Here is a 71,879-nt window from a genome sequence, read left to right on the forward strand (position 1 = left end):
GAGAGAGAGAGGGAAGGAGGAAGACCGAGAAGAGGGAGGGGGATTTATTTTAAGGAATTGGCTCACCCTGTTGTGGAGGCTTGGCGGGTTCAAAATCTGGTAAGGTCAGCCTGCAGGCTGGAGATTCAGGAAGAGTCAGTTCCAGTCAAAGCAGAATTCCTTCTTGCTCAGAAAAAGTCAGCCTTTGTTCCATTAAAGGCCATTAATAGACTGGATGAGGCCAACCCACATTTTTTAAAATGTTTATTTATTTATTTATTTGGAGACAGAGAAAAAGTGCACACATATGCACGGGCAGGAATGGGGGAGGGAGCAGAGACAGAGGGAGAAAGAATCCCAAGCAGGTTCTGTATTGTCAGCCCAGAGCCTAATGTGCCTAGATCTCCTGATCTCCCAGGTGTCCCGTGAGCCTATAAAGGCCAACCCACATTTTTAACGGTAGACTTTACCCAAAGTCTACCAATTTAAATGTTAACTTGATTCACAATTATCTTCAGTGAAAACATCCAGGATAATATTTGACCAAATATCTAGGCATCATGGTTCAGCCTCATTGATACATAAAATTAACACTTTGTAAAATAAAAGCTTTTTATAAATAAAAGCTAGAAGGGTCAAATGAACCTCTATAAGTTGTTTTTCATACCATAATGGTCTTTGTGCAAAGCTTTGCGGAAACCATGTCAAGCATTCATCCTTGAGCAAGTTCAGCTTAATTCCAGGAGTTTTCTAGTAGGTAATGGCAGTGGTGCTGTGAGTGGAATGGGTTTACTCTCTAGAGTTAGCAAGCACACCTGCTTTTGTTTAGATTATATGATGGGCATGGGAGCAAGTAGATCTGATGGGAATGTGGTGGGGGTGGTTAAATCACATGACTTCCCTTGGGAGGGGCACCAAGCATGAAGGAGCCACGTGGGACAATGACCTCCTGACAGTGCCTCTTAAGGAAATAATGAAATGTTCTTGTCTGTTTCTCTAGATCATGGCCTCTGTCCTCCAGAAAGTCGGCCAGCTCAACCCTGCGGCTTTGACAAAGCTCCATCATCCTCAGGAGAGGGCTTAAGGCAGCCAAGGCAACAGTGGAGAAAGGAAATTAAAACTCTGGCAACAGTGGAGAAAGACTTCAGGCCAAGGAGGGGATGGGAGTTGGAGCCCCGAGCTCTGCTATTTCTAACTTCTCAGAGATTACCAGTCTGGATGGCAGGCATCTCTATCAAGAGAAATTTGGAGAGCATGAGAGCCAGTAGGTCATATGGGTCTGAGGACGGTATGGCCCCACCCCTGCCCCACCTCCCAACACAGCCCCAGCAACCTTCGTCATCAGCAACCTTAGTCATCCCCAGCCTAAGATAGAGATGTTCTGGAGCCTTAACAGGAAAGGTCAGTTGATTTAAATAGCCATGGCATCTACAGCAACCTTCCTGGCCTAAGAAAGGAAACCCAAGCCACGAGAGATGATGGCTCTACCTATGACGGGGGACAGAAGGTGGGCCTGACAAGAATTTGTTAGCCATTTACCGTGTTCCCTACTAGCGTGCTCTGGCACGTCCACATAGTGGCCTTGCTTAATCCCAAGGGCTGTACATCATTATAACCATGTTGTGGGTGATGAAAATTCTCAGTACAATTAAGTGACTTGCCGGAAGATAATAGGATTAGACATCTCTCCTTCACTGACCAAGTGTTGTAGACTTAATGCCATGGGGCTAAAAAGCGTAGACTTTTCCTCAAAAGATCATAAATGCATATTTTTTTTAAACTGTAAACTGTGGGGAAAAACAAACACAAACAGTTCTTACCTAGCCCCATCTCTAGTTAAGTCACTACCATCAGTATTTTACATTTTTCCAGGAACAGTCTATGAATATAAGTGTATAAGTTTGTGTGTCTATGCATGTGTATGTTACATGCACACACATTACACACACAAATGGTAGAATACGGTATACTCTTTTGCACCTTGCTTTTTCACTTAACAATATAGCTCCAATTTCCCTATCGGTACAAATAGACTTTATTCATTTTTGTGAACAACTGCATAATATATATGGATGCATCATATTTATCAATTAGTTCCAATAGTTTGCTAATATAAACGATGTGGCAATGATCTTTCCTGTACACGTCTTTATGCACCTATGCAAGCATATACATTCCTAGAAAGAAAGTGTTGGGTGTCAAAAGGATATGTGCATTGGAGGGACACCTCGGTACCTCAGGTAGTTAAGCGTCCGACTTCTGCTCAGGTCATGATCTCAGAGTTCGTGAGTTGGAGCCTCGCATTGGCCTCTGTGCCAATAGCCCAGAGCCTAGAGCCTGCTTTAGATTCTGTGTCTTCCTCTCTCTCTGTCCCTCCCCGGTTTGTACTCTGTCTCTCAAAAATAAAAAAAATAAAAAAGACGAGTAAACAGACTGAGCCCCAGGAAACCGTGGAATTAGACTGCCTGGGATCAGGTCCTAACTCAGCTTCTTACTAGTGTGTGGCCCTTGGCAAATCACTTAATCTTTAAGGACTTCTCTGTAAAATGGGACTAGTAAAATAGTAAGGCCACTGCAAAGGGTTGTTGCACAGTTAAATGAGTCAACAGCCCCTGACGTGTAGTAATTACCAAGGCAGAGAGCAGGAAATCTTTACAGATAAAGTCTTTTATGATATAGATTTTTGTAGCATTTATAATCTTTTAAAGCGGATGCTCAAAAGGTAGAAGAAGAATACAGATAAGTGACTCAGGTCCATAAGAACTCATCTATTCATTCAGAAAGATTTATTGAGTATTTTCCCGGAACTTAGATAGACTTTAGGAGCAGGTGCCAAAGATAGGGTAGAGGGCTCTGAATTTATTTGAAGGGACGTTTTGTGGGTGTGAATTCAGAACCCTCTACCCTAACTTTGGCACCTGGTTCTGCTGTCTCCCCACGTTCCTGGAAGCGGACTATTACCTTCTGAAATACAGCAAAGGAAAAACGCCTACATCTCCAGGCCCCTTTGGAGCTTCCTCTCTCCCCAAACCCCTGACTCATGTGCTAAGCATGGCATGGTGATGGAGGCTGAGTGAATGGTGACAATGTCACACCTGTTTTTTTTCCCGCAGGAACACTCAGTGTTGCACCATGCCAGGCTGTTACGGACCCAAGAGAGGCACCAGTGGGCCCCAGGGTGACGCCTGCAGGCAGCTGGCACTCAGTGATCCTCTGCAGATAGTGAACCGAAGGAGGCCTCTTGGACAGCTAAAATAGGAGGGGGGCGGGGAGAAGAATTTTCAGGTAGTGTATGCTGTCAGTGGAGACCAAGAACCTATGAATAAGCAGTAGAAATTAAATGGTCTCGCTCTGTCTCCTCCCTGCCCATTTGTTCTCTCTCTCGTCTCTTTCTTTCTTCTTGCTCTTTCTTCATTCTCCCTCCATTTCTTTCTTCTTCTCCTCCCCTTCTGTTGTGACCTCTAAGCTGGCTCGGTGTCACTGTTCCAGATCTTACATAATATGGCTTATGAAAGCAAAATAACCCTGCCGCCTGCCGTGCCAGGCTGGGTGAAGCCCAGAGTGGAAGGAAAACACCTGGTGCTCTTGGACTTTCTTGGACTGTTGGCAAGGAGGATGGGCAGCAGAGGGCTCGTGGGTCCCGAGTGCACCAGACACCTGAGTCTCTTCGAAGATGAACTCAGTCAGGTCTTGGAGTTTCCCAATCTGTTCAAAGGCAGAGAAAGAACAAATCAGAGACAAGGGAGGGTGGGGGCGGACTGTGTGTTGGTAGAGACCCAATCGTTAAATAATGTGAAGATTGGGGCAAGAGTCTTCCATCCTTCCCCCCCTGTGTGACTGTCTCTGGAATTCTTAGCCTCTCTCCCCAAAACTGCACAATCCACATCAGTTTAGTGGCTCCTGGAAGTGGTTCTTGGTTTTTCAATAGTTGTGTAGACAAAGGGGCAGGGTCATACAGATATTTTGAAGCTTCCCGAAGTGACTTATGTTAGCCTTGTCGCCTGGGGGATGTCCCCTGGCTCCCACATCCTAATTACTGAGGCAGAAAATTTAATTGAGCCCCCTTAGGCTCCCTCCCGGAATGCTATGCCAAGAATATAGAAGTCTTTTGGGGTATCTGAGTTCTTTTGGGGTTCTTTCTGCTGAGCATTTACTTTTCTTAAGTATCAGAAGAAGGGACATTTGTTTGTTTGTTTGTTTGTTTGTCTTTTAAGATTAGAGAAAGATTAGCCTGAGGTTAAGAGGGAATCAATCACACTCTATGTATATATCTTCTCCTAACACTTTAATCCAGGTGAAATGTGGTTACAAAGACTCTCAAGGTCATCCTTGATGGGAAGAAGATGTCTCACAGAGTAGCCTGCAGGCATGGGCTCAAGGTGGGTCTAACATGAATGCGCAGGTTGCAAGAGGTTTTGGAAGGCCTGTGGGGGTCTAGTCTAGCTATTACTTTATATGCATAAACACACACTTTTGGCCTTTTTTTGGTCCCTGTAAACATGGTGTCTTTCTTTCTGCTCCAGTCTCCCTGAATGGCTCCCAAAGGACCCTCCTGTTGTTTGGGATGGAGAAAGGGAGAGGAGTAATCACCATTATCCCTCACATACAATGAAGTACAGAAATTGTACTGGAAATCCTTAATTCCACTCTCTGAAAAACAAGAGAGTATAATTAGAACAAGAGTCAAAGGAAGGAAACCGGAAACCTTAAATAAAAGACTTTCTCCCTAGGATAATACTTTAATCTTTACTAGTGTGTCAGGGTCAAAGCTGCCCATTGTGGTGAATTTTAAAGTTTACCCACAACTTCTTTGGTACTCATCTCCTCAAGAGGTGTAGCTTTTCCTTCCTCTAGGAATTTAGTGACTCACTTCTAGCTGAATTTAGTGACTCAGTTCTAGCATACAGAGTATGGCAAAAGTGATGGGCTATCACTTCTAAGATTAGGTTATTAAAAAACTGTGACTTCCACATTCTCTGTCTCTCTCTCTCTCCCTCCCTCCTCTTTACCTCTCTTTGATTTTCTTCCTTGGCTCACTCACTTACTCTGGGGAAAGACATGTCATGAGTAGCACTATGGAGAGGCTCATGTGGCAAAGAACTGAAGCCTCCTGCCAACAGTCATGTGAATGCTCTTGGAAACTAGTCCTTCAGTTCTAGTCAAATCTTCATGGGCTGCAGTCCTGACAGTTTGCAACCTCCAAAGAAACCGAGGCAGAACCACCTAGCTAAGTCACTCCCAGATTCCTGGCCCTAGGAAACTGAATGAAATCAGACATTTTCTGTTTTCAAAGAGCTGCTTTTTGGGGTAAATTGTTGTGCAACAATAATAGATAATACACTTATGATGCTTTCAAATGATATGCATGCCTCAGGGATGGAGAGCACTGGGCCGAGCCACCTAAGGAAGATTATTACCCAGCTTTAGGATGCCTGTACTTGAAGCTGGATCTTCGAACAAGGACATGATTCTCTCTAACCTGGAAGAAATGAGTTTAATCACTTATGGTTAAATATCCCTATTACTACTCATACTAAAATGTCACCTCATAATTTTACCCCCAAAGAAATGCTGTATTAAAATATGGCTTGCTCATTTCTTTCACACTTCTCTAACATATCTGACTTTCTGAATTCAGCTGAGAATCCTGATGGCAAATAAGTAATCATAAATTGGAAGAGCACTCTTAACCTCCGAGAAAGCAAATTTAAGACTGAACTGCTTCATTTCCATTTTGGACGTGATAGTTCACAGCATAGAATTCTAAATCTGGAAGGAATTTCATCCCTTACCAAGGGAAGAAAAGAACCTGGAAGACTCAGTTGCTTCCAGCATATAGCAGTTGGGATGATCACCCCAAAAGACCCTGCGTTTGGGATCAGGGAGAAGATATTTCTGGAATTAACTACAGGAGTGGAGCAGCTCATACACAAACCATTAACACCTAAGATTAATGCATGTGAATAAACTGCCCCACCCCTAACCCCCAGTCTTTTATCCACTTCCTTTAGCCAGTGATACTGGTGGTGACTTTTCTCTAACAACCTCATTCAACAAACATTTACTGAAGGCTTACTTTGCTAAATGCCTTAAGCGGGCTAGGTCATAATGTATTTCTGTGAAAATGTTCATAGGTTGGGGGTTCTGGATCCTAAGCCCACCTAGGAAAGAGTCTGGTGGTAGGTTCTTTGGGGAGGAGAATTCCAGTACATTCATTTTATGATCTCTTCTAAAGGAAGGCCTAGGGAAGTGGATTCTCCTGCTGTACTGTCTCTCTAAACTTTGTTCCTAATGAATCATAGATTCCTTCCCAGAGACAGTGTTTACTTCTTCCAAACAGAAACGAAAAAACAATCGTCTCTCCCTCTTACCAATAAAATACTGTACTTCTTTATATATAACATTATTTGAGTAGAGTTATCAAAACAGCTTGTAAAATTGTTTGAGGATAAGCTAGTATACATAGTGACAGAACTAAAAATCCCATATGGCTTGGTGATGCCCATGACATTCTTTTAGCTGTAAGAAGAGGAGGGCATAAGAAGATGAAGAGAAGAATGTCCATTCATTTGACTCCCTTGTCATGTGCTTGCACCAAAATACCAAAAATAGTGCCTATTTGGTGCCCATTTTATTAAATTTTGGAGCTATGTGAATGCGTCTTCCATTTTATGTCAGTATAATAGCAATATAATAGTTACAGGGGAGAAGTTCTTCTGAACTTGTATTGCAAGCCAGTGCAGAAAGGTTTCCAGGCAGAGTTTAGATCAGTGCGTGCCCCAAGGCCCTGTGGTGGAGGAACTGAGCAAACTGAGACACACTGGAATCTCAGGACTATGCAAGTAACTCAATCTGAAATCCATGAGAAAGTAGACAATTTTCTGCGGTCCTAGGCCTCCAGACAACAACCCATTAAATGATCATAGGAACCATGCAAACACTTCTCTGGTACGATGGGACTAGGACACCATTTCCTGACATCAGAGGGCTCCGGGCAGTGAATCAGAGGCAAATACTTCTAAACTGACAGTGCCTGAAAACTCGTTCCGTAAAGCAGAGGGCAGGGTGGAATTAGAAAGAGTTGGCCACAGAACCATGCTTTAAGACTTAGAGCTTCTAAGGCCTGACTTTCCATTAAATGTCACTGCTAGTGACAGCTTATCAGCCCCATGAATTCTATTGACTGTGGACTGCTTCATAAGTTCTGGTCTCCTTTGTAAAAGATTGCCATGTTGGGGAAAAGGTTCATGTGGAATACTTGTATCGTATGGGGCGCCTGGGTGGCTTAGTCGGTTAAGAGTCCGACTTTCGCTTAGGTCATGATCTCACGGTTCGTGGGTTCGAGCCCGTGTTGGGCTCTGTGCTGACAGCCAGCTCAGAGCCTGGAGCCTGTTTCAGTCTGTGACTCCCTCTCTCTCTGACCCTCCCCTGTTCACGCTGTCTCTCTCTATCCTAGAAATAAATAAAAATATTTATATATAAAAAAAAGAATACTTGTATCGTATATCCAATGTGTACATATATGCATGTCCAAATATGGTGTATGCCTATACTGTGCCTATGTGAATCCGAGCACATCTGCATGTTGTAAAACCAACTACGACATTTTTTTAAATGAGTGGTTGGTGATTGAGCTAAAGGCTATAAAATGGCAGGGCTCTAATCAGCTCAAATTTGTTTACAGTTGCAATTTACCTGAAGCCTTTGGAATTACATAATGAATTGCCACTTTATATTATTGTAACTCATAAAGCACCACAAGGCTCATGGCAGCCTGACTCCAGCCGGATTAACCAAGTCAGCAGTCATTAAGCTCAGTAAAACAGAATTTAACTTGAGTGCCATGGCCAGGGTCAAAACACAGCCAAACCACAAAGACCTCGTGGGTTTGATATCACCAATAGAGTTAAAAGGCTTAGAACTCACAAAACTGATACTTAAAAAATAATTCATTAAGCAAGTATTGCAGGCACCATGACAGGTCTGGAACATAGTCCAGAGAGAGAAGACCAGGATCACTGCTTTCCTGAAGTTTATAATTAAAAAGTCCTGTGGAGTGATAGGTTTTCTTTAGGACAGAAAGTTTCCTTCTAGACTTGATTTTGTTGGTGTTAAGGGCCGAGCAATAGTTGGAATTATCTGAGTGAAGCCTTTGGTGAGAGATTTGAAGCCTTGGTAACACGGGTATATTCTGGAACTTCTGTTCTCTCCTCGTGTGTGATTCCACCCAGGAGCACAGATCTGGTTTGTTAAATAGTGCCAACACGACCATCCAAGGAAATCCTTGTGATACTCCATTTGCTCCCTGACATTCCTCTATTAGCTTATGCAGCCATTTACCACCTACCTAGTAACTGGCAGGATGAAATTAAGGAAACATGTGTAAAATGGAGAACGCCTTTTGTGAACACTGGCCTCTGTCTCTTTAAGGCTGAAGGCTTGGCTGCCATTCTGTTTAATCTACCACAGATAACTTATCATGTAACCCAGTGTCTGTTAAATGAGCTATAAAAAAACACCTTAGAAATACAAGGGGATTGCACTGTGACCTGTGGGTCAAAGCTAATTCTAGGTGAGAGGGTAGAGAAGGAAATAAGCTTGTTTCCACCTAAGTTCTTGATCATACGAATTTAGAATTCCTTTTCATGTTATCTTTGCTAGGGAATTCTGCTCAGGCCATTGCCTCAATCTAGTGCTTGTGTTACATATAGCACCCTCCCAAACCCCCTGGACTGCAAGGGGTGAAGTGAAAGGAAGCCAATTTCATCTGGGAGGAGGAAAGTAGAGCTTCAATGGAAAGAACACTCCACAATTTATCAGCAAAACCAGGAAAATGCTGAGTGACAGAGGGCATTCCTAATAATCATGCTGAAGTAACCAGTACAAACTAAGACCATACTCAGCAAACCGCTAAGACCATCCTACTTTGAACTGTCAGGACCCAACCCTTCCTAGGGATAAAAAAAAAAAAAAAGTCTAGGATTGGCTAAAACTAGAGCAAAATATACACTTGCCCAAAAGAAACAGCCCTATCTCAGTTTGCTGGGACAGGCCTCCAAACTGATAAGAGGACATTACCTTTTGAAGACCGTAATTATTACCCACAATGCCTGGCACATCAAAGTGTTGGATGAATAGTGCTTTTTTGCTAGAGGTATGTACAAGTATGCACATGGCACTATTGAAAAGGGTGTTCCTACCTGGCATGGTGTGGAAATGAACGAAGAAACAAGGGCTGGACGGGAGAACTACCTTCCAAGTAAAGGAATGAAGAACGAGGTCATGGAGGGGTCACATGGGCACATGGAGCTTTTGGGAGAACCATAAACAGCTCATGGGGCAAGCGCAAGGTAAGACATATCCAAAGCATCTGGGCTGGCTGGGCTTCAGCCCAGCCAGCCTTGGGAGGTTTCAACCAGGGTAGCCAGAGGGTCAGTGCTTGCTATTAAGAGGAAGGGATAGTGAGAACCCTCGATAACACATTAATGACTTCAGGCTGCTATAAAATTAAGCCAGAGGGGTGCTTAAAACATGTTGTAGCATTACAAGTCAAAGCCAAGCTCTGGAGCACAGGGAGGAGAGAATTGGGTTTTATACCCCACTGCCAAACTCTAGGGCTAGGGTATTTCTTAATCCCAAGATTCTAAAAACCCAAAGTGCAGGGAAGAGCCAGTTGCCAACATGACTCAAGATAGATTTTTTAAAAATCCCTAGAACAGGTAAACCTGAGCTTACTCTGCCTCTTTAAAAAAAAAAAAAAAACCAAAACCCAAACCCCCAAATTCCCCTTAACTTTGGTAAGAAAGAAAAGAATGAAACAGCACAGGGGGGTTTAAAAGAATACACAAAGAATCAAGTCGGAAGAGATCTTATAAATGTTAGGTTGATTTATGAAAGCTGCTCTGGGCAGTTAACAGTTTGTTTACAGTGAGGAGTTATCTAACTCTGAACATACTGTACATGGCAATTAGAAGTCGTCATGACAAAAGAAAACCACAGCCGGCCCGCCGCAGCCAACATGGAAACAGCCAGAAACAGTAGGAAAAATGTAGGGGGGGAGGCGGGGTTTGCTTTTTATTACACAAAAGAAAAAATAACTCCTCAGGAACCTTCCCAAAGGAAAGGAGTAGCTCATACTCAGAGAATAGACAGCAGGATACAAAATTACAAGTGTTTTGACGCCAGGCCTCTCCCCGCCTCTCCTCAGAGGGCAGAGATGGGAAGGAGACAGTTGAAGCAAACAAGCAATCTCTGTAAAACAAAAGACTCAGAAACCCTACAAATAGAGGATTAAAACCTAAACCTGTTTTGCTTTTTAAAAATGTTTAATATATCAAAAGGCCTGCTTTAGTGACATGCGAGTCCCACCAGAAAATAATCTCCCAAAACCTGTCAGGAACATGCTCAAGTTGACCAGCCAACTCTTAACTCTAAACCTCTGTGTGTACGTGTGTGTCTTTTAAATCTAAGCCACAGGGCCCAGGTGACTGCTCCTTCCACAACGTGCGTGCTCCGGTTACCCAGTGTCTACCCGCTCCCCAGAGTGGCCAGGGCACAGAAGCCCAGTGGTGGCGGTGAGGGAACAGACAGTCCCACACAGCCAACTTTTTCAAGCACGCCTCCCTCACCCTCACTCAAAAGGAGATCCCTTCTTTCTAGCCAGACTATTCATGTCAAATTTTGGCTCCCGGGGATCAGAATGTTTTTCCTACTTTAGGAAAACAAAACAAAACAACACACATATCTGCACACCCATATATATAATTTTTTTTGTTTTTACATTTAAATATAAAAATACTATTCTGCTTTGTGTTATAAACGGAGGACCAAGCAATAAGAACTTTTTCTTCTAAGGTAGGTCAATCCATCCTTCTGCTGAACTTGTCTTCAGGTGAGGGCATTTAAGCCCCAGGTAAGGGAAGCGCTGTACCAGGAGGACAGGGCCCATTTTCCTGCCTGGTTCTCTCCTAAGTCTCACTTTTAACAGAAAGCTGGTTATAACTTTATACAAAGTGGAACTTCCCACCAAGAGAGGAAATCCTAACTTAACCTAGAGTAAGTAACCCGCCCTCCCCACCCCCACCCCAGCACTCAGCTACCTGGAAGAAAAAGCCCTCCCCCTCCCTTCACAAATACTATGCTCTGTCCGGATAGCTACACCTATTGGACAAACACACCTGATTAAATGGAAACAGTGGTTATGTCTCCCCACCCCCTCCCCACTAATGTACTAGACAGCTTCAGTGACGGGAAGAAAAAGGGGGGGATGTAAAAAGATTAAGAACTTGACCCCTCTATTCTGGCCAAAGAAAGCAAGAGATGTTAACTGGGCATGAGGAATAATAAAAGACCTTGATACTCTGCCCTTTGAGTTATAGCTATTAGGACAGTCAAGAGAGGGGCAAACACGGAGGCAGGATGGAAAGTTAGGAGGGGTTGGATGGCTGCAGGTCTAGTCCACTTAGTTTTTGTACTGGAAGGGTTCATCGCCAGTTTCGTTGAGAAGACATGTGCGGATGAGGGCTTCTGTCACCGAAAAGGGGTCACAGTTGGCAGAGGGGCGACGGTCTTCGAAGTAACCCTTCTTCTCCTGGCCGACAGTCCGGGGAATGCGGATGCTAGCGCTTCGGTTGGCCACGCCGGCAGAAAAATCGTTGATGTTGGACGTTTCGTGGAATCCAGTTAGACGCCGGGCATTATCCAGGCCCCCCTTGGGATCGTAGGCTCGGATATGGTACTGGTGCCGCTTACTCAGTTTCTCTATGGACTCTTCAATGTACCTGAAGGAAACGGAAAAGAATGGGGGTCTAATCTGGCACCAGGAAATCGCCCTTCAAGGGCAAGGGTTCAGGAAGTATGGGTCCAAAAACGGAGGGACTTGGGGCGCCTGGGTGGCTCAGTCGGTTAAGCGTCTGACTTCAGCTCAGGTCATGATCTCATGGTTCATGGGTTTGAGCCCCATGTTGGGCTCTGTGCTGACAGCCAGTTCAGCGCCTGGAGCCTGTTTCAGATTCTGTGTCTCCCTCCCTGTCTGACCCTCCCCTGCTCATGCTCTTTTCCTCAGAAATTTAAAAAAAAAATTGGAGGGACTCGTCCATCAAAGACAGTTTCTAATTCACCAAAATCTGTGATGCCCACAGATCAAATATTCCAGGAGGCTAGCAACTCTGCCTTGTTACCTATGTGTCCCACCCAGTGCCTCAGAATGGTACTAGACACTCAGTTGATGGTACTTGTTGAATGAAAAGACCCTAATCAAAGATTTTCCCCCACCCATTACATAAGCACTAGGTTCATTCACATGCTTATATTATTTCTATTTCATATTAAAGATTTTCAAACGCATTAATTTAAGTCCTCTTTTCCCCATCACAAGTTTTGAATTCTATTCCTAGAGTATTTTTTGGTACTCTTCAAATAGGAAAAAACAATAGGACTGGAAGACAATTTTTGAAGCCAAGTGCTAAAAGCTAAGGCAAAAACCAACATGTCTGGTTACTTGGCCCCAATACCTCACACTCTATGGCAAAGAAAATAAGATGGTTCCAGCAGGAAGAAGGCACTCACTTCAGACCATTCTCCTCTCGCATGGCCTTGGTGCTGAAGTTGGTGTGGCAGCCGGCACCATTCCAGTTCCCAGGAATGGGCTTAGGATCAAAGGTTGCTATCACTCCAAAGTCTTCACATACACGATGCAAGATGAAACGGGCCACCCAGAGATGATCTCCCATGTCGATTCCTTCACAGGGTCCTATCTGGAATTCCCACTAGAGAGAACAAGGCTGGCCTTTAAAAGAAAGCCAACTGCGTCCCCCAATTCAGAAGCTCCAAAACCTCTTTTCTCACCTCTGTTCCAACCCACGTAAGATTCTGGTTAACGAGGGGTGCCAGCAAAGTCCCCACCTGCCCACAGGTCCTCTAGATGAACAGGTCACTTACCTGGGCAGGCATGACTTCAGCATTTGTCCCGGCAATCTTGATGCCGGCGTACAAGCAGGCCCGATAGTGAGCCTCCACAATGTCCCTGCCGTAAGCTCTGTCTGCTCCCACACCACAGTAGTATGGACCTGCAGAGGCAGTTAAGATGAAATGTCAAGAGCCAGGAAAACCAAGAAATCCTTTTCACAAAAGTCAGAAATCAGAAAGCTCTCAACACTTGCTCTCCGGAATCACTATGCCTGCCCTCACCTGGGGGTGGGGTGTGGTAGGCAGGGGGCTCCTTCTGGCCATAACCTCAGTGGAACCAAAGGGTTTCCCTCCATATTAATGTCTAAATAGCCATGTCTGGATATGGGTAAGAGGAGGGCTCCAGGAGGCCTCTTCACAGTATTATTTCAGCCAGCCTCAGGGATGGATACTCCCATAGCTTTTCTGATACATAAGCAGTCACTCTCATCTCTGGGGACAGGGAATTTCCTTGGCAATTAAGCAACTAGGTAGCAGGAGGTTCATCTCTCACCAAGGGAACTTACCTTGAGGCCCAGGGAACCCATTGGAAGGCCAACCAAAAGGGTGCCCATCTGTGCCCATGAGAGTATATTCCTGCTCCATTCCAAACCAGGGGTGTTGATTGCTCACCATGTCCATTATCCGTTTACAGGTATGCCTTAAATTGGTCTCTAAAAAGAAAGAGTCAATGTGCCATTAAAGACATATGGACAAATACACTGAATCATAGCGCTGATGGGTAAAAGGTCTTCAGATTCCATAAAGTTCAAATGAAAACTAGAAGCTGAACTGACGAAGAATAAACCTTTTTTTGGTGTCCCATCAACGTAAGTGGGGAAAACGGGAGAAGTCGTAATCATACATCTGTAGGGATACTCCTGGGTCACAAACAATCACATGGCAGTAGATCAGAACAGGGCAAGTTTGCACCTTATCGGCATGCTGGCGGCTTCCCAAGTACCACATGTCAGGCACTTAAAACTCTCTATTCACAAGACAGCTGCTTTGAGTTGTCAAACTTCTCCCTAGTTTCTCAGGCATTTAGAGCCAAACTACAATTTTCACTGAGAGAATCACGGTCTATTAGGGCCCTCACATTCCAGGTGAGAGGGTTAAGGGTCGAGTTGGCTAGCACAAAAGTAAAATATTAAAATGAGATGAGCTCATCTGGAAACAAATTCTAACCTCAAAAAGAACTTTAAAACAAGTAAACATAGGGGCGTCTGGGTGCCCCAGTCGGTTAAGTGTCCAATTTTCGATTTCAACTCAGGTCATGATCTCATGGTTTGCAAGACTGAGCCCTGTGCTGGGCTCCACAATGGGCGTGGAGTCTGCTTGAGATTCTCTCCCTGTGTCCCTCTCCCCTGCTCTCTTGTGCATGCATTCTCACTCCCTCCTAAAATAAATAAATAGACATTTAAAAAAATAAGTAAATGTACACTTATTATCAGCTGCTTAACTATCTCCCAATAACCATTTCAAGACCTCTACATTATGGAAAATCCACAATTGCATCTTCCTAGCCACCCTGAAGTGGGTATTAGAAGCCTCCAATTTTACAAATGAGAAAATGCAGCTCAGCTCTGGGCCATCAGATGGCCTGCCCAAGTTACAGGGCAAGTAGCAGAGCCGGGAAACCTGTGGTTACCTTGGCTTCAGAGCTCATGCCCTTTACCACAACATGGTACACTGCCTCTCAAAACAAAAGCAGTTAAGGCCCAAGCACTACTTGACTTGCTGCAAGCACAGTGGGAGACCTAACAGTGGTGGATCTTCGGCTGAATTTAAAAAGATGAATGGCTAAGAATTGGGATCAACAGCCACGTCAGGCAAAAACCAAAAATGCAGTTACAGTGACCCTTGAGGCACATTTATGTTATTGGTGAACCCAGACAGGAGATGGATTCCCGCCCCCACTTTAAAATCAGGGAAAGGAAGTATGACGATAAATCACTTGACAAGGTTTTATAGCCAGTAAGTGACAGATCCAAAATTTAGACCCAACATTCTGATTTCAGAATCCAGCTTTTTCAAATGTATAGGCAGGCAGGAGGGCTGGGTCATGGGAGAACGCTACTGGAAAACAGATTTAAAGGAATTCACTGTTCTATACAACAAATACGGGATCGTGGGAAGATGGGCCACATACCTGCTTTGAATGAGGCAGTTCGGGGTGGAGATATATGTCCAATTGCCCCAACTCCTGGAATAGTTCTAAGACTGTCTAGTGTTCCCAGTACCGATTCTAGAATATCCTGTCCCTCCTCTTTACAACATTCATGGATTGGGGATGAATAGCCATACCTATCCTATACACACCTGCAGGCTTTCGGTTGTACTTGAAGACTTCACAGAACACCAGCTTGTTGGGGTCCTTGCGGAAAGGGTCCCGAAACATGGCAGCAGGGACAAGATACATGTCACTGTTGGAGCCTTCAGACTGAAAAGTACTAGAGCCATCAAAATTCCACTCAGGCAACTCTGGGGTAAAAAGAGAAGGAACAATTAACTTACAAATGCATGGCTTTTCAGGTAAGAGTACAGCCCCTCATTTACATTTCTATCTCTAAAGACATAGACTCTTTTACCGCAGGAAGTCAGTGATTCATTAATATGCAAACTCTATTGTTAGATTAACTGTGCCAAGAGCTTTAATGTCCTTCCCATGTGAGTTCGTACCACCACTGCATCACTTCAAGAAAAATAAGTCATAAGAACAACCCAAGAATGACATCTTCGCTAAGGAGGGAGACAAATTGAAATATTCTGGCGGGGGTGGGGCGCCTGGGTGGCTAAGTCGGTTAAGCGTCCCACTCTTGGTTTCAGCTCAGGTCACGACCTCATGGTTTTGTGGGTTCGAGCCTGGAGTCAGGCTCTGCAAGGACGCTGTGGTGGAGGCTGTGTGGGATTCTGTCTTCTCCCCTCTAAGCCCACCTCTCAAAAATAAACACTGAACTATTCTGACATCTTAGTTATCAGTTAAAAAACTGAAACAGGAGAAACAAAGATTCTGATTCACCCACCGGGCCACATGTACTGCTTCTTTAATTTTTCTCCCCACTGTGTCTATAGACTGTTCTAGCTCAAGTTATATCCTTATTTCATAGATAAGGAAACGGACAACAGGAGAACTTACTCAAGGATGCTCCCATTATCATTTACCCACGTTCCCAATTAGATTAAAAAAAATTTTCTTTATGTTTTATTTTTATAAGACAGTGCAAGCAGGGGAGGCACAGAGAGAGAGGGAGACACAGAATCTAAAGCAGGCTCCAGGCTCTGAGCTGTCTCACGTACTGCAAGATCATGACGTGAGCCCAAAGTTGGATGCTTAACCAACTGAGCCACCCAGGCACCCCACTCTACTATGTTTTAAAAGCTGGTTTCTACAGCTCTCAAGTTGACTACAAGTTCCCTGAAGGCAGAAGACACCAGACTCTTACCTTGTACCCCCAGTGCCTGTCTAATACCTGCCACACAGCAGGTATACAATATATACCTTATTTTATGGTCATGCATTCACTCCTGTGTGAATATTATCAAAAGAGTAAGCCATCTTAAAAGTAGGTAAAAAGGTGGTATTTTTTCTCTGGTTCCTTCCAAAAAGAAGAGAGCTATGGCTTGGTCTAGACTGAAAAATGAAGGTCACAACTCATGTAATAGCTCCTAGGGTGATAAGCAATCAGGTGATTTAAGAATTTCCAAAAGTGGCATCAACTAAAAACAAATGAATGGCTAGTCGTATTTAGAAACCACTTTACAGAGTTTGCTTTCCATCTAGAACCTCGCTGATAAAGAGTGCGAAACAGTATTCAAAGGGTTTGTAAAGCAGATGGCATGGTCAGGTTAGAGCAGTGGTTTTCAAATCAGGTTCTTGGGGACGCCTTAGAGCCAACTATGTAGGGATGCCTAAGTCAGCCAAGTCTGCAGCCCCCCTCATGCCCCAACTAGACTTTTAATCTTTTTTCTTCAATATGCTGGCTTACATGCGAGTTTCTTTTTCAATAAAGGGGTCCATTGTTGTTAGGTTTTGAGGCAGTGTAGGAGCTTAAAGTCGACTGAAGTCTGAAAAACCCTGCGTTATAAAAGCTTTACAAATAGAATAATAAAGTAGCCAAATCTAGTAGCTCAGTTTCAGTCAGCTCCCACCCCTGCCCCACCTGGTTCCCAGTCTGCTCAGTCTCTCACCTTCTATACACTTGGGCTCACTGTCCAAGGTCCGGGTCTTGCATCTCAGGCCTTCTCCAGTACCATCAACCCATATGTACATAGCTTGGACTTTCTCGCCCTGAGGCAGGGACATGTACACCTGCTTGATGCCTTTGTTCAAGTGGGAACTCGCAGAGGTGGCCATGGTGGAAGTTGTTCTGCAGAGAAAAACCAACAAAACCAAACTTAAGACCACATGCTCCAAACCGGACCCTCCATCCTCCACCAGAAGAACTCAATAGGGACGATTAAATCACAAAGTCACAGGAGGAAGGTCATCCCCTCCCTTTGGAAGTCACACTCTCAAAGGCACATTTTATTCATTCTGCTTTCAGTGAGATTTAAGTTTTGATATTAGACAAAAATCTCCTTATAGGTTTCCTCAAGCTAGAATCTACACTTGTGAGGACTAAGCTCTATTTCCTCAGTGTAGCCAATGTAGGGGAAGTCTCTTATTTTTGCTACTTAGACATGGGGGGAAGGGGGTCAGCCAAAAAACAAAACCACACAAGGTTTCTTGGTCAGTCTTGCCTTTTCTTTGCAACCAAGCCAGCATCTCAGTGAAAAATCCTCTTTGGAGATTCGTCCACGTCTCCACAAGGCACACCGCACACTGACATGGTAGGAAGAAACAAGGGGCAGGGCGGCTAAGCTAGAAGATTTACAAGGCTGGGGGGCTTCCTAAAAGCAGTACAGCTATTACAATCTCCCAATCCCCAAGATGTCCAAAGAGCTGATCTGTTGGATTCTAAGATGCACACTGGCATCATTTCCATGGGTCTTTTCCCACTTAGGAAGACAGATTTAAGTTTGTGATGGACATTCTCAGATTCCACCAGAGAACTTTTCAAAGTAATGAGGAAATTCCCACTTGGGTAACAAAAAGATCTTGGTTTTCAAAAGCTGAGGCCCACTATAAACTGCAAGCCACTGCCACAAAGCCTCTGAAAGAGGAGAAAACCGCCAACACAAGAGGAAATGTTGTACCCCTCCCTCCCAGCTCAGTGGCCCAGAGTGACTGGAAAGGGAACATATTGTTCTCCTCCAACGACTTGGGCAACTTTCTGAAGTACAGTGGCTAAGTTTCTGTGGGCAACTGTCCAGGTCTGCCCGGCTGAAAACAGAACTGCTTCTCCCTCCAAGAGCCTCACCCCTTCCCTTGGGGAAGAGCAGAACCTCCTCTTGTCTGGTCTCCTGCATTGGAGAACCTTTGCGTACCTCCTCCAGAGGTCCTTGGTCGGTCACATACCCCCCTCATCCCTGCCCCACCCCTCTCCCTGCCTTTGAAGGCCGAAGGAACAATACCTTTTGCCTTCAGCTCCCACTAAAAGCTACAACCCAAGTCTCTGGCCTTCCTCCCCAACCTGCTACACCTCCAACACCAAGCCACACTTTCTCCCTTTAAGCCTCCGTTCCAGATTTCCCGCTCTTTTCGGTGAGAGGAGCTGGATGCCAACATTCTAGTCTACTGTCACAGACTGGTGCCTCCGAGGTGCCGAGTTTACAAGCTTGGGGGGTGAAAATGGGAGTCTGCACTTTCTAGCGGTTTCTGCAGCTGTCGCCGGTTCCGGGGTCGTCCTCTCTGCCTCTTCACTCACCCCAGCCACAGAAAGTCAATCGGATTGTTGGGGTTGCCCTCCCTGGCCCTTCTCCTTTTGGAGTGGCGTTCGCGTCTCTCTGGGTTCTCCAGCTCTCGCTGGTCCACGCACCGGAGCTTTCTGGGCGAGGGAGACGGAGAGGGAGACGGAGAAGGGGTCTGGGAGCGATCGGGATCGCACCGGGACGAGCAGGAATACGCAGGCTGGTGGGTCACGGCCTTAATCTTCACTCGCGATCTCTCTCCCGAGTTCACGGAGTAGGTGACGAAGCCGAAGCAGTTGGAGGCGGACTCCGAGGAGGGCGACGCCTGGTCGTCTTCATCTTCGTTGTTTGTGGTCTTCGCGGATTTGCGGCTGGGGGGGGATCCCCGCTTCCCGCCCCCCGGGCAGTTAGGATAATCCACTTTGAGAGCAGCCCTTTCCCACTTTAAGGTCCTGAAAGTCAGCGCCGGCCCCTCGGGCCCGCGTCCGGATCTCAGGACCTCGCCCAAGGGGCCATATCTCTCCGAGGGCCGAGGCTGGCGGGGTGTGGGGGCCTCGGGGGCGGGGCAGCGCACCGCCGCTGCCTCGGCCGAGCCAGGCCTCTCCAACTGGCCACACCGCGACCAGGGCTCTCCCCATTGTTCAGTCACAGTGCAGGGCCCCCAGGACTGGCGACGCTCACTGCCACTCGCCTCAAGCTAGGCGTCTACAGATCCTCAAGACCACGACGGTCCCCCAAGGCCCGCCACCGCAGAGGAGAGAGCGAGGGTCCCACGGGGCCACCCGGCCACTCCATCCACAGCGCACACAACACGCAGCGCCGGGCTCGAGTAGTGGCTCCGCCGCTCGCCTCGCTGAGCGACCTCCAGGGGCGGCGCTTTGGGCCGGGAGCCGCGAAAGAAAGATCAAAACAACTCCCCGCCCTCCTCCAAGGCAGGCGACCAGCGCGCCCCACAATCGCCAGCCCAGAGTCGCCGGGAGCCGCGGCGCGGGCGACGAAAGGACACGGAGGGCGCGGGGGCAGAGGCGCACCGTAGAGGCGGGAGGAGAAAGGGGCCGCTCTGGGCCCCAGTGCAGGGGTGGGGAGGGGGGGGTGTCAGGCGACTCGGGTGGCTCGGAGAACGGCGCGCAGCACTTCGAGTCCCCGGGCCGGCGGCGCGCTTACCTGGGCTGCGAGCAGGCGGCAGGGCGGGCGGGCCGCGAGAGCGAGATGCGGCGAGGAGAGGAGGCCGGGAGTGCTGTTCAGAAGCTCGGCTCTTCTCCCATTCTCGGCTCTGCAGGGTCGCCGGCGGCCCTGCTCCCTTTATCCGCGGCCCGGACCGCCCCCGGCGCCCTGATTGGCTCTCAGCGGCCGGGAGCCGGGGCGGATCGGCTGATGCCCGCCCGGGCCCCGCGGCCATTGGGCGAGCGGCAGAGCGGGCGCCGCCGGGGTGGGAGCGCGAGGACCCGGAATGAAAGAAAGGGAAAGGGCCGTGGGGGGAGGGGGCGCGCGGGGGGAGGGGAGCAGAGGAAGGGCCGGCCCGCGCGGAGCGCGGATCGGTGAGTTCCTGCCCGGAAGGACCCCGCCTGGCCCGGCTGCCGCTCGCCTCCGCCGGCCGACCCCTGGCCCGGCGCCGTCCCCGCAGCCCCCCCTCCCCACTACCCCCTTCCCCGGGCCCGAGCGAGCGAGGAGCCCACTAGACCGCCCGGCCTCTGGCCCTTGCCGCTTTTAGGTTGAAGAGTTTTGCTCTAGAGGCCTGTGTTTTTCGAGGTCGTGCCGCACACCCCACGGCTCCCGGAGGACATTCCGACCCCCGGGAACGTAATTTTGTCTTTTGTTGTTAGAGAACCTCCAGCCGTCCCTTCGCGCTCGTTAAGTTTGAGGCGCGGCGCCGAGGCGGCTGCCGGCCCTCGCGGTGGGACTGGGGACGCGAACCACAGTCAGCGTTCTCCCGGCTGGAATCAGTGTGCTGAGCTGCTGCCATTCCCCAGAGAGGAGCCTGGCGGGCCTAGCAAGGGTCAGGAGACCTGTCCGATTCCGCCTGTCACTCCTGAGACCAGTCTCTCGGTGGCTCTCTGGGCCTGGGTTTCCTCATCTGCAAATAAAGCGGTGCAAGAGAGCAACTGTAGAGCTGCCCGCCAGATTTGAAAGTCTGTGTGCAAGCTGTTCCCCGGAGGGCAGCTGAAAGCAAAGTGAGGTCTTCTCATGCCTCCTTTGAAGCTCAGGGTACGTCAGCATTTTAGAATTTTCAGAATAATGCTTTGCTTTTTGTTTTTCAAGTAAGTTCTTGTGCCTTTAAAAAAAAAAAAGTTTATTTATTTCTTTAGAACAGGCACAGTGGGGGAGGAACCGATGGGGGGAGAGAGAGAATCCCAAGCAGGCTCTGCCCTGCCAGCACAGAGCCCCATGCAGGGCTCAGACTCCATAAACCGTGAGATCATGACCTGAGCTGGAGTGGAGAGTTGGACCCTTAACAACTGAGCCACCCAGGTGCCCCTTGTGTGCCCTTTTTAATCTGGAAAATGAAAGTCAAGACCCCTTCCTCCTCAGCCATGCTATGATGGTTGGGAAAATAGGTATGTGAATACAATCTTAAAACGGATGCTTGTCAACTGAGGTATGGTAACTATGTGTATATAGAAAGACACAACAGGACACACACACGTATGATATTCCCATTGCTACCATGCTCCTTACTTGACTACTTTACTGTCCAAAATCCACCACCTGAGGGTGTCTAGCTTTTATTGCATCTCTTCAAGATCCCTCGTATTTGAGACTTCGAGATTTTTCTGTTTGAAGACCGGGAAGTCAGGCTTCAGTGCCTTTGGAAGAGGAAGGGAAGAAGTTTGCTCTTGTGGTTATATTTTGTACCACAAATATGGAAAAAGAAATGTTGCCTGTGACCACACACACACACACACACACACACACACACACATAACTTGGCTTCTTTGGTCAACATCCTTCTAATCCCGGAGTGTGTCTGGCACTGTAACACCTTTAAAGGACAGATGCAGCTTTCATCTCAAACAGGATTTTGGTATATTTCAGACAGGTGACATTCTGCACTGGGTTAAGGAGTCTTGCAAACGTGATGGATTCCATTTTAAGTTTCAGTGCGTTTGAAGCATTGTGGTGTGGTGGTTGAAGGCTGGGCTTCAGGTCATACAAACACAGGTTCAAATCTGAGCTTTACTTCTTACTCGCTTTGTGTTAGCTTTCTTAGCCACATGAGACCACAGTTTTCTTGCCTACAAAATAAGGGTAACAGCCACCTTGTATATTGAAGGATTAATTCTGATAGCATATACTCTATATGAATATAGTAAACTTAAAAAACAATAATAAGGTTAAGGTAATCCAAAGAGATTGGATTATTTTATTCCCCATGAAGTACAACTTTCTCAGTCGAGTTTAAATAGTTGAGGGGGAGGGTAAGGTGGGGAAGAGGAAAGGTGATGTTTTTATTTTAAAAGATGTTAATTTCAGACGCCAAACTGCCTAAGCATAAACCAGAGCCTTCTAGGCTCATCACCATCAGCATCTGAGATGCAAATGGCAAATATAATAGAAAATGGGATAGTAGGAACCGAATGCAGTTTTTAAAACTTACGGTGTTACGTTTTGCTATGTGAGTACCTGCTTCACTTGCTAGGTATCTTCACCTCCTTGAGCAATGCCTTCATCTTTCTATCCTCCAATGGTGTCCCAAGTGAGTGTTCAATAAATTGTGTTTGTTGATCACACAGAAATGACTGACAGCGGCACCATCAAGGGAACATGTGCTTTGAGCTGCTTTTCCAAGAATGGAAATGGATTTTCTTTGATCCATTCATGTGACCAGAGGCATACTTTGTGAGGGTTAGAAATGTAATACATGACCACTGAGTCTTTCAGGAGGGAACAAGAGGCCTTGTCCTTGGTCAGCCTCAAACTTACCAACCCAATTAGGGCCCAAAGGAGCCCAAGGACTGATTGGGGAAGCTTGAAAAAGTACGAGGGAAGGAAAAGCAGACAAAGTTAACTGGTTCACCCCCAGAAACCCAGATTGTACTTTTAATGAAGTTAAAAGTAGGACTGCCTGTTCCATTCAGTTTGACTTTGTTCTGTCTGTTGCCCTTTGTTCTCTTCCCCCTTCTCTAAATTGCCACTCGCCCCCATTTTCCACCCTCTCCATAAAAAGGGCATTAGAATGCTTGAACCCGTGAACTATTGCATCTCGTGGTACACCCAGTATCAAAGCTGACAGGGCATTCTATTATTACCTGTGCTTTGAAGTCTGGATTTTCTCTTAGAATAGGGTAGTTGCATCCAACAGGTGAGAGGAATGGGAGAGCAGTATTACAGGTAAAAATTGTTCCAAATCTGCAGAAAGGGCTGGGCACTGAAAGCATTTCTTCAGTGTTGTTCTCTACCTGCAGTAAAGGCTTTGGCTTGGGTAGGCTTTACCTGTGAGTTCTTCTCTCAGTTTCTTTCTGTCTCTTCTAAAGGACCCATTCCCACTCTGCAAGTTGTGAAGTTCTCAGTCGAGTGATTTGGAAGTGCCTTTCTAGGGCCTGTGTGGTTGTCTTGCACTCGTTACAGACAAGATTGGCGTAGGGCTCAAACCTAATCAAACCTTCAACCATAACAGGCAGTTTGGGAAATGGAGTTTCCCTATATTTGAATGATTTCAGTAGACATTCAACAAAACTCTTAGCTCAGGCTAAAGAAACATAGCTGAGACCCAGGCTTGAGGAACACCCTGGAAACCCAACCCAGAATTGTAAATTCTTTTTTTTTTTTTTTAAGTAAGCCAACACCAGTTCTTTCCCAAAGAATAGACCATAATATAACCTTGAAACCAAAATAAAACAAAACCACAAAAACAAAAAAGAAACAGCCTTGGAAGTTGATGTCATTACTTGTAAACCAAATTTTGGGGAGAAACTACTGTTGGCCAAGCTTTCCAGTTTCACGTATATAATGAAAGAAGGAAAGGCCAGGTTTTACCTCAATTCAGTACCGAACATGGAACACAAAAGAATTGTTCTTTATGTCCTTTCTGATTGTTTGATATTCTTAAGCGCAGGATAGGAAATTAGAAGTTCAAATTTAAGCAGTTTTTTAGCCTAATAGGCGTTTTGTTGAAGGCCCCTCAAAATCATTTGAATATAGGGAACACTCCATTTCCCAAATTGTGTGTTATGACGGAAGCTTAAGTGTGTTTGAGCCTTACCCTAAATGTTGACTCAAGTAGGAAACTGGGGGAGCTGGGAAGAATTAAGTTCATCGTAGCTTACAACAGGGGAAAATAAGCCTTGCTGAGAAAATTGAATCCGTGTAATTCTAGAACTAGTCTGCACATCTTTCTACCAGATGAGGAGGCTGAGAGAGGCTGCTATCACATGTAGTCACTTGCTGAAGTCAACTTTGGGCAGCCTAATACATTTCCCAGGTGTAACTCCCTTGAGAGCATTTTGTGTTTCCCTTCCTCCAGTGTCCTCAGGCCTCTCGGCTAGTGCATTCCTGGGCCACCACCACTGCAACACTGCAATCTCTCTTGTCCCCATTAAGGAAAGGACTCAGTGAGGGGACTGACCAGTTTACCTCTGAATTCTACATTGGGGCTCACTCAGTGCCTTCCATATGGTAGACATTCAATATACTCTTTGGGAATAACTAGATGACCAGGAAAAAAAAAAAAAGTAAACGCTTTATGTCAGGTTCTCCTTAAAGGAATCTTTGGAGATCATTTTGCGTATTTAATCATCTGTCCCCAGTTTCATTATTTTGTGAATCTGGAAATTTCATAGATAAATCTTGTTCCTTATTCCCAATATATGGATGGATCTCCCTTTGTTCTCTGGATTGATTAGAACATTTGTGAAGCTTAATTTTAAAAGCTTAGGAAATTTAGCATTATGATCAAAAATATATATATACATATATATTTATCTATATATATGTATATATATATATATATTGCACAGACCAGAGTGTGTCCTTTAGTTGGTTCCCTTCCCAGAGATGTCCTCAACTGGATCCACAGTCCTGCTTCCCTCACCCTCTAACCCATTAGTTGATTGGAATCCCTGTTTACTTCACATTCACATGCCAAATTTTAATGAGAAACAAACAACCCTGAGATACGTTGTCTGGATGCTTGGGCAATAGTTAAACTTAGTTTTGTTTTTCCTGACCTCCTTTCCCTTCGCCCCCCCACCCCCTTTTAAACCAGTTCTGAGAAGACTTGTTTACCGGGTTGGAGAGCCAGAGGCTTGGCTGGGGTGGTGTGAACGTAGCGCTCTCTGGTGTTAACATTTGAGAATTACAAACATCTCTCCCAAGCTTAAGAGTGGGAATTTTTTTTTCCTCGCTGGCCTTCAAGGGGAGAGCCTCTGTGTTATATCTCAAATATAGTAAATTAATAACATGCACATTTATTACCTACAATGGATATTTAAGAGAATCTATTTTGGGAGTATCAACTGATTACCAGACATTTGTTTATTATAAAATTAGGCTTCAAATGACTAGAAAAGAGCAGCTTAACAGTATTTTGTGCTTTTTCATCATCTCCCACCAGTGTGTAGAAGAGGTAAAGAGAAAGTCCCCCAAGAAGGGTAACTGAAAAGCGTGTAGCACCCAAGAGTTAAAGGGGGAAATGGAGAGGACCAGAAAATGTGGCTACAAATCTTATCCTCAGCCCTTACTCGGATCTGAGCCCAGAAATTTAAGACCCAGCCAGAAGTTGAGTCTGCCAGACTCTCAATCCCAGGGGAGGCTGGGGTAAGGGTATGTTATACCCAGATCGCGGTATCCTCACCGACCAGAGACCACCAGGGAGACCGAGTCACGCATGCAAAGGCAAAGGGCTTTATTACGGGCTTAAGCTCGGACTCACAGACTTCACCAGCGCATGGATCCGTGCTGAGAGCCCCGAACAAGGGCAGAGTAGGGTTTTTATGGGGTTTGAGACTGGGGAGTTACAGAAGTGGTGACATGGGAACAGTGATCCAGTCATAATTATTCAACATCATTGACAGCGGGTTTGACCATACACATTGTCTAGAGTATTCGTTACTTTTGGCGGGATCCAATTACAGCATTTAGAGTACGTTTAAATTCAACCAATCACAGAGCGAGCCTAGGGTCTTGTTCGGTGACTAACAGATTAACTTTTTTTTTTTTAATATTTTTTTAATTATTTATTTCTAGGAGAGAGAGAGAGGGAGACAGCATGAGCAGGGGAGGGTCAGAGAGAGAGGGAGTCACAGACTTTGAAACAGGCTCCAGGCTCTGGGCTGGCAGTCAGCATAGAGCCCGACGCGGGGCTCGAACCCACGAACCGTGAGATAATGACCTAAGTGAAAGTCGGACGCTTAACCGACTAAGCCACCCAGGCGCCCCAAACAGATTAACTTTAACATTAGGTAACAGGGTCCTATCTATAGTTTCTATCTCCAGGCCTCTCTCCCTTAACAATGTGGAGGGTGGTCGCTGGCCTTTCTTGATTGGGTGTTGCAAGGGTGGTTACTCCTGCCTTGGGCAATGTGTAACTACCTGATAGTTTCCGGGAAGCTGAAACTCAGGCCTTCTAGTTTAGAGGGGAAACTTAAAGCCTGTCATGGAGTCAGTTTGGTTTAGACGTTTAGACTTGTGGCCTTACAGGTATTGGGTGGTGGGCAGAAAGTCTGACAGAGACATGCTCTGTAGGAGACGTCTAGAGTATGTTCATGTGCCACATTTTTCTAGCTGGGCCTTCTGGGTGGCCATTTGTCCTTCCTCCATCCCTCCCTTTTCCTCTTTCTTGTTTTTTAAAACACTTTCAATTTGGAGCACCTGGGTGGCTCGGTTGGTTAAGCACCCAATTTTGGCTCAGGTCATGATCTCATGGCTCATGAGGTCAAGCTGACAGCTCAGAGCCTGGAGCCTACTTCAGTTTCTGTGTCTCCCTCTCTCTCTGCCCCTCCTCTGCTCACACTCTGTCTCTCTCTTCTTCAAAAATAAATCAGTATTTTAAAAAATTGAAAAAATTTCAATTTGAGGATCACTTCCTTTACCATTGCCATTAGCAAAGTCACTGTGACCCAGAGGACAGTTACTGGCTTGAGTCAAACATACCTGCACTCAAATTCCTGTCTTTCCTTGTACCAGCTGTAAGACTTGGGTAAGTCAACCTGCTGAGTTTCAGTTTTCTGGAAGTTCCTTACAGATTAAAAAGCACTAACAGAGTAAACAATTCAGAAATAGGTTGGTGGATTTTGTTTTCCCAGGAATGAGGAAGAAAGTGGAGTCATTACTAAGGAGATGACTCAAGCTTGGAGACTGTTGGTATTTCCCACAGGTTCACAGAATCTTGGACCTGTGCTGAAACACATTTAGAAGGAACAGGGGTAGGCAGAGATTCTGGAAGCAAATAAGCCTTTATTTTTAAAAAAAATTTTAATGTTTTATTTATTTCTGCAAGAGGGAGAGACAGAGCATGAGCAGGGGAGGGTCAGAGAGAGAGGGAGACACAGAATCCGAAGCAGGCTCCAGCCTCTGACCTGGCTGTCAGCACAGAGCCCGTTGTGGGGCTTGAACCCATGAACTATGAGATCATGACCTGAGCTGAAGTTGGATGCTTAACCGACTGAGCCACCCAGGCGCCCCCAAATAAGCCTTTATTATGCATCACTTATACTACATTTTGGGACATACATAGGAAATTATGTAACTTGGATACCATAAAGTCCTTACCCTTTAGGAATCTATGCTTTAGGTGGTGAGGAAAAACTTACCCAAAAGAAATTATTTCAAAGAGAGTACAAAGCACAGTGTATCAGCTGCAGGGGCAATTTAACAAAGCAGGTTTATTATACACACCTATGAATTCCAGAACAAAGGGGTCAGTAAGAGCTTGGAGAAGGCCCCCTTGGGGGAGCTCAGTGGGGTGAGAGTGAAGGTGGGTTTTATGCTGGGTATCAAAAAACAGGGTAAAACTGTGATTGTCTGATGGCTTTCTGTAAGATGCAAGGGACTGAAACTTGCAAAGACCCAAGGATACGCTCTAGGAAACTACATGTGCAAAATTGGTGATTGTGAAATAGATAAACTTTGGTGGGAATAGGAGTAGTAAAATATGAAGTTGGAAAAGCACTGAGCACTTGAATTCTATATTTGAATATTTCACATGTGAAATGTTGCTATATTAAAGCATTAATAAAGTCTCACTTTATTAATTTGGATTTGAAATGAAGGCAATCATTAAAAATGGGAAGGGGATATAAAAATAATTTCAACCAGTATAAATTAATGATAAATTCTGTTTATATTACTTCCACATGGCAGAGCAACTTTAGTGAGCAACCTGAAGTACTCACTTTATCAGGATGAGACTTAAATGATTCCAGTTTTGAATTGCAAGAAATCATTATACTTTCAAGTAAAAGGCAATCACTTGTGCCTGGAGAAGTCACTGGTGACAGCATGACTGCTGGACACTGCTGTCCATTTGAAGGTCTCCCTTTGATTGCATCTTCTGCCCCCATGGCTTTTCTCACACATTTACCTACTCCCCTGGTGCTCTCCCTACCACCCCACCAATCCCATCAGCATCTCTTAAGTTCCTCTCTCCTCATCTCTTCAGCAATTAGAAGTTCAAGGGTAGGAGATGTACCAGCACATAGAGACTAACTGCTGTCTATTACCTTCACTGGGGACCAAAAAGGCTACAGTGCACTGTCTGAGTGAACACACAAGGAGGAAGATGGGTGGACAATGTGCCAGGCATTCTAGGCCCTGTCTCAGGAAGAGCTCCTTGAAAGGAGAAGAGCCTGGTCCTCTTTCTCTGACTGTTGCACTTCCCGCAGCAATTTGTAGAGGGGTCCTACAGTGCCCCTGTGACATGGAGTTTCTTTGGATCCCATCAGCTTCAAGCTGGGACGGTAACAACAATGCCACAAGGAAGAGATTCCATAGATTCCCAGCAGACACAAAGCATTGATCATCACATGCCAACAGAAGAAGGTGGTGATAAACATGATGTCACTGATGTCATCATCCTGCCATGGGTAGCCAGTGACTGGTCTGTACAGAATAAAGCCTCCCTGTATCAGCCAGGAGCCCATCATCAGGAACAGAAAAGTCTCAATTAGCAAGAGGTGAAATGTGTCAGGAGTCCACAGCTGTATGGTCAATACCAGCATCAACAGGAACACCACCACGATGAGCAGATAATGAATCTGAAGCTCTATCCCTGTTGAGTCCTGGACATGTGACGACAACAACAACAGGAGCACATAGAAGGTCAGGACCAAGGTACCTTTCTCTAGGACCACACACCTCTGAGGTAGCAAGTTCTTGCTCGTGATATCTACACAGCCATTGAGCGTAAGGAGGGTGAACATAGTGAGGTGCTGCCACTCTTTGGGGTACATAAATCTTGGTGGCAGCTCTCTGTTCATCAGTATCAACCCTCCTTTAATGCAGCTGATCTCATAAGCTATCAAAATGGAGCCCACCAACATCTTCAGCAAACCTCCATAGGATATTTTCCACAGCCTGGCCCATCTTCTGTTATTCCGAGGATGGCATGAAGGATCCAGGAGAGAGTCTTTGAATATCATAGCTTTGGAGACTACTATTGCCTGACACAGTCCATATGAGATTAGAAACAGCCCTGGGTACACATGACCAATAAAGGTTCCCATTGAGCTACACAGATCTGTCTAACAAAGGAGAGAAGAGCAAATTTTGGGCAAGTCCACAACTTCTGGGGCCACTGCAAAGTCTGGGCTTTGGAAAGAATTGCCTTCCACCAACTTTTATCATCTTACCCCACCCACTGCTCCCACACAGAGGAAATGTTCCTTGAAACAAGCCTACAGATTTGGTGAGGTAAAGTCTCATTATTCCATTCCATTCTGGAACATTGAGAACTAACTGATTTATGACAAAGAAGAACACTTGTGAATATGATTTTAGCTCCTGTCTATGGCCCTTGAGGCACTTCTGTTCACACCTGTCCCTTTCTCCCATGGCTTTCTTCCCCTTGTGTTTCCAAGCACTCAAACAAAGAGAGGAGTATGGGATGGGGGTAGGGGTTGCTGTGGTATCCTCAGGAAGCCTGGGCACTCACAAACCCTACAGTTGTTCTCAGACATAACTCTGTTCCATTTGTAAGGTTTTCTTTCTGGACACATATATTTAGAAACATTTGGATATGTGACCATATAATATATACCTAGTGTCTATCTGGCTTTTCTGTCTCTTAAATACACATTCCAAAGATCACTAAGAAAGCTTCCTTCACCTCCTCCTCCTCTTCAGATCTCCATCCATACCCGCATCTCTACTTCAACATCTCAACTGGCCAATAAATGGATCTGAAAATCTATCTTTTCATATTGATTTTCAGGGATTGTGGTGGTTTTGTAGTGTGTTATCCTAACTAAGCTTAAGCCATATTTCCCAGAATTTGCTTCCTTATAGACAGTTCCATGTTGGGTTGGCTATAGGAGAGATTTACATGAGAATCAGAAGGTGGGAGTGTGTAGAGTGCCAGGTGCCACATAGCTCATGTGTTCTGTTATTGATCTGTGGACCCATCTCCTTGGCATGGGCAGCAACCAGGCCTATAGCTTCCTCAGCTTCTCTTCGTGTCAAGGGCACCAGCTTCTGCAGGTCACTTGCCACTGAAGTATGAGGTGGTGAGAGGCACATACAGACTCAATTTTGTTCTCATCCATTTTGGTTTGTCCTTGATATTCTCTAACTTCCTGCAATATACTTCTTCCTGACTGCTGCCATATTGACCTGAAATGATCTCAGACCTTATCACATAGCAGAAAGGCCACAGCCTCCCATAGACTTCTTCAATACGAATGTATAAGGTCTAATAGCCATAAGAAAATCATATTTCATACTACTTTGCTCCCTTGATTCATTCTTAACTGATACAAGGGAATGAGGTATAATTCTTCAAATGCAGATACCAATGAATGTGTGACTCTAGTGAGTTGGTGTTGGTCATTTGTATTTTAATGTGAATTAGCCCATCAGCTTCATTTATCTGTTACTCCACTAGTGTCTAATGCACCTCACAAGACAGAGTCCTAGGTATTGGGTACCAGGAAGCTGAGTATAAGGCAGAGAGGATGGTGGAGAAAAAGGTACAGGGAATGTGAGGCATGCCCTAGACCCACACATGGTGTTGGGTTTATTGCAGGAGGTACTGAAATAGGAGTTTTTCGGAGTGTGGCAATTGTGCTAAGGCAAAGGTGGGGGGGGGAGGTTTGGGAGAGGAAGTCCATCACTCAGCATGAACCACGTTGACATCACAGTCTTCTGCATAATCATCACTCCTCACAGTACAAGCAATGTCATGGGGGAAGAGAGGCAGCACCGGTATGCCGATAGCACCTCTAGAAGAGAGGAGGTGAAAATTCACCTAGGTCATAGCATTGCTTCTGAGCCCTCACCCCATCCAAATACTTAGTCTTTCTCAAGTGCACTTAATTCCAGAAAAATTAAATATCTCTCTCTCTTTGCCCTTGAGAATGGCAATAATTCAGATTGCTTCTTACTATTGAGAGATTTGGCAGGATTAAGATTTCAGCGTGAAGGCAAGTTGGAAGAACAAAGCTTAATTCTGCTTTATTAAGGAATTTGCTTATTTTAAAATTTAGTTTTAGACTTTTTTCGATTAATGTATAGTCATTTTAGAAAAATCATGTAAATATATAAGCAAAAAGAACAATATTAAAAATGATCTTGGGGTGCATGGGTGGCTCAGTCAATTGAGCGTCCAACTTCGGCTCAGGTCATGATCTCGTGGTTGACGAGCCTACTTCGGATTCTGTGTCTCCCTTGCTCTCTGCCCTTCCCCTGCTCATGCTCTCTCTCTGTCTCAAAAATAAATACATATTTTAAAAATATTTTTAAAAATGATCTTTAACTCTATAATCTGGAGGTGACCATTGCTACCATTGAGGTATACAAATGCAGTTTTAAGAAGGCAACCTAAGGAAGTGGAAAATGCATTACTGGAAGTCATAAATCTGGGTTCTAATTCTGGTTCTCTCTTTATTTGCTGGATGTCATACCTCTTATGTGAAAAAAACATTGAATGTTGAACTTAACTTTCTATTGATGTGAAAGTAAAAGATCATGCATGTTGTCACAGAAGTGAACATATTTATCTACTGTCTCTTTATCTCTTTTGAATTAACAAAAAGCTTGGGGAGCATGGTAGACCTCAATGCTCAGAGGGAGGAGATCCAAAGGGAAAAGCTCAGTGACACTTCTGAAGTAAGGGAGGAGAGGACCCCAGGGATTCTCTTTGGTTTTTGGATTTGCTCTGGGAGAAACACAGAGTTCATCACTCCCCTAAGTAACAGGAGGGGTGGGCTGGTGTGTGCATGGTCCACAGGCCTCAGGCAACTGCATTCAGTCACTTTTAATGTTGCTTCTCATACTTCAAGGCTGTGGTCCAAATGAAATGAGGGCAGCAGAGTTCAGGCCAGCTCCCACACTCATCTCCCCAGTTGTTTCTGGCAGCTGTAAGTTGGTTGCCAGTGGTCAGAGAAGAAGGGAGGTTGACAGCACTGACCCATCAGCAAGGTTGGAAGTGCAAGGTTGAAAGTGGCACATATGAGGACAAGTAGCCCCATTGAAGGTCCCATCTGGGATGCTCAGGACCCCATCTTGGCCAGGCACCAGCACTACATGTTGTTCATTAAAACATGGACATCCTGATGTCAGACTTTGAAGATAGGAATCACCTATCCCAAACCAGACACTGCCCACGAGTAGCCGAGAAGGAAGCCAAAGGTGGTGAATGATTAGCAGAGCTATCAGACAGCTCCAAAGTCTCTGGACAATGAGTGCCTGGACAGGCTGTTTCTGAGAGAAACTTTTCTTGCCCACAGGAGCCCATGGAGGTCCTTCATGTCCTGGCTGCTCTACATTGAGACTCCCCTCAGACCTGCCCTACCTCCCTCCCCACATTCTAGTGGGTCCCCAGGCACAGCCACTGCCAATTGTTTGGCGTAAAATGCTAGAATGAGCAAGAAAGTCTTCAAATTCCTGAAGAATTTGCTACTACTGTGGATTCTACTGAATATAACAGGGCATATAAAAAAGTATATGACATAGTTCTTACCCTCAAAGAGCTTACAATTTAGTTGAAGGCACAAGTCTCTACACACACACACACAATACAGTTATTAGAGAACTATAGACTACTTCTCTTCCTTAGAAATAAAATATGGCATGTAATTTTAAATTTCCTAACAGCACATTAAAAACATAAAATGGTGAAATTAATTTCAATGAAGTATTATTTTTACCCAATATATCTAAAATGTTATTTCAGCATGTAATTAATATAAAAATGGAAAGTGAAGTATGTGAGGTTCCTCATTTCATACTAAGTCTTCAAACTCCAGTGTATATTTTATACCCATAGTGCATCTCAGTTCAGACAAGCCATATTACAAGCACTCAGTACCTCTATGTGGTTAGTGGATGCCATATTGGATTATGCAGATTTAGACAGTATGGAATGACATATTGAGTGAATTTTAGAGTTTTAGTGAAAAGAACAGATCATGGAGGAGACAGAAGTTTGGTCAAAAATGGCATCTAGAGAACTACAGTATAAAGTTCTTGATAGCTGTGGGGTTTTAGTATGGTGCTTCTGAAAGCATCTTTTAATTTACCTCTTTTTGTTTAGGAGGAACATCATCAGCATCATCATCAACAACAAATGACTGCAACTCACCTTGCTGCAAGGCAGAATATACCACAGAAAGAAAGAAAGCTGGAGCCTGGGAACTCAAGCAGAACAACAGAAGAAGTGGGTACATGGAAATAGGCACAAGGTCAGAGATAGCCCATCTGTTCATGGGCCAAACTTTCATCTCATTTCCAGTAAGGGTTACCAAACCTTGGGGTTTGTCATTGACTTACCAAAACAAGGCTCACAGAAGATGGAAAACAACATTCTAATTTCTTTGTTTGAAAGGATATACATGCTTTATTTCTCTTGGCACACCAGCCTATAATTTTCCTCTTAGAAATTTTCTAAAATGTGAGCTTTATACCTCATTGCATAATTATGACTTAGGTTTCACAGTTTGTATAATTGATTTCAGGTACTTTTTGATGATCATATTTCAACAGCTGCAAATTTATTTTTCTTCTGGAAACTTTTGGCAAGGTATACGTATATACTCACCTTACCTCTGTTATACCTATTTCTTCTTTTATGACTATGCTATTAACTCATACCCATGGCCAAGGACAGAACTCAAGGACCCTGAGTCTGGTTTTTTCCATAGATCATTTCTCTTCTAAACCAGAATTTGCATGCCCCAATTACGAGTTAACCTTTGATCTCTCTTGTGCAGAAATTTTGATTCTGCAGTTTTGGAACCCCTTGGTAAATCTCAAAATTCCCTGTGAGAGATACAGCTATCTGACCACTGAATACTCTTGCTCCCTTCCTACAATGTAGAGTGTTGCTGGGACCACACTTCCCAGCCACTCAGTGACTGTGTTTGGGCCAGTGGAATGTGTGTGGAAGTGATGTACACCACTTCAAGACAGGGCCTATAGTGGGGCGCCTGGGTGGCTTAGTCGGTTAAGGGTCCAACTTTCGCTTAGGTCATGATCTCGCGGTTTGTGGGTTCGAGTCCCGCGTCGGGCTCTATGCTGACTGCCAGCTCAGAGCCTGGAGCCTATTTCAGAGTCTGTGTCTCCCTCTCTCTCTGACCCTCCCCTGCTCACGCTGTCTCTCTCTCAAAAAAAAAAATAAAAATATTAAAAAAAAAAAACACAGGGCCTATAGAAACTTCCTTTTACTCCTCACCCTTTCTTTTTCCATATCTGCTGGCTTAATACAGAAGACTGTGAGGCACTAGAGAAGGTCAAAGTCACAAGATGAAAGTCACATCTAAAAGACCAGGTAGAAGACTTATGAGTGTGGGAGAAATAACTTTCTTTTGTGTTAAGCCAATAAGGTTTAGATTTATCTGTTTTAAATCAGTTAGTTAGTATACATTGCCTGCCAAGCCTCCAAGAAGACCTGGGAAGCTCATGAAAATTCAACACTTGGCCATCAACATTAACGCAGCAAATTACCCGAAGGGTTAAGTTGATTTCTCCCAATCAATTCCCTTCTCTGCTTTCGGTATCTCAAAGTCTAGAATTATTCTCATGTGCCTTGTTCAAACCAGTGTTTGAACCAGGTCCCAGGAAACTAAATTCACAAAGCTACCTTATAATTAATTATAGACAGAGCAAAGGAACTTGATAGTCCTGAAGCTTCTCATTCTCATTAGGAGCCCTGCTTCATTTTGGCTACAATCCTCCACTCATGGGGCCACACATGTTCTTTGTTTTTTTTTTTTGTTTGTTTTAATTTATTTTTTATTTAAATCCAAGTTAGTTAACATATGGTGTAAAAATGACTTCAGGAATAGAATTTAGTGATTCATCACTTACATATAATACCCAGTGCTCATCCTAATACGTGCCTTCCTCAACTCCCCTTGTCCATTTAGCGCATCCCCCCACCCAACACCCTTCCAGCAACCTTCAGTTTGTTCTCTGTATTTACGAGTCTCTTATGCTTTGTTTCTCTCTCTGTTTTTATCTTATTTTTGCTTCCCTTTTCGTATGTTCATCCATTTTTTAAACATCTCTCTCTTGTTCTTTTATTTTCTTAATTAAAAAAAATTTTTTAATGTTTTATTTATTTCTCAGAGAGAGAAGGAGAGATAGCGTGAGCAGGGGAGAGGCAGAGAGAGAGGGAGGTACAGAATCTGAAACAGGCTCCAGGCTCTGAGCTGGCTGTCAGCATAGAGCCCGATGCGGGGCTTGAACTCACGAACTGTGAGATCATGACCTGAGCTGAAGTTGGACGCTTAACTGACTGAGCCAACCAGGCGCCCCATCTCGTTCTCTCTTTTAAATTTACATTCAAGTTAGCTAGCATATAGTGCAATAATGATTTAAGTAGAATTCAGTGATTCATCACCTATATGTAACACCCAGTGCTCATCCCAACAAGTGCCCTCCTCAATGTCCCTTGTCCATTTAGCCCATCCCCCCAGCAAAAACCCCTCCAGCAACCCTTAGTTCGTTCTCTGTATTTAAGAGTTTCTTATGTTTTGTCTCCCTCCCTGTTTTTATATTAGTTTTGCTTCCTTTCCATTATGTTCACCTGTTTTGTATCTTAAATTCTACATGACTGAAGTCATATGACACATGTGTTTCTCTGACTGACTAATTTCACTTAGCATAGTACACTCTAGTTCCATCTACTTTGTTGCAAATGGCAAGATTTCATTCTTTTTGATTGCCAAGTAGTATTCCATTGTGTATATACCACATCTTCTTTATCTATTCATCAGTTGATGGACATTTGGGCTTTTTCCATAATTTGGCTATTTTTGATAGTGCTATATAATAAACATTGGGGAACATGTACCCCTTTGAATCAGCACTCCTATATCCTTTGGATAAATACCTAGTAGTACAATTACTGGGTTTTAGGGTATTCTATTTAATTTTTTGAGGAACCTCCATACTGTTTTCCGGAGTGGCTATACCAGTTTGCATTCCCACCAGCAGTGCAAAAGGGTTTCTCTTTCTCCACATCCTCGCCAACATCTGTTGTTGCCTGAGTTGTTAATTTTTAGCCACTCTGACCTCTGTGAGGTGATATCTCATTGTGGTTTTGATTTGTGTTTCCCTGCTGATGAGTAATGTTGATTATTTTTTCATGCGTCTATTGACCACCTGGATGTCTTCTGTGAAAAAGTGTCTATTCATGTCTTTTGCCCATTTCTTCACTGGATTATTTGATTTTTGGCTGTTGAGTTTGATAAGTTCTTTATAGATTTTGGATACTAACCCTTTAGCTGATCTGTCATTTGCAAATATCTTCTCTCATTCCATCGGTTGCCTTTTTGTTTTGTTGATTGTTTCCTTCGCTGTACAGAAGCTTTTTATCTTTATGAGGTCCTAATAGTTCATTTTTGCTTTTGTTTCCTTTGCCTCCAGAGACATGTCACATAAGAAGTTGCTGTGGCTGAGGTCAAAGAGGTTTTTGCCGTTTTTCTACTCTAGGATTTTAATGGCTTCCTGTCTTATGTTTAGGTCTTTCATCCATTTTCAGTTTATTTTTGTGTATGGTGTAAGAAAGTGATCCGGTTTCATTTTTTTTGCATGTTGCAGTCCAGTTTTCTGAACACCATTTGCTGAAGAGACTGTCATTTTGTTTCCATTGGATAGTCTTTCTTGCTTTGTCAAAGATTATTTGGCCATACATATGTGGGTTCATTTCTGGATTCTCCGTTCTGTTACATTGATCTATGTGTCTGTTTATGTGACAGACCCACACTGTCTTGATGATTACAGCTTTGTAATACAGCATGAAGTCCAAAATTGTGGTTAAATGGAGCCTCACATCTTAATGAGATATAGTGTTCCTTATCAGTGACTAGTGTTGGATCACCCAAAACTAATACCAGCTATATTGGATTTCCCTTGCTGCATAAAAAAATTAACATAAATTTAGGAATTTAAGCAGCACAGACTTATTATATCACAGTTTCCATGGGTCAGGAATTCAATATAGGTTAGCTGAAACCTCTGCTCAGAATCTCACCAAGCTTAAATCAAGGAGCTGGCTGGGGCTATGATTTGTTTTTGAGGCTCAGGGTTCTCTTTTAAGCTTACTGGCTGTTGGCAAAACTCATCTCCTTGCAGTTTTAGGACTGAACCTCTTAGTTTCTTGATGGTCAGCCAGGACTGCTGTCAGCATCAAGAGGTTTATCACAGTTCCCTGCCATGTGACCCCCACAGGAAGATCACAACATGGCTGCTTACTTTCTTCTAGTCCAACAGAAGAAGCATACCCTTGAGGATTAATGAAGATCTCACCTGACAAAGTCAGACAATCCAGGACAGCCTCTCTTTTCACTAATTTAAACTCAGCCAGTTAGTACCTAATCATGGGAGTGATAAACCATTATATTCATTGGTTCCATTGAAGGGGAGGGAGTTATACAGAATGTGTACACCAGGGATAGGAATCATGGGAGCCATCTTAGAATTCTGCTTACCACATCACCCAATTCTCCTTCCCATTCCTTACTATAAGTTGCAATATGATTGTATATATCTTTGTTATTTGTTAATCCCTGCATAGTACCTGGAAAAAAATAGCTATTTAGGATTTTTTTCTTATTCTTTTCTTTTCTCTTCTTTTCCTTTTAATTTATTGTCAAGTTAGCTATCATTCAGTGTATATAGTGTGCTCTTGGTTTTGGGGGTAGATTCCCATGATTCATTGCTTACATATAACACCTAGTACTCATCCCAGCAAGTGCCCTCCTCAATGCCCATCACCCATTTCCCCCTCCTTCGACCCCCACATCGACCCTCAGTTTGTTCTCTGCATTCAACAGTCTCTTACGGTTTGCCTTCCTCTCTGTTTGAAACTATTTTTCCCCTTCCCCTCCCCCATGGTCCTCCATTAAGTTTCTCAAGTTCCACATATGAGTGAAAAGATATGATATCTGTCTTTTTCTGACTGACTTCTTTCATTTAGCTTAATACCCTTCAGATCCATCCACATTGTTGCAAATGGCAGGATTTCATTCTTTCTCATTGCCAAGTAGGATTCCAGTGTATATAAACCACATCTTCTTTATCCATTCAACAGTTGATGGAATTTGGGCTCTTTCCAAAATTTGGCTACTGTTGAAAGTGCTGCTATAAACATTGGGGTACATGTGCCCTTATGAATCAGCACTCCTGTATCTTTTGGATAAATTCCTAGTAGCCCTATTGCTGGTTGTAGGGTAGTTCTATTTTTAATTTTTGAGGAACCTCCACACTGTTTTCCAGAGCGGCTATACCAGTGTGCATTCCCACCAACAGTGCAAGAGGGTCCCCATTTATTCACTTCCTTGCCAACATTTGTTGTTTCCTGAGTTGTTAATTTTAGCCACTCTGACCGGTGTGAGGTGGTATCCCAGTGTGGTTTTGATTTGTACTTCCCTAATAATGAGTGATATTGAGTATCTTTTCATGTGTCTTTTGGCCCTCTGGATGTCTTCTATGGAAAAGTGTCTATCTATTCATGTCTTCTGCCCCTTTCGTTACTGGATTATTTATTTACTTATTTATAGATTCTGGACACTAACCCTTTATCTGATCTGCCATTTGCAAATATCTTCTCCCATTCCATTGGTTGCCTTTTAGTTTTGTTGATCGTTTCCTTTGCTGTACAGAAGCTTTTTATTTTGACGAGGTCCCAAAAGTTTATTTTTGCTTTTATTCCCTTGCCTTCGGAGATGTGTCAAGCAAGAAACTGCTGTGGCTGAGGTCAGAGAGGTTGTTGCTTGTTTTTTCCTCTAGGGTTTTGATGGTTTCCTGTCTCGCATTTAGGTCTTTCATTCATTTTGACTTTATTTTTCTGTATGGTATAAGAAAGTGGTGCTGTTTCATTCTTCTGCACGTTGCTGTCCAGTTCTCCCAGCACCATCTTTTTTCCATTGGATACTCTTTACTGCTTTGTCAAATATTAGTTAGCTATACATTTGTGGGTCCAATTCTTGGTTGTTTATTGTATTCCATTGGTCTCTGTGTCTGTTCTTGTGCCAGTACCATCCTGTATTGATGATTACAGCTTTGTAGTAGAGGCTAAAGTCTGGGATTGGGATGCCCCCCACTTTGGTTTTCTTTTTCAACATAACTTTGGCTATTTGAAGTCTTTTGTGGTTCCATACAAATTTTAGGATTGTTTATTCTAATTTTCAGAAGAATGCCAGTGCAGTTTTGATTGGGATTGCATTGGATTTATAGATTGCTTTGGGTAGCATTGACATTTTAACAATATTTGTTCTTCCAACCCACAAGCATGGAATGTTTTTCCATTTCTTTATGTCTTCTTCAATTTACTTCATAAGTTTTCAGCATACAGCTCTTTCATACCTTTGGTTAGGTTTATTCCTAGATATTTTATGGTTCTTGGTGCAATTGTAAATGGGATCTGTTTCTTGATTTCTCTTTCTGTTGCTTCATTATTGGTGTATAAAAATGCAACTGATTTCTGTACATTGATTTTGTATCCTGCAGCTATTTAGGATTTTTGAATACATTAATTGAGTCCTTTGGTTGTTTTGATTGAAGTTGGAAGATCCCCTTAATTTATTACCCACCTGTTTGGAAATTAGTCTCCTTCATTATGTGTTCACTTTTGTAAAATTTGGTTGTAGTTTTTCTCTTGTCACTGTTCCAAATATCTGGGAGAAGAATTGTATTTAAGGATTCTGGCCTCCTGCACACTTACTCCACTGATGTTTCAGATAAGGTACCACTAGGAAATATATGGCAACACACACTGGGATAGTTCAAGAAGGGTTAGTAAAGGTACTTCTTATACAGATGTGGGCAGGGTACAAGGAGATCACAAGAGATAGTGGAGTAACAGTAGGAGCTGTTATTTCCTTTAGGCACCAAAGGACCTAAGATAGGAGAAGTTCTAGTATATGCAAGGACAGTGTAGTGGGTTGAATGGTGGCGCTTAAAAAGATATTTCCAAGTCCTAATCCCCAGGACCCCGTGATTGTGACCTTATTTGACAAAAGGGTTTTTGTGGATATAATTAAGTTAAAGATCTTGAGATGAATCATCTTGGTTTTAGGGTAGGGTCTAAATCTAATGACAGGGAAGCTTATAAGAGAAAGTCTGAAGATGATTTGAGACACAGAAGCACACAAAGGAGAAGACAATGTAAAGATGGAAGCAGATATTGGAATGATGTATCTATAAGCCAAGGAATGCCAAGGACTGCCAACAGTCCTTGATGAGAAGCTGAGGGAGAGACATGGGACAGAGTCTCCTTCAGAGACTCCAGAAGGACTCAACACTTCCTTCACCTTGACTTTGGACTTCTGGCATCCAAAACTGTGAGATAGTATATTTCTGTTTTAAGCCACTTAGTTTGTGGTAACTTGTTATGGCAGCCTAGGACAGATACTGATGGTGTCATGGTGGCAAGGTACTGCCAGCTTGAGGTGACTCCAGAGACAGGATCAAAAAGAAGAAAAACCCTAATCTCAGTCTCTTGACCATCCTCTCCTTCTGGGCCTTGTATTGGCCAAAGGTTGCCTGAAGTCAGAAGATAAAGGAGCTCAATGATGTGGTACAGGCCAGGGAAGTCTCCTGAGAGAGAGAACAAAATGGAGGTGAAAGGTAGATTTGGAGGGGCACACTGAAGATAAACAGTACATCTTCTTAAGGTTATAGGTAGAGTAACCATAGATCCTAATGTGTCTGTGGCAGTATGGTTTTTACCTGTTGTCCCAATGCAGGTATTAATTTTTCCTTTTATTTTTCAAGGGTTCAGGTTTGAATGAGAAATTATATGGTCACATTAGTTATAGGTTAAAATCCAATTGGATTAGTACTCAAATGGATAGAGAGTTTTCTGTACAATATGTTAAGTGAAGCAAGTCACCACACCATCAGAATGCCATCTCTCGCAATTGACCCGTGGTCCTGACCATTCTTGGTAGGTATAAGAAGAAAAATTAAGACCTTTCTGAAGTAAACAAAAACATAATTGTTTCCAAAACCTGGATCATACAACCCCTATTTTCTGAAGTTAGCTTTTTTCACTTCATCTTGGAGACCTGTTTTGTCAGGACATACAGATCTCTCCTGTTCTTTTTAGGTCCTATATAGGACTCCATAATTTATTTAACCATTTCTCTACTTGTAAACATTTGTTATTTAAAGTTCCTGATGTAAAAAAATGCTTCAGTGACCACTATATATGCTCTTTGTATAGATGTGTGAGTATTTCTAGAATAGGTATTGTATCCAAGTTCTTAGCTACAGACAATAAGAATCTATTTTGGCTAGTTTAAGAGAAGAAATTTATTTAAATAGACAAGTTAGTTCACAGAATCATTAGGATGGCTGGAGAAAAAGACTTCAGGTTTAAGTATGAAGGACTAATGCCCAGGATTGCACTGTTGAAATGGGATTAGGTTGCTGCTTTTGACACTGACCCCAGAACTAAGGGACAGACCGGTGTGATGATGAACATAGGTGCCTATCTTTGCTGCTAGTCTTCTACAGAATAGAAACCCCATGCACAGCCAGTTTCCTTACATTGTTCACTTGTGAGTTTAAGTCTTAAGTGGGTCACATGCCTCTACCCTAGCTAGCTACAAGGGAGGCCAGGGATTAAAAATAAAAATCTACCAGGAAGGCATGCCTGATAAAGTGGAAATTGTTCAAATGTTGGGAAGCTCTTTCAAAGATGGTGATACACTCATATGAGAGATGTCTACTGCAGACAGCAAAAGTGCAACTGCCTGTTTAAGGATAAGTATACTTTAAATTCTGGCAACCTCTGCCAAACTGACTTCAAGGAAATGTAGACCAATTTACATTGCCACATGCACTGTATCATAATTCCCTACATCTCTTCCCTACATCATCTCCAGTAATGGATAATATTATTTCTTCAATACTTTTGACACTTTTTGACAACCTGACATTAAATAAAGATCCTACTTTTTAAAAATCTGCTTTTTCTCAAAATTGTTTAACCATTTCAAAAAAATGTTTATTAGCCATTTGTTCTTTTAAGACATAATCACTTATATATTCTGCCTGCTTTCTTAATATTAGGTTGCTTTTTTGTTTGTTAATGTTTGAACATCTCTGTGTATTCTGAACATCAGTTTATTTTTGTCTGTTCCATATGTTGAAAATATTCTTCACAGTAATCCTTTTATCTCTTTTGCTTATGTCTTTTAGTTGTGGGAAATTTAAACAAAATGGCTAATCTTTTCAGAGTTTTATCCCCAGAAAAATTTTCATGTCTTTTAATATAAAATACTCTCCTTCAACCGCTTCAAAACATTTTTTAGGCTTCTTGCTCATGTTTATCTTTTTATCTATTATTCTTTGTGTGTGTGTGTTGTATGAGATAGAAACTAAGCTATTGTTGTTTGTTTGTTTTGTTTTTCCAAGTGGAGAGCCAATTATTTCTCACATTTTTTGAAGAGCCCATTCTTAACATGTATTTAATTTTTTCACTACGTATTTCTGTTTCTGAAGACTCTGTTACATTACACAATGTTGGTTTAAGGTTCTACGATGATACTTGTTTGCTTCTACACCACAGTTTTAATGATTGAATACTTATAATGTATTATGAGAGCTGGTAAAGCAATTTATTCCTCATTTTTTTCTTCTAGAAAGAAAGAAGACCTAGGGTCTTCTCTCTGTTTCTTTCCCAGATATATTTTAGAATGAGTTTGCTGAATTCCATTAAAATAGCATGGAGAATTTTTTTATTAGAAGTACATTTAATTTAAATAGTTTTCTGGGGTTCCTGGGTGGCTCAGTTGGTTAAGTGTCTGACTCAGTTTTGGCTCAGGTCGTGGTCTCACAATTTGCAGGACTGAACCCTGTGTCAGGTTCTACACTGATAGTAAGGAGCCTACTTGAGATTCTCTCTCCCTCTCTCTCTGCCTCTTCCCCACTCACTCACAGTAAATAAATAAATAATAAATAAATAAATAAATAAATAAATAAATAAATTTCTGTAAATGCAAGTATGTTGCCCAGAAGGTATGTTTTATGGTGTATTATGTTAGGATAAATTCATTTATTAGTAGATATTTCCTCAGCAGTTTAGAACTGGGGTACAAATAACTTGTTAAGACCAAGAGTTGTTTTCTGTATTTCTTCATCATTTACCATGATTATATTAAAAATGGCAATAAAAAAGTTGGGATCCCTAAAGAAAAATAATGGGAAAGCACTCAGGAACTAGGTATAATAGGAGAAACAAGAAGGATTAGAAATACTCAAAGAAACATGTCCCAGGCTCTGCTCTGTCCTGTACCTAGAAATGTAAGCCCCAGCCAGAAGTGCAAGAGCCCATCAGCTTCTTCATACCTCAAGGAGCCAAGGGGGTAGAGACAAATATACTCTTTAGGAGGAAGGGGTGAGTAATTGCACTGTTCTACTCATTTACAGGGGGTCTGCCTACTTTCTACCCATTTCCTTGTCTGGATCAGTCAACCCCTCCTCTGCAGAGAGGTCAGTGGAGCCCAGATGACAGAAGCAAGGATTTCACTTTCAGACTTGCCAGCCTAAGTTTCTGACCTGCCTCTGGTTAGCCATGAATCTTTGGGCAAATCAGCCCATCAGAGTCTTAGAAACTTCTGGAAAACCAACAGGTGGTACCTTATGCAGATATACTAAGCAATAACATACAGAGAACTTTTTCAAATAGGTCAGTGGAGGTTTAATTTTACACACAGACCAGGAAGTGAGTGGACACACTGCTTAGATGATTTAGACATTACACTCTAGATGCCTCCCTGAGGGTTCACAGAGCAGTCAAACATTATATTTAGGAGACACAGGAAACAGAGGCTCCGGAAGCAAGTGAAACTTCATTAAGTATTGACCACATAGAGGACAATGTTATATCCTGGAATATGCAAAGCAAATTGGGTAACTAGGGTGTGACAAATTCTCCATTCTTAAGGAACCTACCTTTTAGTGAGGCAAAACTTCCCCATGTAAAATAAGACAGAGCTGAATGTATCAGCAGCATGGGCAAGATAACAAAGTACAATTTGAAAGAGTTGCAGGTCAACGGAACATACGAAACATTTCTGGAGAAGGAATTCTTGGTGGTAGCAGTGCACGGAGATTTAATGCTGGGTATGAAATAACTCTGTGTACTAAATATGTGACTGGCACTGGTTTTTTCTAAATTGTACACCTTATTATTTGGCAAAGGCACAAGAGTAGTATATAATAAATTAGGATCTAATAGATTGCTGGTTGGACTGGTGGTAGTTAAACAAGTAGCTTATAAACACCTTGCTTGGCTAGATTAGAATTTAGGGATAAGACATGTGGTGGCATTTAATGAAAATTTGGCTTATGGAAACTTGAAAAATTGTGATATGAATTACTGGGTTTTACTTTATGTGCAAAATTTGAAATGATATGAATCTACCCAAATTAAAAAATACACATGAGATTCTTATCACTTCAAAGACGTGGGAGAAGTGAATTGTACCACATCTGTTTCCACATGGTGCTGTCACTTAAGTTGGAAAGCAGAGACACCCAATATTGCAGTTTGACTTGTGAGAAGTCTTTATTCTTCAAGTAAAAGGCTGGAGAAGTAGCTGGTGACAGCATGACTGCTGGATGCTGCTCTCCTCCGTTTGAAGGCCTCCCTTCATTTGCATCTTCTGCCCCCATGGCCTTTCTCACACATTTACCTACTCCCCTGGTGCTCTCCCTACCACCCACCAATCCCATCAACATCTTTTTCTCAGACTCCTCTCTCCTCATCTCTTCAGCAATGAGAAGTTCAAGGGTAGGAGATATACCAGCACATAGAGACTAACTGCTCTCCTTCATGGCCATTACCTTCACTGGGCACCAAAAAGGCTACAGTGCACTGTCTGAGTGAACACACAAGGAAGAAGATGGGTGGACAATGTGCCAGGCATTCTAGGCCCTGTCTCAGGAAGAGCTCCTTGAAAGGAGAAGAGCCTGGTCCTCTTTCTCTGACTGTTCCACTTCCTGCAGCAATTTGTAGAGGGGTCCTACAGTGCCCCTGTGACATGGAGTTTCTTTGGATCCCATCAGCTTCAAGCTGGGACGGTAACAACAATGCCACAAGGAAGAGATTCCATAGATTCCCAGCAGACACAAAGCATTGATCATCACATGCCAACAGAAGAAGGTGGTGATAAACATGATGTCACTGATGTCATCATCCTGCCATGGGTAGCCAGTGACTGGTCTGTACAGAATAAAGCCTCCCTGTATCAGCCAGGAGCCCATCATCAGGAACAGAAAAGTCTCAATTAGCAAGAGGTGAAATGTGTCAGGAGTCCACAGCTGTATGGTCAATACCAGCATCAACAGGAACACCACCACGATGAGCAGATAATGAATCTGAAGCTCTATCCCTGTTGAGTCCTGGACATGTGACATCAACAACAGCAGGAGCACATAGAAGGTCAGGACCAAGGTACCTTTCTCTAGGACCACACACCTCTGAGGTAGCAAGTTCTTGCTCGTGACATCTACACAGCCGTTGAAGGTGAGGAGGATGAACATAGTGAGGTGCTGCCACTCTTTGGGGTACATAAATCTTGGTGGGTACTTCTTGTCCATCAACACCATCCCATCATCAAGACAGAATGCTACGTAAATCGTTAAGATGGATCCCACCAACATCTTCAGCAAACCTTTGTAGGATATTTTCCACAGCCTGTCCCATATTCCCTTGTTCCTAGGAGGGCATGAAGGACAGAGGAGAGAGTCATTGACTATCATGGCCTTAAAGATCACTGTGGCCTGATGCAGTCCATAAGAGAAAAGATATAGCCCTGGGTATACATGACCTATGAACTTTCCCATGAAATTACAGATCTGTCTTACTAAGGAGTGAGGACAAAACTCAGGACCTCTCTGCTCTCCTCTCTGTTGAGGGCCCTTCAAGTTGTAGGCTACATATACAGAGCTAACTTCTTCCTCTTTTTATTATCTCTCTCTGCCCACTGCTCCCAGAAAGAATTCAAAGTTCAGGACAAGAGCCTACACTTTTGGTAATACGGGTCTCGTTGTTCCATTTCATTCTAGTACACTGGGAACAAACTGAATTCTGCCAAAAAAAAAAAAAAAAAAAAAAGGAAGATGAATATTCCCCAGTATGCACCTGTGAGAATGTGCACTCTCATGAGCTTTGTGTTTGGGCCTTTGAGATGCTTCTGGTCACACTGTCCCTTTTTCCCATGGCCTGCTTTCTTCTGCTCCTGTCCAGTGCTTAGAGAAGCAGTAGAGTGGTGCATGAACTAGAGATTATCCACAAAAGGCCTGGGTTACTCACAAATATTTGTGTATCTTTTAAGAACCCTTACTCACATCTTTGACCATATATTGAAAGAAAATATATTCTTCCTGAACATAAACATTTATAAACATTTGGGGATGTACTCACATAAACACATACTAAGTATGTACCTGGCCACTTCATTTTTTCTGTAACAGATTTGGGGAACCCTCACCTGCCCCCAAATCACTCTGTACTAGATAGTAGATAAACTTGAAAAACCACTTTTTGAGATCAGTTTGGGGATTTTAAGGTGTAATTTGTTGTTAAATGCAAATGTGTTCAGACATAGATTCAGGGAGCTATTTATATTTAATGTGAATTAGTTCATCAACTTTATTTTCTAATTACATTTGCTATGTATCTAATACTTATAAGTAGAAAAAGTCTTAGGCAGTAGATGATAGCCAGCTGCATCTGAGGTAATACATCCAGGGCAAGTGTCTTCATTTAGAGGGGATGGTAAAAAGCAAGGTACAGGGAACATGAGGCAGGCCTTTGGGCACACAGTGGTTCCGGATTTATTGCAAGAGGTATGGGGAATAGGAGTTACTCTGACAGTGATAGGTGTGTGGGAGAGGAGGAAATTCATTACTCAAGATGAAGGATGCAGACATCACAGTCTTCTGCATAATCAGGGTACAAGCAATATTGTGGGGCAGAAAGGCAGAGAGGCAGCACCTACATGCAGATAGCACCCCCAGTGGGGAGGAGGAATGTTTACACTGAGGTCACAGCACTGACTCTGAGCCCTGACCAGTATCTCCCTTTCCTACACCCACTTATTATCAGAAACAAAACAAAACAAAACAAAGACAAAACAAACACACACAAGAAAACCAGTCTGTTCATGCCCTTGAAGATGAAGGCCATTTCCTTACAGTGGGAGAGTGAAGATTTGAGTATAAAAGTGCTGGAGGAGAGAGAGAGCTAAAGATTGCTTTACAGAAGGACTTACCTTCCTTATTCCACTTTAATTTCAACTTTCCTTTCTTACACAAGTGTGGCATACACTGGCCAACAATTCACTATGTTCATGTCCTTTTCTTCCTTTGTGCGCTGATGAACTACATTTCCTGCCCTGCCTTGCAGTTGAGTTCTAGCCAATTGAGGTATAAATGGAAATGATATAGACTACTTCCTGGTTTCACTCATTAAATTCTCCCTTACATATTCTTCCATGTTACTTTCCTTTCTCTGGCTTTAGACAGACTATCACAGTTTACTATATGTTATTGAGGATGGGGGAGCTCTAGGTTGGAAGGAACAGTTTTCCTGGACTACTCCTTATAAGAAACCTATACATTGTTCAGGAGCACTCATTTTGGACTGTAAATAAATAAGGAATAAACTGTTTTTCTTGAGCAATGGAAATTTTCACATCTGTTTGCTATTGTGGCTAAAATACCCAAACTAATGCAAAACTAACACATAGTCTTCATAGAAAAAAGTTTAGAAAAATTCATAAGCAAAATGAGAGAAAAATAAGTACCTGTTGTTCCAAACCTGATGGCAACTACTGCAAAACCCCCACCTTTAGGAAAGCAGGGCTGTGAAATGGGGGGAAAATGACTGGAAATTGAGAAACCAGGATTCTAGTACCAATTTCCGCCTAGTTAGCAGGACTTCATCTTCTGTTAATGAAAAGAAAGAACTGTGGCATCTGCATCTTTTAAGTAGAGAGACAGAGAGAGAGAGAGAGAGAGAGGGAGTGAGAGAGGGAGAGAGAGAGGGAGAGAGAAAGAGAATGGATGGGAAGGAGGTGAAAGGGAAATACTTGGGGGTTTTGCATAGAAGGGAGTAATTTTGTCACCCCACAATTTTTCCTTTTTAGCTAGTGGTCAAAACACCCAGAAAACTTCAAAGAGCTGAATGGTCTTTAAAGGTACAAAGGGAAACAAGAGTATGACATTGTGACCCAGTGAACTATGGAGGAGAAATCTCTGATAGTCTCTCTGGTTCTTGTCTTGACCTGGGGAATTGTTGAGCTTCTCTGAAGGGAATTTGCTCTCAGTACAGCAAATCCCATTTCTCCACTAAGTATTTACCATCATCAGAGAGCCAGTGCATTTCTCTGAGTAGCTCAGTTCTACCTAGAATGGACTTCAGGTGTCAGAAAAGGCTGTTTGGGGTCACTAGTAGTGTTATCTCCAGCACCTGAGTGCTGTGGGTCTGATAGACATAGAAGTTGAGGGACAAACAAATTCCACTTATCTCCTAACCACCACATTTATCTTCACCTTTGGCCACTCCTGGCAGCTGTGAGGTAGTGGTCGGAGTAGAAGACAGAATGACTGTACTGACCCAAGAGCAATGTGAGGTTGAAAGTGACATTTGTGAGGACAAGCAGCCCTACTTTAGGTTCTTTCAGGTCCCCACCATGACCAGACACCAGCACTACGTGTTCATTAAAACACAAACATCCTGATCTCAGACTCTAAAGATAGGAATCACCTGTCCCAAACCAGACACTGCCCACGAGTAGCTGAGAAGGAAGCCAAAGGTGGTGAATGATTAGCAGAACTGGCAGACAGCTCCATATCTGTGGACAGTGAGTGGCTGGACGGCTGTTTCATGAGGGAAACTTTGCTTGACCACAGGAGCCCATGGAGGTCCTTCATGTCCTGGCTGTTCCACACTGAGACTCCTCTCAAACCTGCCCTCCTGCCCCCATTCTCAAGGGGCTCAGCCACAGCCACGGACACTTGTCTGGTACAAAATGCCAGAGTGAGCAAGAATGTCCTCAGGAAGTGAGTGAACATGAATTTACTAAATGCTGTGAGATAATCTTGTCCTCACAAAGCTTACAAAATAATTAAATGTGTTGTACACACGGATACACACACATAGAAAATAAACACATATACATTAAGTGTTAAGTATAGAATTAGAAAATGTCATGCTGCATGGTGTGTGGAGGGCATTTCAGAAGATTTCAGTGATAGGAGTCGTTCATGGGAGAGGTTCAAGTTTAATCAGAATTACCCTTAGACATGTCCTAGAAAACTGCCAGCAACTTAGGGAAGGTTTTAGTGCCAGATTCTTTCAATAGCCTTTATACTAACATTTAAGGAATCCTTTATTTCTTATTATTGCAGGGCAGATATGACTAAGAAACCAAGGGAGCATATAGGTTTTAGAATGTCAGGGTCAATCAAGTGCTTGATTAGAGACCCCATCAGTCTCTAATGCTAAGTCAAGGGCACTTATGGGAGAAGGAATAGGACTGGGATGGGACGAGAAAACAGGTGAAGCTGAGAACTTTGACCTCCCCAGTTGCTTAAGATCTGACTTTCTGATGGAGGAAATCCCTCTTCTCACCTGAGAAAAAAAGTCTTCCTCTGCATGAGCACCTTTCATTGACTATATAAAGGAGAGACCTGTCCAAGGGGATGCTAGTCTCTGTAGGACCCACTCCCATCACTCATAATACATCCATGTCCATAACAAGACTAGCTCTCAATAGTGCCCAGACATGTATGTATAGGACCTAGTCTGCAGTGGGAGAGGAAACCAATGCACCAAAAGAATTACAAGGCCTCACCAATCAGTATTGGCAAGAGTGGGGGGAGCATGGATATTAGACCACATAAAGTGAAATTGGATCACTGATTGAGACCCAGTTGTCAATATGAGTTTACTTTCCTGAGATTCTAGGTTTAATATGCAGCTAGGAATGATGTAAAATGTCAGCTAGGTTGGCCAAATGAAACCTGGACTTAATGGTGGCTTACAGTCAGTGAAGATGACAGACTGGAAGTTCACTGGCAAACTCTAGAAAGCACTGCCAAATGGAACTTTCTGCAAAGATGGGAATTTTCTATAATCAGTGCTATCCAATATGATAACTTCTTAGCCACCTGTGGCAATTGAGCAGTTGAAATGTGGCCAGTGCAACTAGGGAACTGAATTTTTAATTTTAATGATTTAAGTTTAACTAGCCACATGTGGTTAGTTGCCATTGTATTGAATGATGCGGTTCTAGTACAGGGAGTCCAAAGGCTCAGGGGAATGTTAAGGACACTTCATATTTTATCTAAGTTCACTCTGGCTGCATCCCACAGGTTTTGATATATGGAGTGGTCTCATTACCATTTACTTTTCAGTAATTTTTACATGTCTTTTTATTTTCTACTTAACCCAAGAGTTATCTAGGAAAACATTTTTTAATCTGTATATAAATTGTACCTGTTTAACTATTCTTTTCATGTTGATGTTATTTTTGCTTTTTATAAATATGTGATTTTTCTTCATAAATATCCCATGAGAAGTATTTGAATATTCTATATTACTGTTAATTTTATGTGATTTTTATAAGGACTTCTGAGATGGATGTATTATGTTTTTTTCACTATGATTCTGGATTTGTTCATTCTCTTTTTATTTCTCTTTTTTATTTTTATTTTTTCAGTTTTTCTTTTATGCACTAGCTACCCAATATCAATACATTAAATTCATAACTGTCATATCTTTTTGATGTAGTGAATATAAGAGAAGAAAACAGGGGTGCCTGGGTGGTTCAGTCATTAAGCCTCTGGTCATGATCTCACGGTTTGTGAGTTCGAGCCCTACATTGGGCTCTCTGCTGTCAGCACAAAGCCTACTTCAGATCTTCTGTCTGTCTGTCTGTCTGTCTCTCTCTCTCTGCGCCTCCCCTGCTCTCTATCTCCAAAAAATAAATAAACATTACCAAAAATAGCTAAAACTCTAAAAAAAGAAAGCATTTGTCCCTTTTAATTATTATGCTTCTAATATTTAGTTTTCTTTTGTTTGATATTAGCTTTTTAACATATTATTTTCTTTTTTTACTTTTCTAGTATACTTATGTGTATATATTTTCAACCCTCTGGTGCTTGTTGTTTAAGCATGTCTTGTACTTACCTTAACTTTGTATTTTAACCTGTTCTGAAAATCTGTGTTACTTTGACACAGGAGTTTAAGACACTTACTCTTATTGTGATCACTGATATATTTGGACTTCTTTTTAACCTTTTATTTTATGGTTCTGTGTTCCTTATTTGGTCCTGACCCCAGTTCCTCCTTTGAAAATATTTCCATAGGAATGAGTAACTTACATTTCCCAGAATTAAAATTTCCACTGAAATAAACATATGTCTGTTGGAATTGATGATTATGGGATGTGAGGTTGATGACACATTACTGTGTTTCTTTGCTCCCTAAATTTACACCCCTTCAGCTCCAGCTTTGTAAAACTTTACAAATAGTCTTCTGGAATCTTGGAAACTTGACATATGCCACCTGGCATGTCATATAAGTCAAAGTTGTCCTTAGGTTCTCACAGCACCGGTAGTTGATGTGATAATTCTTTCATTCTCCCTCAGAAATGAATTTTTATGTATGAAATTTAATAAAAATGAAGGCCACACCTCACTGGTACCTCATTCAAAGCCACACCAGTTATTGGTTATAATCTATCTTGCCTGCTAAGAAAGACTAGAACATTCTGAGAGATCCTAAGAAACATTAGAGTGAGGCAGTTAATAGTACGAACTCTAGGACTACTCTGCCCTGGTTGGAATCTCTTATTCCATGGTTGGCATTTTATTTGTCCCTCATTAAGTATAATATGGGGTCAGTAATAGTATTTCCTCAGGGGGTTACTATGAGGTTTAGAAAAGACAACCCATGTAAAAACACTAGGCACAATCCTTGGTACACAGTAAGAACCAAGAAAATGGTAGCTGATATTGTTAGCAATCTTCATAGTCCACACCCAGGACTCTAGACCACACTATTTTCATACAAATTACTGTTTCCTTATGGTCCTCCCCTTCCCTGAAGGAGAGCCTTGGAGCTCCTTGGGACTCATGAAGAGACATAATCTACTTCTCTTGGTATTCTTAGCATCCCCAAAGCTGACTGAAGTTGTCAGTCAGTAAACAGAGCAGTTGGGATTTAAACAGGAGCTACAGGCACTGGCTTCATACTGGCAACCTCTGTCCTATGTTTACGTTTTGTCTGCAGTTGCTGCATTAAGAAGACCTGCCCTTAATGAAATATTCAGTCCTAGATCTTTTCATGTCCCAAATTAACTTTAATGAACAAACAGGGAAAGATCAAGAGGGCTGCGACTGGGACTTAGGGGAAACTTTGAAGCAGAAGCCAGGATAGGGTAGATGCCCTCTGGAGATGAGCCAGCGTTTGCTTTTGATGACAGCGAACCTTCAGATCTTGTTCATTTGAGCTGCAAACAAGGGGCTCTGAGAAATCAGTATACCTGAGATTTCATTTTTTGCAATGCCTCTGTGTTCCTCATTCAACAAACACGTGTTGAATACCTACTGTGAGCAAGAAATGTGCTCAAATGCTTTTATTATATGCTTTGGGTAATATCAAGGTAGACAAGACACTGCCATTGCCCTCAAGAACTTTATTTTCTAATAGAGGAAATAAGATGCACATAAATGGCCACAATGTGTGCTGGGGGTAAGGGGATGGGAACTGTGACATGTCACAAAAGAGGTACAAATTTCCATCATATTGAGGAAGGAACAATTGCTTCCACCTTGAAGGGAACAAAGCCTACTGTATGCAGGAAGTTAGGTCAAAGCTGCCCTTTAAGGATGGTAGTATCTGGACAGGTAGGGGTGAGCAGTGGTCTTTTAGGTAGAGCACATGGTGGGAACTGGAAAGGAAGACCAAGGAATTTTTTTATAGCAAATACTACTTACTCTGTTTCTTCTATCTGTGTGTTCATGAGAAAAATCTATTAATCATTTCAAACCTCAGTTTCCCCATGAGACTAGTTCTATTTATTCCTCAGAATGATTGCAAAGATTAAATGACTTGTTTTATATTAGGCGACCATGTAGATCATTGTATATGCTTCAATCACGGTAATTTAGTGTCCTTCATGCTTATTTCTATTTCTTTCCTTTTTCTGACCTCTATGCTGGTGAGAAGCACATCTACAGGAATTTCTACTGGGCATTCCTACTGGAATTTCTATTTTGTTTAGGGGCAAATAAAAAGGGAGCTGCAAGTCAGTAATGATGTTTAAATAAGGAGTTTAGGATTGCCACAGGTAGTCCTCAGCAAAGGCAGTTTCCCCCCCTGTCAGAAAAGGGCCTTAGGGTCGTGGATAGAACCAATCCTGGACTGACTATTCCTACTGTTCCTGTCCTTGTTACAAACTCCTGAATGGCATGGTCCTCTTTTCTGAGTGTCCATTACAGCCACACCACCTAACAGCTCTTCTTTCAAAGACAGTTCCTTCACTGCTTCCCCAGGCTTCTGGTTGAAGACTTTCCCAGAAAGGAGCTTAAGAATCCATCAGATGATCTTCTCTTAGTAGAGTTGGGCTTCTGGACTTGTCTCAAGAGTAGTAGACCTAATTTGCAGCCATATCTTGTCATTTTCCATTTTTTATATCAAACTTAACAAATGTTAAAACAGGATCTTAACTGCAATTCACCCTTCTGTCTTTGAGTTTCAAAGGGTAGTAATAAAACTGTTGGTGGTTAAACCTATTGTCATTCCGAGAGGAGGTGCGGGAGGTCCGTATCAGACTTTTAAAGGCAAGTCCTGGAGTTATGCTGCTGGCTTTTGCTCACCACCCACTTCTTCTTGTCCACCTAAGAAGTTGAGGTTGACAAGAGGTTGGAAAGTGGGGATTCTTTGCAGATAATTGTCAGTGTCCTGTGCATTTTCTGCACTATCCCCACTGGCTAATGGGAGGGATAAAGGTGCACTCCCTTTACTCCAGGCCATGGGACAGGGGCTCTAAGGGTGCTATGCAGAGAGAAGAGCATGTGTTACCTAGAGTGATGGAAGGCCAATGTTTGACTCTTACCTGGGAGTCTAGCGGCAAGAGGCTCTCATGGGGTTGTCCCTGCTTGGTGCACAGCAGGGAGAGGTGGCATAGAGGGAGTGAGGTGCACGCTGACAGAAGGGCAATGGCAGTTGTGTCCAAAGGCTGCATATGAACCCTGTGAAAGTCAGCAAGACTGGGCTTCTTCAAGGGTTCTTCCCTTAGAAAGCACGCTGGAATGGTGAAGTGACCTAAGGGGTTGAGAGGGGGAGTCTCAGGTGGCCATGCAGAGAAAAGGCCTAGCCAGCACTGAGGTGGCTCAGTGCACAATATCTGAGGAAGACACTGAAGTATCCTCTGGAAAGAGGATCATGCAGAGGGCACGGACAAATGTACCAGCCTCATAAGACCATGCTCCTTCCCCAATCTCTTTTTCTATGAGCCCAACCTGGGACAGATCAGGTAGGGCAGCTAGAGAGTGGGCAGGGGTGAAGTGAGGAAGAGAGAATAGCTAACTATGTACCATTTTAGCCACCTCCACCACCTCTGTGGACTTCTGAGCCTAAAGCAGCCCAAGCTAGGAGATGAGGAGTTTTGAACTGAATGAAAGTTCAGAGTTTAGAAAATGTATATGAACTGGGCTGGATCATTTGATGAGTGTATCAGACTGGAGCTTTATTATCTGAGTGACTGAGATTTTGGCCCAGGAGCAAAGAAAATAAGTTCCACAGAGCAGGTTTAGGGGACCATGGTAAGGAAGAATAAATTGCTTCTGGCTTGCACCTGGATAGGTTGGGCACATCCAACCAACTAGAGTCTATGCTATAACTGCACCTGTGTTAGGAGCTGTGGGAGTCACACAGGTAAACACAGCCCAATACTGCAATCCAGGAGCTGCTAAAGAACGTGAACACCTTTACTAAGAGGCATGCCCTAAAAAGCCTGACAGTAACATTCCAATGGAATATAGGGAAATGGGAAAGAAATTCCATCTTAGGATTCCCATGGGAGCCTTTGTAGAAGGGATCTGAGCTGGGACAAATAGTAGGGGTGGGGCAAAAGGCATTTGATACAGATGGAACTGCTTGAGACAAGATGAAAATACAAGAACATGCAGGGATTCTTGGAGATCAAAATTATACAGGCTGTGACTATGCACGTTGGGATTAAAATGCAATGTTTTAAAGGTAAACACCATTAAAAAATTCTCACAGTGCTTTACAGTTTGCAAAGTTCTTGTGGATATCTTATTTCATATGACAATTATCACAACCCATGGAATAGGTGGGGAATCTGTGTTTAGTGGATGAAATAACTGGGTCAATGTTATTCTCTTACCCAGCAGTTCAGGGCTAGCCAATGACACAAGTAGTCTCTGAACCCAGGCTTCCTAGTTTCTGGTGTTGTTTGTTAGTTGTTCCATGACATTTAATCCTGTCCCTTCACATGTGTTATGAGCAGTTCAGTTCTGAAGACTACTTCATATTTTACTTTCGGGATGATAGGGGTGTATTGTGAGATTATGTGATGATATTGATTCATTCATTCATTCAACAAATAATTACATTTTAGTGGAAGGAGAAAGACAATTAAAAATGAGCATTTATATATTAGGTGCTGGTAAAGGCTAAATAGAAAAATGGAACAGGGAAAAGGAATAGGATGTGCCAGGCCTTTCAGAGATTGCTGCTTTAAATGAGAACGTCACTGAAGGCTGATGTGAAAATGGAGACATTTGAGCAGAGATCTGAGCAGTGAGTTGGTGAGTCATGCAGATATCTCTGGGAGACACTGGTTAATGGTAATTATCCAAGTGGGGTCTTACGGTGCTGTGGACCAGAAGAGATGATGATGGTGAGGAGTCGTCATATTTTGCATGGTTTTTCAAGGTAGTGTCAAAAGGATTGAGAGAGCCATAAAATGTGTAATAATAGGAGAGCAAGAATGCAGTCAAAAATGACACCAAGATTTCCAGTATGAAAAACTGGAAAGGTGTATTTGCATATTTTTGACATGGCAAAGGCTTCAGGAGAAAAAGGATTTGAGGGAAAGGTAAGGAGTTTATCTGGGGCACTTTCACTCTGAGATGCCTGTTTGATATTCAAGTATTGATGGCAATGAATTAGAAATACCTGGAGTTCAGGGAGAGGTCAAGAGTAGATTATAGATTTTGGAGTGAGCGTGTAGTTCTAGTGAGTATCAGTGGAATGGTTGTCAAGAACTGTGTAGGATCTGAATTTTACCCAGTTTACAAGCCAACAAGTGAGCCTACCTCAACATCATGGATGCTGGCAGAAGACACAAACCTCTGGGGCCCTAGGTAAAGACCTATATTACTCACAGTAATCAGAGTAGGCAGAGTATCTGCCTTTTCCTGCCCCAGTTCCCTGAGTCTCATTTCCCCAGGACAATGTGGAAGGGCCAGAGATAACTGCAAATGCTGTAGGTTGTCTGACAGGAAGGGAACCCAGACTGAGGAAAGCTGCATCTTTTGTAATGGGCAGTAGACGTGTCTACCCGTGGCTCTGAAGGGGACACTATCTCCATGTTTCAAATCTGTTTGCTACACAAACATCCCTGAAAAGATACTTCAGAATAAAGTCAGCCATCATCTCTGCTCATGAGCTGGGCAGAAACACAAGAGACCATGGAGAATCATCTTCTCTACATGATATCAGCCGCTAAGGAGCACTATGGAAATTGTAACGGGCACTTTTTGCTTTTATAATCAATGAGGCGCTACCATCATTTCACAGGCAAGAGCCGGGAATTTTAGGTATCCTGCAATGTATGGGACAGTGTCACACAAAAAGACTTCTCTCGTGTCTCATACAACTTTCAATGTCAAACATTCACTTTAGCAAAAAATATATATATATAATTATTTGAATTATTTGAGTCCTGGCTCTATTTCTTATTTCTGTTTTTTTAGAAATTAACTTTATTTTAATTTTTTATGTTTATTTTTGAGAGATAGAGAGAGAGGCAGAGTACAAGTCGGGGAGGGGCAGAGAGAGAAGGAGACGTAGAATCCAAAGCAGGTTCCAGGTTCTGAGCTGTCAGCACAGAGCCCAATGTTAGGCTTGAACTCATGACCCTTGAGATCATGACCTGAGCCAAAGTCACATGCTTAACCAACTGAGCCACCCAGGTGCCCCTATACTCTATTTCTACTTTATAAAATATCCTTAGTATGGCTTGGTGTACACTTAGTATTTAATCATTTAAATCAAAGGAACATTTTACTTTGCTTTGTTTAGAATTCTATCAAAATTACTCACCATTTGGGGAAAAAAATACATTGCTACCAGCAGCCACACTTAGGTCAGCCTATAGGTGTAGCAGACACAGTTACAGTGATTTTATGTGTATGTGTATATATATTTATTCAGTCTTTATATCATAAGGTCAAATATGAAGGAATTTTGGAGGAATAATATCTAACTTCTCTTAAAATGTATTCATTATGAGAAGATATAATACAGTCAGATTCTTGTACAGATTGCTGCTGAGAGATCAATGAAGGAGAGCACTGGAAATTGACCATTGGATTTAGCAGCGGAGAAATCATTAGTGACCTTGAAAAGAGCAATTTCAGTGCAGAGTGGGGACAAGAATCTGTTTGAAGTTGGTTCAAAAGAGCGTGAGAGGACAGGAATTGAGACATAAGAATAAACAACTTCTTTGAGGAGGTTTTCTGTAATGGAGAAGCAGAGCAATAGAGTGATATGCAGAGCATTTGGCATGGTGCCTAGCACAAGAAAGGGCTCAGTACATGTTGGTCCGAGGAGGGCTTGATGACCCTTAGGAGGTGCTCAGGAAATGGTCTACTGACTAGGTACTAATAAAAAGAAGTGTAGGCTGGTCAGGAAGGTTTCTTGGAGTCTTTTTCTTTGAGTTTTAAAAGAAATGATGGAATTAGAGGAGGAACATAGAGGTTGAGAGGGTGTTTCAGTCATGAGCCAAGGAACCAAGACAGAGAAAGGTTCAGGGAGGGACATCCCACCTGCCATGCCAGGGACTTTGTTGGGGAATAGTCAAGTTTGACTAGGAGGACCTGGAGATACAGCTGACAGAAGACCTTGAATGCCAGACTGTGGCATTTATTTTGGGTCTGATGAAGCAGTAGGGAGGCAGAGATCTTGAGTACTCAGGGACATAATGGGAATATAGCATTAATTGTATTTTCAACTATGTGCTGTGCTTCTATTCCAAGTGTTGAAGTTGGATAGGTTACAACTCATGTTCCAGACAATCAAATGAAAAGCACATGTTTTTATGTTAACTCCAACCTTTAATTTCTTCTCCAGGTTAGGACAATCCTAGGAATAAAATTCTGGGGAGTAGAGAGTAATGGAAAACAGAAACTCACTTTAGGGATGTAAGGAGGGATGCGGTGAAGGGGTCCTCCTGAATAAGCACATTTGATGTTGGCTTAAAAACAGACTGTTTCTGCAGAAAACCAGGGACTGCTGTCTCAGCTGGCTGCTAGCAGCAGTCTCTGGTTTCTGAGGCAGGGATGTGTATGCCTTAAGGGCGTCTCTCCTATTTCCGTGAGTCTGGATGAGGAAACAGTGACCTCGAGGGTTATTTAAGCCAGTGTCATTAGTCTTGTCACTTATGGTATTGAGGTTCCGAGCGGGTATGGTTGATGCAGGCCAGGACATAGGAATGAGTGGTGAGGATGGGTCTAAGAAGCAGTGGGGCTTAGGGGCAAGAGCCAGGCTTCAGCTCCAGCTGGACCTGGGTTTGAATTAGTCTTTCACCTCCTGCTTCTGTGACCTTTGACAACACCCTGAACCTTTATAACTTTATCTGTCAAATAGAGAAGATGCTGATTTTGAGGATTAGTTATCATCACCATTTGTTGATAAGAAAAATATTTATTTATTTTTTTAAATTTTTTAAAAATGTTTTATTTATTTCTAGGAGAGAGAGAGAGACAGCGTGAGCAGGGGAGGGTCAGAGAGAGAGGGAGACACAGACTCTGAAATAGGCTCCAGGCTCTGAGCTGGCAGTCAGCACATAGCCCGACACGGGGCTCGAACCCACAAACCGCGAGATCATGACCTAAGCGAAAGTCGGACGCTTAACCGACTAAGCCACCCAGGCGCCCCAAGAAAAATATTTATTAATGCCATTAGTTTTTAAATTCTGGCCAGTCAATAAATTATGGAGTAACTGGGGAACGATGGGAGAGAAACAGAGATGTTTTTTGGCTGGAACATGATGGTTCCACCTCATTAAGCCTCTTTCAGCCTCAGATTATAGTCCACTCTTTGACAATTCTATTTTGCTCACAGGGTACAGATTATAAGGAAAGCTCAAAAGGAGATTGAAGTCATATTTGAATATTTTTTTAGATTATTAGATTATAACTCAATATCCCTTTTGAAACTGCGGCATAAGGAGATTGGGCAGGTGCATAGTTGCAGGGAATGAGCAGGAAAAGAAAATGTAAACAGGTGACGTTGGCTCTCAAAGTAGCTTAGATTATAGCTTCCATTAGATTGTCAACTGCTGGCTGGGATGATTGAGACCCTAGATATGTTTCTAAGGGTGTCAGAGAGCCTGGCTTGCCCCACTCCACCATGGAAAAACTGCAGTGCCAGCTCCATATGGACAGGTGCAGGAATTCAGTATGGCCAGTGAGAGAGGTGAGTCTGACCCCTCCACCTGGATGGGAGTTTGAATTATTCCTCAAGTAGAACTTTGAAGGCTGACCATGGTAACTGGGGGCCAGGACTGCCTCCATGCCTGTAGAGAAAGGTGGAGAGATAGCCACACAGGAGCGCGTGATCTGAAAAGCCTTCGATAATCTCTTCTCCTAAATTGCCTCTTCTCTTTACCTGACCCCCATGAGCCAAAATACCTGAATGGCTCCATACCATTGTATGGAGACCCAGATGTGGTGTCTGGAGCTCAAACCCTTACTCTAGTAGTTATTAGCTGTGAAAACCCATGCTAATTAGTTAGACTTTGTCAGCATCAGTGCCTTCCTTCTCAAAGTGAGAATAATAAATTAGCATTGTTATAAGCATAATTTCAAATGCTTTTGTGAAGATTAAATGATAAAAGCTATAAAGCCTACCTCAGTGTTTGTCTCAGACTACCTCAGTAAATGTTAGCAACAAGGACACACCAGAATGTTACAATGGGATAATGATAACATTTTTAGAAAATGCCTTTTCAAGCATGATCACTTTCAAGTTTCACAACACCCTAACACCTAAGAAGAATCTAACATATAAGAACAATCCTCCTCCATGCCCAGCACTTGTGATGAGCACTGGGTGTTATATGGAAACCAACTGGACAATAAACTATTAAAAAAATAAAAATAAAGTAAACAAACCCCAAACCATAAAAAAAAACAAACAATCCTTCACTCTTTTTTAACTAGATAATTGAGGTTCAGAGAAGCTCTGTGACTTTCCAAGTGTATCAAATAAAAAAAAAAAAAAAAGGAATTCAGGGGGGTGGTCCAATTTCAAATGCCAATTTTATTTTATCTCAATACACTGTCAGCATGAACACTTGGAGAGAAGGGGAGAGGGCAGTATTCAGTGGGAGAAGGAGGGCACAAGAAAAAACAAGGGGTGCTCAAATCCACACTTGTATGGCATGGAATTAGATGTTAACCAGTGGAATCTCTGAGAATACATGTGTTAATCACACTCCACTCACCTTGGAAAACCATATATAGGAAACCTCAAGTATTCAGAATATAAAGAATGTCCAAGAGAAAAAAGCACCTCTAGAAATTTTAGTTTGCGTTAATGTTCTAAGGTTCAAGCAGTGACAGTTATACAGAGAGGCACCTAAAAATCTCATTCAAAGGCAATTTACCCTCTCTCGATACTCAGTGTTAAGTTTGTGTTACTGATTCATTCTCTACGTTATAGATTAGAAGCAGCATAGCCACTGAAGAAGAAAACTCACCCACTGACAGTGCACAGAAACTAGCCGGTGGCCTGACAAGAGAAAAAAGCGGTGACAAGCAGAATAAAACCTAAAAGATTTTAGCTGTTTGGGTGTGAGTGTAGATAACCACAGTGCTTCCTCCATGTCCCACCCCCTGCTTCAGGGTGCACCTTCCCGTGTGATGGCAGAACAGGATAACTAACTGTTATAAAAAGATGAAAAAGTAAAATATATTCATCAGAACTTATCAAAGGTAGCAGATAAGTCTTAATGCATCTTAGCAATAGTGATGGCTCAAATTGTTTTTAAAACTGAAGAAAAAGAGAACATATTTTTATTTCAATTTCCTGGGCAATTCAGTAACCAACAGATAAATTTATGTTTTATCCTCACTAAAAAGTAAATTCAATTGCTGAGAACAAACTGAGGGCTGATGGGAGTGGGGGAGAGGGGAAGGGGGGTGATGGGCATGGTGGAGGGCACTTGTTGGGATGAGCACTGGGTGTTATATGTAAACCAATTTGACAATAAACCAAGGGAAAAAAAAAGTAATTCATCTGCATAACCATTATTAAGTGCAGAGGACCCGCCTGTCAGATCTCAAAGTCATGGCACATCATTTCCTGTTATAAAAAAGTGAGCCATTAAAAGCTCAACTTAATTTTGTGTTTCTGTGTATCAGAAAGACCTGGGAGGACTTGTCATTTGCATGTTGTGTATGTGACCCCGCTGCAATAAAAATCTCCCTTTCTCTGGGTGCCTGGGTGGCTCAGTCAGTTAAGCTTCTGACTTCGGCTCAGGTCATGGGTTTGAGCCCTGCATCGGACCCTGTGCTGACAGCTCAGGGCCTGGAGCCTGCTTCAGATTCTGTGTTTCCCTCTCTCTTGGTCCCTCCCCTGCTCACATTCTGTCTCTGTATCTCTCTCAAAAATAAATAAACATAAACAAATTTTTTTTAAAGTCCCCCTTTCTCTACTGGGAAAGAAGGTGGAAACTAATCTAGAAGGAATAGAAGGTATTGCCCTGACTACACTGCCAGGGTAGCAGATAGGCTTTTGTGTTCCTAAAATTTGAATCCTCCTTCTTAGGAGTGTGGATGGCCCTCTGTTTGCCCTGAAAATACAGACTCTTGCTGATGGTGCTCAAACTATTGAAGCAGGAGTCAGGATGGCCCCTTGGGCTTCAGAAAGTTAAAAGTGAGCAGCATCCTGGCCCTGGAGGAAATTTCAGGGATTAAGAGTAAACACAATCACTTCTTCTAAGTAGGGCCTCAGAGAGGACCCCAGGGGTCCCCAGGGATTGAATGGGAAGAAAAGATCCTGGGGTCCAGGCAACAAGCCCTGGTGTCTGAGGCCACGCTGAGTGGCTGTGTTGTTCAGAGTGGCACTTCTTGATAGGTTTCTGCTAGCTTGAGCAGGGACTAGGCTGTGGTAGCCACTACCTCACTGAGGCTGTATTGCCAGATAATAGAGATTCAGAGACAGAGAACATTGCTGTCTCTGTATCGAAAGCACGGGCACCATGTCATGTCTCTTCTATTTGTAAGAAAGGCTGTTTGACAGACTTCTGGGACTGTATTAGCCCTGGGGTTCTTAGAGAAAAAGGGAGATAGGTAATGGTCGATGATGAAAGATCCATTTCCTGACAATCTGGTAGATTGCAGCTGGAGCCAGTTCTATTTTCATTTCAGAAGTAAATGACATTACTTCTGTCCAGAGAATGTGAAACTATTTATGTATGTATGTGATATATATATATCACATCTGTGTATTTAGGAGACCAGGGAAAAGGGCTATATCCTCTCATGTCTGGTCTTCACATAACAAAACCATTGGTTCTTAGGGTTATTCAAAGGAGGTGGTTATTTTGATGCTCTTCTTCTTAGCAATCTCATCTGCATCTATTAGATTTGGCATGGTGATGCTTCATCCAACTAGTTAGCCAGCCAAAGATATATCAGAATAGCCTAGTGTTGCAAACCATTGAGAATTAAGTCTGGGGCCTGGATGTGCCTCTGAGGGAAGAAACTTGCTTGAATTTCCCATCATGAAAAATGGGAGCTTCTATATTGCCTGGAGTGCTTTGTAGATTTTAGGGTTATTCTGAAAGCTGGCCAGTGTCTGCAGCTGGCTGACTAGCTGGCTGAAGCATCACCGTGCCAAATCTAGCAGATGTAGATGGGATTGCTAAGAACACTTGGGGAGACTTCCGGTTCTCAGAAGGCCTTAAGTAACAGACCCTCTACTCCTTCCCTCACATGAGAAATTGGGCTTCCTTGTGGGCTTGATTCTCTTAAGCTCGTGATGGAGATAATGCGAATAAGAACAGCAGGTCCTCCTAATTATGATCGTTAACACAGATTATGGGTTTAGTGGGATGTTTCTGATGGCTCTCACACTGACTTAAGTAGTTAGGATTTTCTGTACTTGGCTCCCTTATGTCTGTCTCCTCAAGGAGTAGAAAAATCAAAATCCTTTTCAGGTGGTTTGAGATTCCGTTGCAGTCCAGCAATGTCCTCTGATTTCTCATGAGTATTGAAATCTCCTGACAGGAATGGATGTGAGAGAGAAGAGAGTTACATCAGGGGCGCTCCTGTGGGAGCAACTTGAGCCCCCAGAGGAGGCTCTTTCTAAACCGTGGAACACCATCTCCCAGCCATATTCATACAGTGGCTTTGCAAGACCAGAGACTCCGTGCCCTGAGAAGAAAGCAAAGCACCCATCTGAATGTGTGAACTGTCCCAACTCAAACACCTTTGCTCCCTTTAGAAGATGAGCTTGTCTTTAATAACTACTCCAAGGACTTCCAGTTTTGGCAACATAACAGACTGATCTAACCCCCCTCTCACCTCCACAGGAAAAGACATGGGGGATAAAATAAATCAGATGTAGCAGAACAAGATTATTATTTTTTAAATCCAAGGTCTAAAGAAGAAACCCCTAATCCCCAAGTGATAAAATATAAACTGTAACTCAGAGCTAGATGACAAGATCATGAATTGGCAGCCAGGGTTTGACTGAACCCAGATAGAGGCCCTACTAGCTAGAGTTTTCATGCTAATAGGGGAACAGGAGGTATGGGCTTGGGCTCAAACTAAAACACAGATTTCTGCATAAAGGCTGGATTTGGAAATGGTTCTGTCAGTGTAAGAGAGACTAAACAAACTTCCCACCAGCTCAGGAAGTAAGGAAGCTGCTCTCTGCTAACAGCTCAGGGTAGAAATAAAATAAGGCATAAGTGAGAATCTGAAGCCTCTCTGAATTCAAGATTGGGGGATGCAAGAATCTCAAACCATGACATTAATGTACAATGTAGTCAGCACTGGCCTGGTGAAACGGGGGGTGCCCAGCCAAAGTAAACAAGACTCCCAAAGGAGAAAGCAACCTCAGGAGAAGGGGGTTCACAAATCTGTAGCCTCCTACCCAGGGAGACTGAAGTAATTTGCTAGGGCTGCTGTAACAAAGTACCACAAACTGAGAGGCTTGAACAGAAATGTATTGTCTCACAGTTCTGGGGGTGAAGAGTCTGAGATCCAGCTGTCAGCAGTGTTGTTTGATCTGGGGCTGTGAGGAGGAGTCTGTTCCGTGCCTCTCCCCTGGTTTCTGGTGGTTTCCTGGCAGGATTCAGTGTTCCTTGTCTTGTAGAAACATCACCTCCATCTCTGCCCCCATTTTCACATGGCCTTCTCCCTGTGTGTCTGTGTCTAAATTTCCTCTTTTTAAAAGTACACCAATTGTATTGGATTAGGAGCACACCCTATTCCACTATGACCTCAACTTAATTTAGACACTTACATCTGTGATGCCTCTATTTCAACTAAGGTCACATTCTTTGGTATTAATTTGAGATTAGGACTTCAACGTATGAACTAGGGAGCAGGCACAATTCAACTCACGACAGAGATAATCCACAACAAGGAGGGTCCCCTGACACATGTAGTGGGAGAATAGCACCCAAGAATGTACCATAGAATGTTTCAGAAGAACCTGAAAGAGACAATGCTCTTAACCTCTCTCAGGGTCTATTTCCTCAGCCTTCAGAGGGAGGCAGCATCCTTCACCTAACATGGCTATTATGAGGATCAGACAAGATCATGTAGAGAATGCTCTACAAACTGTGATATACTGTCCTAAAGCGAGTTTTCCTTTTTATTAATTTAGTTAATTATAAACAAGAACTCCCATTTACTAAGGGCTGTGTTAAACTCTTATTTCCTTCAATTCTTACCATAACTCTGTGTGGTAAATCTCCTCATTTTATGGATAAGGAGAGTAGGTTGAGGTGCAGTTATTTGCCTGAACTCACATGACTGGTCAATGGCAGACTGGAATTGAATCTTTGGCCTGTCTGGACCCAGTGTCTAAGCCCTTACTTATTCTGACTATTTCCCAGGATTAGAGCTGAGTTCTGGGCAGCAGTGAGGCTGAGGAAGAAGTGAAAGAAAGGAAGGAGATGTGTTCTATACTGAGGAGGAAAATCCAGTCTAATAAGGACAATAGATGGAGACTTATTTTAAAAGTAAGTGAGCATGGTGGTGTTAGAGGGTGGAGGGGAAAGTGAAATAAAAAGATGAATGAAGTCTAGTCCCTGCCCTGGAGGAGGCCGGGAGAGTACATAACAGATGTGCTTTTCAGCACTGGAGGGTGCAAGGAGCCTCTGACCCCAGGTGAGTAACTGCTTGGAGGTGGGGGTCAAGAAGGCAGGGAAGGTGCAGGTATCTGATTTGGAATATGTCAGAGTATGGGCTCAATTTGGAATTCCAATTTTACTGTGTACAAGTGATATGACCTTGTACCAATGACTTCTCAAAACTTCTATTTCTTCAAACTGTAAAATAGGAATAATTATTTGTTTATTTGTCTTCTTACTAGCCACCTGCCTTTTCCTTCATCCTAAAGAAATACTCTCCTCTTTTTTTAGGGAGGGGCTAGTTACTCTCCTCCTCCCATGTGTCAGAAGAGGTGGGCCTGGGAACTGGCCACAGCTGCAGAGAGTGAAGTAGGAAGCAGGTTGAGCCCAGTGGTGATTCCCTTACTGGTGTTGGGTTTAGATGTGTGCATGAAATCCAGGTTCAATCAGGGAGATGTCCCCATCATAAAGAAATTCTTTATGTATATATCTATATCATCTATGTGTATCTATCTATATCTATATCTTTATCTATCTGTCTATATCTATCTCTCTAGAGTATATCTCTAGGCTGGTTGGTTTTAGATACATAATGAAAAACAGCTCTGTTTTCTGCCTCTGGACATTCTGTAAGGATGTGCTATCTGACAGTGTGGTAGCATTTTGAAACCATGATGTTTGCTAGTCTGAGGACAAGACCAATGAGAATAGCAGAGAAAGAAACTTGAGGTAACCGGAGTCCTTGATGACTTCATTCAGCCACTGTACTACCAGCTCTGGAGCTGCACTACCTGTGAAGCTCTTGTTAAGTGAGAGAATACATGTCTTTATGGGTTTTCTATTATGCACAACCCAAACATCCTAAATGATTTATTACTTCACAGATTTATGTGAATAAATGTGGTAATTCCTATAAAGTGTTTAGCCCTGTGAATGTTAACAATTATCAATAACAAAACACTTTATTATGGAATTATGTACTGCTTTCTTCTTTACTAAGATGTGTCATATTTCTCCAAATATATATGAGAAAGTTTTTGGCCAGAACTCAAGCTTCTACTTTGGTGCCCAATTCAGCTACCAAACAAAACACATAGTAGATGCTTAATATCTATTTTATGATTAAGTATATATGGATATGTACAGATAGAGTTTTTCTCCTAAATTTAATCCTGATGTACAATCTAACCCAGATGCCCTTGTGTTGGGTGGAGACTATGTCCCCAAGAAGAATGTTTAATTTTGCCACTGGACAGTGAATCCAAAGAGAATCTAAGTAGTTTGAAAATGGAAAAATGGCAGCCCTCTCTAAGACTGGAAGGAGCCATAATCACAGGCTATCGGAGCTACCTGGAAATCATATACCATCTTCTTCATTTTATAGCTGAGGCTCAGAGACTTCATTTTGGTCTAGAGGCCAGGCCAGGACTGAAGCCCAGCCTCCAGATCCTGCCTCGATCCTTTTCCAATGTTTGTCATTACTTTCTTGACTTTCTCCACAGTCAATTTCCCTCACAACCTGAATAAGAGGGAAGCCCTCTCCCTGAAGACTGTTTGGGCTGCCAGGAATTCGTGGGAGTCCATGGGAATCTGTGGGAATCTGTGCATCCACTCCCTCCCAAGGTCGTTCTGCAGAGTTGCTGCCAGGGACCAGGTGGCCTGGCATGAGATCTGAGATTCGGCATCCTTTGCTGACTGAAAACATCAGCCCCTCATCCTGAGGGGTCACTTAGGGCTAGAGGTTGAGAATAGGCCTCTTCCTGTCCATGCACTGATCAGCTCCTAGCATGGAGGGCTGGTAACAAGGGTAGAAAGAGACTCTTCAGCCAAGTCAGAGCAAAGGAGTGCACAAAGTCTAAGCCTGGATAGTGCCATCCATTCCAGAGTGACATCTAAAAGCTCTTGAAAGACTTTTGTTCCAGTCTGTCCCAGTCTGGCTCTGCCATCACTCCTGCCCCCACACACTGTACACATTCATAACTTTGTTCATGCCATTTTCCATACCTGAATACTCCTACCATTTCTCATCTGCTCCCCATTCCCACATTACTGGCCTGTTCAAGTTAAATTTCAGTGCAAATGTCTGCCCTTTCATTAGAGTTAACCACATTCTCCTTTATTTTCTCACCATACTTCGTTTATTCCACCAACATAAAATTTAATTCAAAATGACTTTAGTTGGGTCTTTTCTACTAAATCAGTGCTTCTCAAACTTTATATGCATACAAATCACCTAGAGATTCAGATTCTGTACATCTGATTTGGGGCCTAGGAGTCTGCCATTTTTAACAACTCCCAAGTGATGCTGACATTGGTAGCCTATGGGCCACACTTTGAGTGGCAAGGTACTGCTTTTGAGTTCCGTGAGGGCAAGTGTCACGTCTTATTCATCTTTGTAATACCAGATTTTGGCACAGTGTCTTGCTGATTATAGGAAGTTAATACACATTCACTGAATTGGAATGAATCAAATTAAGGCACTGATGTTTCTGAGGTGTCTCCTTTAAATGCAAATATGTGATCTGGGCAACATCAGACAAGTGTAGCTGGGATGGCAGAAACTGGGGAGGGGTAGGACTTGGGGCTCATAAGAAGGCAGGATAAATGAACATTATAGATCCAGAAACTCAATTTTATCAGTCCGTTTGGGTTCTAAAAGACTAATTGACACTAATATGTAAACCAGAAGGCCAATTTATTCATTAACATTAGAGGATATGTATTTCTAGTGACAGAAATATCAGTGCCCACCAGTGAGATAGTCCCTGGTTCCCTACCACCCATCCATGCTCCTGCCTCCCAACCCCTCAGTCTAGGATCAAAGTAGTTAGGGATAATTTAGCTCAGAACCTTGACTCAGAATGTAGATAACTAAGAATACTTGCAGGTAAAAGAAAGGCTTGACAAATTGTCCCTTTTCCAAAAAGACTTCATTCCTATAATATAGCACTTATTTTCTCCCAAATACAGTCTTTCTCTTTGGATGGTGCTGGATAAAGAAAAAAAAAAAATCCTGTTATCAAGTATCTATTTCTGGAATCCATATTGACCAGCCACTCCCCCTGCAGCCAACACATCCTTCTACCAGGAAGCCCAGCTTCAGAATAACTGATTTGTTTACAGCTTTTTCCATTTGCATTCCTAGTTTTAAGGATACAGTCAATTAAGCATTTTAATGGTGGGCATGTGTGTAGCACCAAGTATTTCTCAAGGCCTGCAGACATGATTCTTCTCATTTGATGCTGACTTTCCTTTTCTGCCCCTCCCAATTCTGGGGATGCCTCAGTTGGCCTGGGTCCAGGTGACAATATCACTGTGGGATTGGGCAGAGTGGGACAGATCAAGATCCAACCCATGAGCTTGCTGGAGGGCTGGGCTCTTTGGGGTCTCGGGCCCCATCAGTGGAGGGCCTAGCTGAGAAGGGGGCTCACAGCCTTGGGCCACTTATACTTTGTTTCATGTGGAGCTGGTATTTTCCTGTACTTCTTTTTTTTTTTTTAATGTTTTATTTATTTCTGAGAGAAAGAGAAAGAGAGAGAAAGAGAGAGAGAGAGAGCAGGGGAGGGTCAGAGAGAGAGGGAGATACAGAATCTGAAACAGGCTCCAGGCTCTGAGCTAGCTGTCAGCCCAGAGCCCAACACCGGGCTCGAACCCACAAACCGTGAGATCATGACCTAAACCGAAGTAGGACGCTTAACCGACTGAGCCACCCAGGCACCCCGATTTTCCTGTACTTCTTGTAGGCAGTCAGCCTGTGACTGAGTATCTCATCATAGACTTTGTTACGAACTAGTTCACTAACCCTGTGACATCTTGTGAATCACTTTCTATGCTTCAGTTTCTTCCTTTGTGAAAAGAGGGATTTGGAAGAAAGTGACTCTATGTTCTCATCCAACCCTCTGATTACCAACTTAAAGTACTTTATATTCACAACCTGCTTTAAAATCAGTATCTCATGGATACCTCAAAATCCCACATTTACCTGTGAGGAAAATGAGTCTTAGAGAAGTTGAATACCTTGTCTTAAAGTATCTACCTAACAAAATGGGCAAACTAGGTCTCAAATACAGATCAGACTCCTTACTTTTTTAATCACTAACTAACAAGGTCTCCTGGAGCCTGGACAAAGAGGATTTTTTACTTGTCTCCCACCCTTGGGAGAGAAAGCACAGCCTGTGTCTCCTCTGATTCCCACTTTGTCTCTCTCTTCTCAGAATCTGGGCTGCTTTCACCCTTTCTCTCCTTTCTGTTGAGTTCTCCATGTTTCTTTCACTTTTCTCCATCTTTCTTTCTGTCCTCCACCTTCCCTTCCCTCTCCCTCATTTAGTCTGCTCCCACCTCTGCCCTCCCTCTCCTCCTTCTGCATGACAGCCTCTCTTGATAAATATTGCTGGGTTCTGCCTTTATAAAGATGTCACCCCATACTCCTGGGTGAACCTATGCATTGGGGAGGGCAGGAAAATGGTGCCCAAGTGTGGCCTAATGACCAGGATGGTGTTTTCTAGTCTAGAGCAATGGTTTCCAAGCCTCAGGAAAGATGGCCTGCATTGGAATCACCAGTGGTGGGATGGGGAGGGAGGGGGGCGGTTTATAACTCAAAATGCAGATTCCTAGGCCCCCCATCCAGAGACTTTATTCAGTAGGGTCAGGGTAAAAATTTAGTACTCTGTTTTTTTTAGTACTCTATTTTTTAAAACTTCTGAGATGTTTATGATGACCAGCAAGATTCATACCTTACTTGTGCCCACCAGACCCTGTCTTAGGGTTAGGCACCTATCTACAGTAGTACCAGGAGGTTTGCCTCTGGTGAAGGCCTTGTTTGTAGGTTGTGAGACATCAGTTAATGAGTTTAGCACTTGCTCCTTTTCCATCTCAGGTGTCTGCCCCATCAGTGGTATATCTGGCTCAACAGAGGAAACTACTTGTTTCTACCACATTTGGGCAAGCAGAGTTTCCTGATTTATAGTCCACCTGTTTTTGGCCATAAGTCTCCAAACCAATAGGGTATGCTCATTCCTTTCACCCTTTTAAAAGATACATCCTTCTTCCCTCTGTTATTGGCTGGAGAGGAGTAAGAGGAGAGAAATTTTCACTTACATCCCTCTAATAGCACATGAGTTTCCTAATTACTATACCAGGACTTTCACCATGAAATATGCGGGCTCTGACAGTCACATATGCAGAAGCTGGTAGACTCTTTGAGGCCATCTAGTCTACCCCTCATTAATGAACCCTCAATGCCTATAGTTGAAAGACAAACATTCTTCGAATATGAACTCTGTGCTGCTCTACTAGGCTCTTTTCTGGGGTTACACTCTACCATTGGCTTACACCATGTGCTCTAAGTAGGGACAATATTGCCTCCAAGAGGGTGAATATTTGTGTTATAGTTATGTCAAGTCCTCCACACCCTTTTCATCCAAGGACAAAGGAGTCGAAGATACAATTTGAACTTACATATGTTAGTCTCTCCAGCTGTTCATTGGAAATTATCGTATTTGTCTTAACTTATACAGTGGGAGTGAGCTCTTTCCTCTAATTAAATAGTTCTGGACATTTGTTTCACTTATTTGATATTTAGCTCTTAGAATTAGTGACCCTGCATCATTTGTATGTTTCTGCTCTGTCTTTATAACTAGATTATAAAGCATTTTATGGTAGAGACCATGTGTTCATATGATAGTTCACTCATTTATTCATTTATCAAACACTCACTGAGCACTTCCAGGTGTGGGGCTAGATTCTAAAGAGAACGAAGAGGACAGAATATGGTCTCCAACTTCAAATACTTTCCAGTAAATAAAGAGTTGTAAAACCGTGTGACTGTAGAGATGTGCATAAGTGTATGCGTTTAAGTGTAACTATAGAGATGTGTATAAGTTGCACAGAGAGATTTCCTTTCTAGTAGGGAGGAGA

The 71,879-nt window shown here is 43.0% G+C and overlaps 3 protein-coding genes across 3 annotated transcripts; all 3 read right to left on the bottom strand.

The window, feature by feature from the left end:
* Positions 1–9,842: 9,842 nt before the first annotated feature.
* On the bottom strand, positions 9,843–19,984 carry GLUL (glutamate-ammonia ligase). Its single transcript, XM_039249312.1, has 7 exons — positions 19,882–19,984; positions 17,116–17,294; positions 15,247–15,408; positions 13,452–13,598; positions 12,919–13,046; positions 12,547–12,746; positions 9,843–11,759 (listed from the first exon to the last, which is right to left on the bottom strand). The coding sequence occupies exons 2-7, from the start codon at positions 17,279–17,281 to the stop codon at positions 11,441–11,443; spliced, it is 1,122 nt and encodes a 373-aa protein (XP_039105243.1). The 5' UTR covers positions 17,282–17,294; positions 19,882–19,984; the 3' UTR covers positions 9,843–11,440.
* Positions 19,985–28,469: 8,485 nt separating this feature from the next.
* On the bottom strand, positions 28,470–29,375 carry TEDDM1 (transmembrane epididymal protein 1). The gene has a single exon (XM_039249311.1). The coding sequence runs from the start codon at positions 29,373–29,375 to the stop codon at positions 28,470–28,472; it is 906 nt and encodes a 301-aa protein (XP_039105242.1).
* Positions 29,376–45,261: 15,886 nt separating this feature from the next.
* LOC120243226 (transmembrane epididymal protein 1-like) lies at positions 45,262–46,167 on the bottom strand. The gene has a single exon (XM_039249310.1). It carries the CDS (start codon positions 46,165–46,167, stop codon positions 45,262–45,264), a length of 906 nt encoding a protein of 301 aa, XP_039105241.1.
* Positions 46,168–71,879: the final 25,712 nt, after the last annotated feature.

This window comes from Hyaena hyaena, unplaced genomic scaffold (genome assembly GCF_003009895.1).
Source record: "Hyaena hyaena isolate Hyena2069 unplaced genomic scaffold, ASM300989v1 scaffold_337, whole genome shotgun sequence".
Lineage (NCBI taxonomy): Eukaryota > Metazoa > Chordata > Mammalia > Carnivora > Hyaenidae > Hyaena > Hyaena hyaena.

Bases quoted from the DNA above. Each gene is read 5' to 3' on its own strand.
- GLUL (XM_039249312.1), bottom strand. From the start codon at position 17,281: ATGGCCACCTCTGCGAGTTCCCACTTGAACAAAGGCATCAAGCAGGTG. The intron at 15,409-17,115 runs GTGAGAGACTGA...TTTTTACCCCAG, and splicing joins TGAGCCCAAGTGTATAGAAG to AGTTGCCTGAGTGGAATTTT. The intron at 13,047-13,451 runs GTAAGTTCCCTT...CTGCCTCTGCAG, and splicing joins TGGGTTCCCTGGGCCTCAAG to GTCCATACTACTGTGGTGTG.
- LOC120243226 (XM_039249310.1), bottom strand. From the start codon at position 46,167: ATGGGAAAGTTCATAGGTCATGTATACCCAGGGCTATATCTTTTCTCT.
- TEDDM1 (XM_039249311.1), bottom strand. From the start codon at position 29,375: ATGGGAACCTTTATTGGTCATGTGTACCCAGGGCTGTTTCTAATCTCA.